Source organism: Rousettus aegyptiacus, unplaced genomic scaffold (genome assembly GCF_014176215.1).
Source record: "Rousettus aegyptiacus isolate mRouAeg1 unplaced genomic scaffold, mRouAeg1.p scaffold_m13_p_18, whole genome shotgun sequence".
NCBI lineage: Eukaryota > Metazoa > Chordata > Mammalia > Chiroptera > Pteropodidae > Rousettus > Rousettus aegyptiacus.
This window is the reverse complement of record NW_023416293.1, coordinates 14052067-14120988: the sequence shown is the minus strand read 5'-3', so window position 1 is coordinate 14120988 and position 68922 is coordinate 14052067. Positions and strand designations below refer to the sequence as shown.

At 55.2% G+C, this 68922-nt stretch overlaps 2 protein-coding genes, 2 long non-coding RNA genes and 1 pseudogene across 8 annotated transcripts; 3 read left to right on the top strand and 2 right to left on the bottom strand.

The window, feature by feature from the left end:
• Positions 1-22228: 22228 nt before the first annotated feature.
• ZNF281 (zinc finger protein 281) lies at positions 22229-27340 on the top strand. Of its 2 annotated transcripts, none has more exons than XM_016150568.2 (2): positions 22229-22326; positions 22524-27340. In XM_016150568.2, exon 2 carries the CDS (start codon positions 22542-22544, stop codon positions 25152-25154), a length of 2613 nt encoding a protein of 870 aa, XP_016006054.2. In that variant the 5' UTR covers positions 22229-22326; positions 22524-22541; the 3' UTR covers positions 25155-27340. The 2 variants fall into 2 exon arrangements, with proteins under 2 accessions (XP_016006054.2, XP_036091379.1); XM_036235486.1 differs by having other exon boundaries at positions 22246-22326; positions 22528-27340.
• Positions 27341-40588: 13248 nt separating this feature from the next.
• Positions 40589-44797, bottom strand: LOC118613376 (annotated as a pseudogene).
• A 70-nt stretch (positions 44798-44867) lies between these two features.
• Positions 44868-49382, bottom strand: LOC118613375 (proline-rich receptor-like protein kinase PERK2). Of its 2 annotated transcripts, XM_036235488.1 has the most exons (4): positions 49344-49382; positions 48766-48866; positions 48383-48549; positions 44868-47223 (listed from the first exon to the last, which is right to left on the bottom strand). In XM_036235488.1, the coding sequence occupies exons 2-4, from the start codon at positions 48822-48824 to the stop codon at positions 46421-46423; spliced, it is 1029 nt and encodes a 342-aa protein (XP_036091381.1). In that variant the 5' UTR covers positions 48825-48866; positions 49344-49382; the 3' UTR covers positions 44868-46420. The 2 variants fall into 2 exon arrangements, with proteins under 2 accessions (XP_036091381.1, XP_036091380.1); XM_036235487.1 differs by lacking the exons at positions 48766-48866; positions 49344-49382 and having other exon boundaries at positions 48383-48699.
• On the top strand, positions 48006-49395 carry LOC118613377. Its single transcript, XR_004955445.1, has 3 exons — positions 48006-48233; positions 48328-49190; positions 49286-49395. It is a non-coding gene; the product is annotated as an uncharacterized LOC118613377 (long non-coding RNA).
• Positions 49396-59021: 9626 nt separating this feature from the next.
• On the top strand, positions 59022-63870 carry LOC107513642. 3 transcript variants are annotated; one of them, XR_004955446.1, is made up of 4 exons: positions 59022-62080; positions 62601-62784; positions 62974-63397; positions 63712-63870. It is a non-coding gene; the product is annotated as an uncharacterized LOC107513642 (long non-coding RNA). The 3 variants fall into 3 exon arrangements; XR_001597599.2 differs by lacking the exon at positions 63712-63870 and having other exon boundaries at positions 62974-63435; XR_001597598.2 differs by lacking the exon at positions 63712-63870 and having other exon boundaries at positions 62955-63435.
• The last annotated feature ends 5052 nt before the right edge of the window (positions 63871-68922 follow it).

Sequence of the window (68922 nt, the reverse complement as noted above, 5' to 3'; positions counted from 1 at the left end):
CTTCTGGAAATAAAAATAGCCCCGCTCCAAAGTACGGCCCGCGATTGACCACTCAAAGAAAGAGACACAGGTAAGAGGGGTGACCACTCGGCTGAGAACGGCAACGTCAACGGCGGTCTGGGCTTTATGGATCGTGTCTCTAACGCTGTCCTCTCCTTCTGCCTGTCGAAGTCTTGCTGATTCTTCAAGGCCCAGATGGAAGGTTTCTTCTTCCATAAAATCTTCCCATCTCCCTCTTACGTTCATTCCTTCACACTATGTCTAAAATTCTATTTACACTACAGTTATTTCCGGATTTTTTATTATCCTTTAAGTTCTAAAAGCAAGTCGTCCTCATCTTTGAGATCCTGTTGGCTTCTGGCATATCTTGCACAAGAAACTAATCCAATGGTCGCTGAATTTAATGACCATAACTTTAAAAAAAAATTGTCTGATCTAGTTATGTTTGTAACATTAGGATTTTTTTAGTATGGACGACTTTAAAGCTATTTCAGGCACTATAAAACAGTGGTACATTGGCTTTATTTTTCTTTTATGAAATTAATTTGAAAATGCCACCAAATTTTATACTTTAAGTGCCGTCTAAGCTTATTCTGTTTTTCTCCTGTGTGGTTAATTTTGCCCTTTATTCTGTACGTTCACAGCGTACTCTGTGGTGAGAAGCAGGTGTCTTCCTGGCAGGTATGGTCCTCCTGTCCTGTGTTTCAGCACCGTGACGGGTGCAGAGGGGACAAAAAACCTTCCGGAGTCTGAGTCGTCTTAGAATTAAGACTGATCTGGGGGGCTCCGCCTGTCGCCCCTGCTGAAGACGGTAGGAGAAGGTCGACAGGCCTGGCCTCACGCATGGCCGGCCGTGGGGTGGAGCAGACCGTTTTCAGCAGGAGCCGTTCGGGGGGAGCGGGCGGGAGCTGTTTCAGAGCGAGTTGAGCCGTCAGCGGGAAGCGGAGAAACATGCTTCACGGAAGTGAAGGTGACTTTTGACCGTAAGGAGGAAGAGAGAGGTCGGGCTGGGGGAGGACGCCGGTCGAAGGAGGGGTCTGCTCCCATTCGTGCTGAGATGGCGGACTCCCCAGCATGTTTACGTCTCTTTGGCACGGATCCGGTTGAGAGAGCGAGGAAGAAATTTCCTAGAAGACAAAAAAACGAATCACTAGGACTCAGAGAGTAACTTCCTGAGAAAGGAGGTGAGAATCGGGTCCGAGGCACCCGGGGCTCGTCATCTTCAGCGGCTGGGCCGGAGGAAGGCACAGGGAGTCGGGGAACGGGCGAGGATGCTTTCAAAATAAGGACTGGGTCCTCTCATAGAAGGAGAAGCTGGAGTAGTTTAGAAAACCGGGTAAAAACCTGCCCCCTGGATTGCGAGTTCATGGAGGTAGGAGACGCCGTCCTGATGATTTTCGCTTCACGACAAACACTCAATAAATGTTTGTCGAACTGAACTGGTAAAAGCCCTGCTGTTTCTTACATGTCTATTACCTGGGCGTTAACATCTCAATCCAAGATGCTACGAGTTACGACCTAACGTTTGCAGGTTAGATCTTTCTGCAGAGCTCGCATGGTGCAGCGAGGGGGTACGGCGTGAGTGGGGGATGGGTGTCCACGCAGCGAAGGCTTGGCCTGTCTGCAAACAACGCTGCCGCTTACGCACCCTCGTTTGAATTCAGTGGAACTCAAGAACGTGTGTCTTGAATGAAAATTTGATTTTAGTTATCCGTCTGTCTGTTTGAACGCTCAAGTTAGAGCTCAGGAAAGTCCCGGATCAGAGTGTCTGCATTTGCCCTGCGTTCATAGTAGTCGAAGCACTTCGCGGTGTTCAGGGTAGCCGCGTGAAGTAGGAAGAATCGCACGTTAGAGTTAAGTCTGGCCTGGTGCCCACACAAAGACCACCCACCAGCGAGGGCAGCACTGCAGGACAGAGTTCCGAATCGTGGCTTCCCATTTCAAGATAAACGGTTATCGTAAACGGTTAGAAGCAGCGTTAAAAGTTCAAGTATCTGTTTGGCACATATCTAAGTTCTTTATTAAACCAGGTTTTTGGAGGTGAAGACTATGTTTTCCTCCCTGTTTTTAAATGCAGTCCCTTCGCCCCCGGCTTAAGGTCACCTGTCACCTGTTAGGCATCGGCGCTAGAGACGCGCGTTTGCTCCAATCACTCCTGAACGGCGGCATCGGAGCACTCATCCTCGCCTGTTCACACCGGTATTAGCTCGTCGTCCGGTATCTAACCCCTAAGCGCGGGTCTCTCCTGACCTCACGTACCGTCTTTGTCGTCTCGTGTTCTCACGCGCGTGTGTCAACGCTGGGCACGGAGCCCGGCTTGTCGGAGACGCGCTCTGACGGCCGACTGGGCAAACCGATGCGTCTCAACACCCTTCTGGGTGCCCGTCTCCCCCTCAGCAACAGCGAGGCCGGGGCCGTCCCCAGCCGCCCGCTTGTCTCCGCTCGGACGCCGGCCGAGCGGACACACAGCCGCGCGCTGCGACCGGCCCTGGCCCGTACGTCATCGGGACTCTCGTGCATTTCCTTTCCCGCTTTCACTCTCCGCCTGCTTTTTTCCCTCGCTCGGTTTCTCTCCTCTCGCCTCCCAGGTGTATCTTGGCATCAGTCTCGTCACAGTTGCCGTTTCGAGCGGATTTCGACGCCCGCGCCTTCGTGCTTTGCAGTCCGGCTGCGCACGGTTTGGCAGGCCGGGTGAGGCGGCCTCCTCTGCAGCGACCCGCAGTATCGGCCACGTGGCTAATCAGACGTAGACAGCAGGGCGAGGCCCCAGCGGGACGCGGGGCGCGTGGCTGCCCTTCGGAGCCGGTCCGCGAGGTCGCCTCGGTGCCCGCGTGTGGCCACGTGCGTCCCCCTCGCGGCCGCTGTCCCGAGCACCAGCCCTCGAGGAGGGAAGGCGCACTATCTCCCCTCTGCTCCGGTGGTGTGCTGACTCCTCCGTGCCAAGCATTAGCAAAGCGAGGCTCCGCGCATTGCCTGGGCTCACCGCCTCCCCGGTCGCGGTCATCCGAGTTCCTGGGAGTCACATTGCCCGCAAACGCGGGTCATTCTGTTTCCTACTCTGCTGCCATGAGCCTTATTTCTTAAACATATTTTGATTTGCTCCACAAGATTCATTTATTTTTGACCAAAAAAAAAAAAAAAGTGACAATTCTGATAATCTTTCGACACAGGGAATGTAATACCCGGAGTGATTCCTGTTTGCACCTTCGGACACTGATTTTTTAGGTAGGCTCAAGACAGTAACATTAAGCTAGAGCTAGAGTTTATTTGTTCTGCATCTCAGCAAACTGTATCCTTGTGAATAATAGTAATAACCGTATTTGACTGAGTGCTCACTCCTCGAGAGTATTTTGTGTTATTCCGAATCCTCACTGCGTCCATACAAGATGGCATTGTTCTCCTGTTCAGATGAGGAAACTGAGGCTTAGTGAGAGCACATTACTCACTTATAGCCACTCAACTGGTGGCCCGTCGTCGAGAAGGAAGCTCTGTGCACAAACTCCAAAGAGGAACCTATTTCCTAAGTGGGGAGAAAAGTGGTGGGAATGGTGGAAACGGTTGCACAAAGAGGAAGGACCAGGAAAGCGACCCCTGACGTGGACGACCTGCCGCGGTCCGGACCCGGTGGGGAAGTCCCGACCCCACGGCCGCGCGGAGACAAGGAGCTGGAGTGACGTCGCCGGTCCGGGAGGAACATGCAGTCGGCACAGTGAGTGGAGATGGGGGGCTGGGGCGAGGGGGTTTCGGGGTGGTGGGTGTTAAGGAGGTCATCACCCCCTGGGTCAGATGTGTGCAAACGCGGGCTCCTGGAGCTACCGGGGGAGTCTTGACGGGGGGGAGGGGGGTGGGGGGCTGCCAGGGGACGCGGGTGCACATGAACGAACATCCAGAAACTCTTGATCTAAGGCAAGAGCCAGAGGATTGGGTGACAGGAAATCAAGCTGGAAAGAGCGTACGATTTAACATTGCCGGCTCGGTCTTCAAAATTTACCGTCGGTGCTCGCTTTGCTAGCACATGTACCAAAAATAATTAACAAACAAAATCCCTAAGAAATAAAATTATTTATTGTGTAGAGGGATTGTTTTCTGGGGGAAAAAATTAGGACATTTATGAAAATATAAAGAAGACAATGAAAATAACAGAAAGTTCTTCAACTAGAGAAAATCCTCATTGGTATTTTGGCAGTTTGGTCTTTTTCAGTATTCAAATCCCAATGTATTTATATAACTGGGCTGATACCCTCTAACATTGTGTCTAGCGGAATCAAAGTTTCGAGTTGTTACCAATTCTGTGAAAAATTAATGACTGCAAAATATTTTATTGTTTGGATGAAACAATTTATCTACTGCTGTTTTCATCATTAGACATTTAAGTCACTCCCATTTTTCTCCTAGTACATTCAGTGTGTGAAATACAGCTTTTGCGATTTAAAATCCAGCTTTCCTAAGTCACCAAATCTTTTTACGTCTCTTTAAAGTTCAAGCAAGTTTTCCTGCGGAGGTTCGGGACAATGTGCGTTTCTGCTGTTTTTGAGTATTTTGCATTCTGAGATGCACGTCCATCCATCAGGGGTCCAGGGCATGGATTTCTCTTGGCTTAGAAGTGTATTATCAGGAAGAATGAATGAAAGAGTTATCTTAATAAAATTGAAACCAGGGGATTTTGCTGACGCTGCTTTCAAAACGTGAATGACCCATGCTGACATAAGGAAAGAATAAAGATTACAAGGTTTGGTTTCTATATGATTGTTTTGGAGTTTTTCCAGTTGAGAAGTGTTATTTACTAGACTATAAAAGTATGCCAAAAATATGTCTTCGAATGCAGAAGCGATCATTAGGTTTCACTGTCCCAAGTCAAAAGAAAAAGAATCACTTTCTGTCCAATCTTGAAAACTTTGGCCAATGGCCTGGTATTTCTTTGCAATTTCACACTTTGGAGTGGCCTGCGGGCAGAAGCCAGTCGAATAACTGTTCTGCCCCCTTTCCAAAGCAAACCAGCCATCTTACCTCTCTATATAGAAAGATCTCTAAAATTAACCTTTGCTTATGAAAATTATTGTTTTTGTGTCATATTTCCTACAGTACAACTATCCCTGATTATAAGCCAACAAAATTCACAGAATTTATAATAAATGCAAACTATATCACCTGAATCTTTAAGCTTATAGAATTTTAACTAAATTGTGTTCATTTCCCTACAAAACTAACCCTAGGCAAATGTTTGAAAAAGACATAGGGTTTTGGATATTCTTACACTGATGTTTTTGGGGTCTGTATATGTTCTTCCTTTTTTTTTCTTACGTGGAAGGCAGTTACACCAGCACCGATAACCACCTAAAATGTGACCCGTCCCAGATGTTATCACCTCAGGGCAACAGTTTTCAAACTTTAAGGTGCACAAGAGGATACCACAGTTTTTTTAGAAGTCTTTGTTTATTTAATTCTACTTCATTTGGTTTCAAAAAGTAGTTTGGGGTGGCTCCAGGGATATGTGTAATAGAACAGAATGAAAATAAGACAGATGAGGACATTGGGACTGTAAAGGCAGGAAAAATGGAAATCAGAGCCAACGCTGTCCCCAAAACGTCCATCTGGAGCACAAGTTTTGAGCAGCATTTTGGGTCTGAGGCCTCTCTCAGCTGCCGGAGGAAAAAGTGCCCTGCTCTGTGGTGAAGTCTCCACGTCCATGAGGTAGAAAGTTTCCTGGAACCAAGCGAGGCCTGAGATAAATCTTTGTGGGCACCAGCCACGTCCTTTCAAAAATGCAAAGCTGGGTTTCCTACACCTGTTTGTTACACAGCTAACACCCTCGGGTGAGAACAGTCTTAGGATCGCCACATGCAGGAGGACGAAGTGGGGCCCTGACCTCTCCCCACACGCAAAAATTAACTCAAAGTGGATCAGAGACCGGAAAGTGAGACCTAACGTCAGGCAACGCTTCAACGTCAGGCGACTCTTTGGGACCTGCACCTGCCGGTGGATTCTTCACTGTGGCACTGAAAGCGCACGCAGTGGCAACAGATGCATGGGCCTTCGTCAACGCCGAGGTCGTTCGTGCATCAGAGGACACACGGGAGGAAAAGGTAACCCACAGAATGCAAGGAATACTCGAAGACACGAAGGACTTCCAGGAGATACAAAGCCTGTTCACAACTCAGTAATGAAAAGACAAATAGCTTGGATTAAACAAGGGACAAAGGATCTGGATAGACATTTCTCCAAAGAAGACAAACAAATGGCCAATAGGCTAAGAAAAGATGCTTGATGTCATTAGTCATCAGGGAAATGCAAATCAGAACCATCAGATACCGTGTCACTCCGGGGAGGAGTGAGTTCATCTGCAAAATAAAAAGGCAGGACTATTTTATGCTCATTAGGGGACAGTAGGGAAGGCATTGCCTGGCTGTAACATTTACAAGCATCTTAACTGGTCCTATGCATCGGATGTCGAGAGGAATCAGGACTGTGCCGCCAACCCGTGATGTCATTGCCGCCCAGGCACGTGGCCTTCGCACTGCGGAGGGTGGCCTGGAAGGATTCGACGCCCACTTTGGATGCCAGAGCTTCAGCCAGAAGTTCAACTGAGGACCCTGCCCCCAAGCCTGGGACCACAGCTCCTGGGACCCACCGTGACTGCCAGGACCCGCCAAGACCCTCGAGAGCCCCGTCCAGAGTCACACCACGGCCGTCCGCAGCAGCTGTGGGGTTCGCCGATGGCGCAGACAGCCGGTCGCTCTCCGCTCTCAGGCTCGGCTTCTACCCCCCGTGAGGCTTTCTCGCGTGCAACAAAGATTTATTGAGCACCTGCTACGTACTAGCTCCCAGGGCTGCAGCAGCGACCAGACTGACGAGGCCTTGCCTCACGGAGCTGAGAGGGGATGGGTGAAAATAACGGACAAAAAACCCTCATGATCATCACGGATACGGTGGCGCTAGTGCGGAGGATAGCGGGGTGCCCGGCCGAATGCGGCCGTGGAGGATTATGGCCATGCGAAGGGGAACATCCTCGAGAGTTAAGGCAGGAAAGGCCCCTCAGCAGAGGTGACCTTGAACCCGAGACCTGAAGTCAAGAGGGAGCTGAACAAGGCGGAGGAAAAGCCAACGTGAAGTCCCTGAGACGGAGAGGGCTTGGGCGGCGGTGCCCGGGGCTTGGGCGGCGGTGCAGAGGGAGGGGAGGGGAGAGGGGCAGGCAGGAGGTGAAGAGAGAGCTCGGTCCAACATGTCTGTCCCCGGAAGGCAGGTCCGGAGTCTGGATTTCGCTGTGATGCGCGGGCGGGCCATCGGCAGGTTGCGAGAGGACAGGCAGGAGCGGCCTTGGGTTTCGGGGGTACTCCGGCTGTCGGGTGGAGAGTGGGTCGGAGACGGGGAGTCCTTCGCAACCGATCCCAGCGGGCGAGATCGAGTTTGGTGCGCCGTTTTCCCGCCGCAGAGCCGGCCCGCGGCGCCGTGTTATCGACCAGCTCGTCTTTCTTTGGACCGTTTCGCTCGCATTGCGCGGCCGCCGCACGCGGCCCGAGTCCGCCCAGCGGCAGTCCACGCCAGCACGGACCGCCCGGCCGCCGGGACCGTGTCCCCGCAGGACGAGGCTCGGGCGCCCCTGCCCCGCAGGAAGGTCGCGCGTGCCCTCGCACGCAGAGTCACGGGTTCCTGGTCACGTGACCAGGGCGTCGCACTTCGGAAGCTCCCCAGGGGGTCGTAACACGGGGCAAAGTTTGGCCGCTGCCGGCTCACGCGTTGATGTTCCTGGAGGAGTCTTCGCACGATGCGGTCGAGTCTCCCGCGCCCCCTGTCCGGGCTCCTCCTGCTGCTCCGATTGAGGTCGCACTGCATTTTGAAATGTGGAATTCGTTCGTTCAGGGAGGGTGGGCATTGTGCGGCGTTAGCCTCCCCGCCCGGCGACGGGACGCGGCTTCGCGCGGACGCGGGTCCCGTCTTTGGGACGTCGCCCCGTTGCCGGCGCAGGCGGGAGCCTTTCCACCTGCCGCGGAGCTTGTTGTTGAATGTGTGCTGGAATGCGGTGGTTTATCTGTTTTCACCCCGCTCTGCGCTAGCTTTTGCCCCCCTCACGACCACACAGGGGACATCTCCTTCCCCCATCCGCGCACATCCAAAGAGCTTTGCCTAAAAGTTCAAAGGCGCCTAAGAATCAGGACTTGGTAGCTCGCCGTGGGAATGCGGCCTTGATCCCGCGCTGAGTCCGTCAGCCGCTCGGCCCTCCCGTCTCTCGTTCCCGGCATCCTGCCGTGCGCCAGGGACGGCTGGTCGCGGCGCGGCAGCAGGTTAGCAAACCTCCGAAGCACTGGCCTCTGCTGTCTAGCAGACTCTGGGAAAGCAAACACAGGAATCAGAGAGGGCTAGAGTGTTGTAAGGCTCCGCCGCAGAAATCCGGACAGGGTCACCTGGAGGCACAGAGAACGAGCAGCTAATCCCAGGTGGCAGCAGGGACAGGCATTGGGAAAGGCGACCCTTGGCCTCAGTTTGTGTTTGACATTTTTATCAGCTGCTGGGATTAGGAAAGAAGGCACGCTTATCACACTTACAGATCCAGGCAGCCCCGGAGCCCCTGCGGGCTGAGTCCCAGAGCCCATGCCAGCGAGCCCTGTCCTCTGTCCGGGGGGTGGGGGTGGGGTCTTGCCGGCAATGTGTGAAAAAGGCAACACCTGTGAAGTACAGTAGAGCGACAGAGTGACGGTGCCTGTGACACAAAACTCAGAGACACCCCAAGACGCAGCAGACAGGACAGACGAGAGAGAACAGTGAGGCTCCAACTTCACATCCTCCAAATAAAGCTCGCGAGAGAGGGCGGGCAGCCCGACGGCCCACGTGGACGTGGACGTGGCCGTGAATGTGGCCACGACCTGGGGTCGTGGCCTTCTCCCGGATGCTTTCCCTAGCTACGAATGGGTTATTTTGGGGCTAAGTTGACGAAGTTCGTGACGTGTCTGGCAGACAGCAGGACACAACGTAGTCTAGACCCTCGTCTGTCTTCCCCAGACCCGGTGAGATGCCGAAGGGGTCACTTTATAAAACCAAACGGATTAAACCAAGACAAGATACAAAGAAATTTTTAAAAAGGGGAAGAGCATGGATTTCAAACTCTGCCTTCCTGGTTCCTGGCTACGTCACTCCGGGACGGTGGTCGCGTGCCGAGCGGCCTGCCACGTGCAGGCTGGGCCCCACGTCCCGCTGTGGGCTCCGGGACCGGACGCAGTCCCTCTCGATGACTGTGGCCACATTCCCTACAATCGAGTTTTCCACTCATCTGACTTCGTAGCGTTCATTCCATTTTTGTCGTGTCTGTTGATGAAAGCCGTTCAGAACTCAGTTCAGAATCACAGTCTGCATCCCTTCAAACTCATAGTGAAATTTATGGATTATCGTTTTTGGTGGAAGCCCAAGTTCTCTGTAGATCTGCTTATGCTGCGTTTCTCAGCAAGTAACGTTGTAAAAGGTCAGAAATTCCAGGCAACTATTTTTGTGTCCCACTCATAACGTCTGTCTAATAACGGTTCTTTGTTCCAAAATCAGTTTATTAGTTTGTTTCCTTAGAAAGACATTGACGTTCATTATAGATGGTTTTCCCCTAAAATTTTCCAAGCTTTTAAAGTGAGGCTGATGAATAAATTACATACAATGTAGCCAGAACTCAAAAGAAAACAATTTAATGCAAATGTAACAACAACGCAAACGCTTTTGTAATGTGTTGTTATGTGAAAACAACTCTGTCAGGCTATAAAGCAGAGAGAGTCCCCCTCACTTTTAAGAAGACTGTGTACTTTTAGGTATATAAATAAAAAAAGACTAAAAAGGTATGTACCAGACTGATAACAGTGGTTGTCCCCAGGTTGTAAACTTACAAATAACTTTTAAAAGTAACTTTCTAACTCATAATTTATGGATCAAGAGGAAAGTAGTCTAAAATGCGCGCATGTCACTTATTTTAAAGAGGGTTCGAACAAGCTCCAAAAGTGATTTTAATTTTTAAAATCTGACTTTTAAGGTGAAACTGGGATGGAGAATTGTATTATGATTTTTTTAAACGTAAAAAGCTCTTCTAAATAAATAAGATCGGAAGTGCCTCAGTAGAAATATTTACAAAGGACCTGAACAAATAGTTCACAGAAGAAACTAGAGCTCATTCTTAAAAATGAATTGAAATTAAAGACAACAAAATATCAAATGTTCATAAATTCTTTCATGCTGGCGTAGGAGAGAAAGACAGTGACAGGAGCCACCATTTACTGACTATTTCCTTGTGGTCAGGCACTGAACTAAGCCTTGAAGCGTAAGTAACTTGTAAGTGGTGAATATGGAGCCAGACAGAACTGTTTGGCTTAAAATCCCAGACTCTGAACCGTCTGATAGCTGAGTGCAAGACTACGGACATCCAAGTCTTCTTAAAAATATTGTCAGGTTGCTTTCCAGTGATTCACATCAAAACAAAGCCTCTCATCAATGGATTAGAGTCTTCCTTCTAGGGGCTTACCTCTCATCCAAGGAAATAATCAGATTTGAACAAGGACGAAAATAAAAGTGCAAAAGCGAAACGTGTAAATTAGAGAAACAGTGAAATAAATGATGTTATGTCCTATTTTGCGCTTCTTAAAAATTGCTCTTTAAAGAGATTTACAATGACCTAGCGAAATGCTCATGATATAATATTTTAAGCCAATAGAACACCCCAGCCATTCGGTGAAGCCCCCGGCCCAGGTACAGAACTTTTGGGCAACACTCATAAATATATAAGAAAAAAAGCTTTTAAAAGATGCCCAAATTACATTATTAATATTGTGAGTATCTGTGAAATAAGGAGGACACTGTTAAAAGGAAAAAGAAACAAAAATTCAGAGACTAAAGCAGAGTTTTTGAAAATTAAAATAATATGGTATGGCAAATGAAGACTCAATAAAGGGTAAGAAAATGCTGAGGAAATATCCCAGAAAGTGGAATAAAAAGATAAGAGATGAAATGTAAGAAAAAGAAGAAAACTAGAGGTTCTCTGTAGGATGTCCAGCATTTAAATTGTAAGATGCTCGAAAGGGGTTTGGGGGCAGAGAAATTAAGGGAAAGAGAGGAAATCATCAGATAAACAATCTAAGAAAATTTCCCAGACATGAAAGATAAGAATTTTCAGACTGAAAGGGCCCCCAAATGCCCAGCCCAATAATGAAACTTCACCCACATCCGCCAACATCATCGAACTCTGGGAATAATGAGGAAGGAGCAGCCAGACAAAACGAAAGTTTTCACGGAAAGCATCAGGAATAAGTATGACAAAATGATTCCTCTACAGCAGCCCTGGAAGCTAGAAGCTAAAATCATCTCCAAACTAAAATTCGGTAGCATCAACTGCGTATGAGGAAAATTGAAAGATTTTCTGGTTACGTGGAGACGAAGCCTTGCCTCCCCTTCACCCTCTCCCTGGAGGTTATTGAAGGGTGCGCTCCACCAAGAAGGAGGTGTAAACGCACAGAAAGGAAATCTAGGGGCGCGTGAGGTGGAGGGGGTGGTTCAAGAGAGTCGAGTCCACGTTTTCCACTGGGGAAAGTCCATAGAATGAAAACTGAAAACCAGGAAGTGGCGATGTAAGTGTATTACTTGGACATCGTTGAGTTACGTGAAAACAATTAGCTGAAAAAGTAAAGCTCTCATTCCCCTCTGGGGAAGGGGAAATTGGAGGTGGAGGTTAATGGTTGTTAGTACAGGTCCTGGAGAATGCACATGAGTAACTTCAATGGGATTAAAATTAAATTTGAAAAATCAGCGTCGGTGACGTTAGCAGCCGCTGACAGCGCGTCTGAGATCTGACTGTCACTCTCCGACAATCTGACTTTACACAGAAATGGCGCCCAGAGAGTCCAGGAGTGGCCGACACGTATCCCAGATGCGTCTCTGAGCAGCAGGCGTCTCAAGCCTTCGGCGAGTGCCGGGATGCGGTCGATGGATGCTCGAAGCCCTGTCCGACGCCCGAAAGGCCGGCGTTCTGTGTTGTTCACACAAAGGGCATCCGGTGGCTTCGAGGCCAGACACGGAAGGCAGCCCAGTCCCTCTCCGGAGCCACACCGAGGAGCGCTGTGCTCGCTCGCAGGCTGGGGGTCGGCGCACTTGTTTATGGATGCGGGAGGGGGGCGGTCCCTGCAAGCAGGCTTCGAATATTTTTAGAGCTATCTAGAGCCCCGAAGTAACACAGAGGGCCTGCTTTGGCCTAAAAAACTCTGAGCTCTCAGGATGTCCACCCAGCGGCACTGCCGACCAGCGGCACTGCCGAGGACCAGCCTGTCAAACGGTCATTTCACAGCTACTTTAACGTTAAGGTCCTTCCGCTGAATGCAGCACTCTTCCCGTCTATATATTTGAAGCTAAGCCTCGGCTTCCTACTCTGCTAAGAAACAGGACCTGCGGCTTCTTAAGTCAGCCCCCGGGTGAGAACGCCCCAGGCCATCGGCTGAGGGTAGAGGCTTCTTCAGTGCCTAGACTAACTGTTTTTTCACTTAAGTACAAATTAAAATAACAAGGAGCCTATAATGAAGCCCTGTTCCGTACTCGGTAGGGGTGAAGCTTCCTTCTCCCATTCCAGCAGCAATATGAGGCTACGAGTTAGAAACAGAAGAACCGATAGCTCAAGGCTTAGGGACGAGTTGGTTACTGTTTATGGAAGTCCGGTTATGTCGCTGAGATCCACGTTATGCTCTACGTCTTGTGGTGGAGTAAGACAGGGTAAGCCACCCCGCCGCTCTCAAAAGCTGTGCCGACTTCTCCTAAGGCTGCAGGAGGAGTCCCAAAAACCCTGTTAAATAAAATACTCAAGACATTTGGCAGAAACAGCAGACTTAATCCATTTCACCTTTTAAAGGCGGTTAGATAAGATTTTAAGTCCGGCCGAGGAATTTGTACCTACACACTATCTTCCGTGAGCAATTCGCCCATTCATTTCTGGTCTACCGCGTGAAGGGGGCAGACGGCGCCGGTTAAAGAGAAGCGGCCGCGACGCGCCAGTCCGTGCGGGAGCGCGAGCCGTAGCGGAGCAGCTCCGGCCGGCGGCCGGCAGCCCCGGCTCTCCTGCCGCGTTTCCAGCGCTGGCGAGTCACTCATTTCCCTCCTTTTAAAAACGGGATGTCCTGAGGTCAGAACGGGACCACGCTCCGCCAGTGTAACTTACAACGTTTGAAAGCGAGCACAAATGCCAGGAACCGGGGAAGGGAACCAGCCCGGTCTCCCCGCAGGAAAGCCCACCGGGATCAGCCTTCCTGGGGGGTTTCCAGACGCCTCCGCCTTGTGTCCTCTTGTTGTTGATTTTACAACTTTCGGGCTGATTCGGTATTGCAGAAAGATTTTTTTGGGGGGGGAGTGGGGTGGGTATAGGTGTAACATGGTGACTTTTACGCCAGTCGGTGAATGTGTCCTGGAGGATGCTGGGACAGTCCACGGAACCCTGAACACCCACCGTCCCCGCGGTCTGCACCCGCGGCCGTCTGTGCCCACAAGACGTGCTCCACAGGGTGCGTCCGGCACGCGGGGCCCGGGGAAGGTCGACCTGAGCGGCACGTCAGGTCGACCCGGCCCCCCGACGCGGGACCCGGGTGGACTGCACACGGACGTCCACGCGCTGCGCATTCCGAGACCTGGACTTGGCTTTGGCAAAAGGCGCGATGCGCCCGGCGTTCCCCGCTGTCTTCGTTTATCGGACTTTCCAGCAGCGGCGGCGGCCGGTGCTCGGCGCACTGGGTTCGCGTCGAGCGATTTACCCAAATGCCACGAAAGGGGCTGCCGCCGCCCCTCTCTGGCTCGCCTCGGCAGCTCGTCACCTGTGTCCTGTCACCAGATGGCAAAGTCACGTGATAGCCCGTCCTCCTTGGCTGGTCCGCTGTGTGTGCGTCTCTTCCAGACCCAGCAGGAAGTGTGGGACTCGCTGTTAGCTCTGACCCAGAAGGGGAGGTTCTCAGAAACATGATGGCTCATGCGTTTCTGCTAAAATGTGAAGCTATTCTTTCAAAACGCTTTCCTAGAAATGTGTAGTGACATCTTTTAAAATGAAAGTGGAAGTCTAGATTTATAACCGATAAAGTTCATCAGTAATTAACAGAGTAGCTGCTCTGGACAGTTCTAATTTGTTAGGTTTTTATGGTGCTAGAGCCCTTTCTGCATTAGTTGACTATAAAAGAAGCACAAACCCATTGGGGAAATGAGGGAAAGACTGTAAATACAGGAAAAAGGCATTTCCTTAAGTTTTACCACATAGTAGTCAAGTTTAAACATTTTGGTGTATGTTCGTCCAGTTTATGTGTACTTTTATACAGTGATTATGTTGTGATACAAGTTTGTATGTAGCTTTTTGTCATTTAACGGCTCAGGGTATTTATTGCCCCATGCTACTAAAAATCTTTTAAAATCTATTTTAGAAAATATTTTTGGATAATAAAAGAAATGGAAAATTTGAAAAATATATAGTATTCTAAGAAAAACAAAGATGAACCATGGTTCTGCAACTCATCGTGAATACTTCAGGATATTTCCTTCCTTTCTCTGTAAATGTGTTTTCCTCCACACCACTGAAATACTGCTTTTTGCAGCCTGGTTATCTTCACTCGTGGGTCTTAAGCAGTTTCCCATGGGATTAACAATCTTTCTGTGAAATTTATCTTTAACGTCCGCGTAACGTTATGTCTCACCGACACGTCAGAACGGGCGCACCGGCCCGCGACCCGGGCAGGGCGCTTCCCGACAGCTCGGTTCTCTGTGTCTCGGGCATGAGCCCGTCTCCCGTGGGTCACCGTGATTGTCTCTTGCTCTTCTTCAGGACGCCGAATCCCATTTCTCCAGGGAGCCTTAATGGTTAACTTAGCCTTTCCTCAGCATCGGAATCCGCACGCGTGAGTCTCCCTCTGTTGCTTACACACGGATGTTTTCCGTTTTGCTCCCCGCTGAGGTGTCGGTGCTGAGGGGAGTGACCATTCTGCGGCGTGCGCTCACGGGGGAGCCCACATCCCTCACGAGGCCTGTTCTCTCCCCTTCTTCCTCCTCTGGTCTGGCCTGAATGGGAGTGGTCATCTGTTTCATGATCTTGCTTTTCTGATCACGAGACTGATTAAGGGCTAGGCTCGTGAGCCGGTCTGAGCCATCACAATTGTGCATTCCTTAGACCACAGATATTGGCCCATGGAGTAAGACGTGACCTAAATGGGGCCAGAACCCCATCCCAAGCACAGAGGGGGAAAAGCCGGCTCCCCCTGTGTGCAGGAGCTGTGTGAGGGAGAGCCTGGGCAACGCCGCCAGAAAATGATCCGGGAGGGTGGCCGAGATGCACACAGAATTCTCTGTTCGTTACTTGATTTAATTATTCAACTATTTAGTCGATTCCGATAGCTATCCTTTCAACGAATCTCCTCCCCTTTTGTTTTATCTGGTTTGATTTGGGTTTCTGTCATTTGCGACCAAAGAGTCTTGTTCATATGATATTTAACTTAAAATTTGAAATCCTTATAGCAAAGATCTGTATAATAATAACCCCTATATGCTGTCTGTCATATCTTGCCAATTGTCTTAACTTAAAAGAAGCTATAGAAGAAAATTTTGTTGCCAAAACTCTTCAAATTCTGTCTGGAAATTCTTCCTAATCTATTGACTTCCTTTTGGGTACAACCTAAAAATTGATGCACAATTGAATTTATTTCATCTTCAAATAAGGCAAACTCCAAGCTCTCTAAAGTTATACACTCTTATTTGCCGACTACCCCTTTAAACTGCAATGTGTTCGTTTCACATAGCAAATATTACCAAATGCTTATTTCGAGCCAGGTATTGGGTTGAAATTTTTGCTCATTCGTTCCTCTTGACAAACCTCTGAGGTCGGCACTGTTCCTATCTGTTGATAATGAGGAAACGGAAGCACAGACGGATTGAGCAACTTGCCCCGGGTCACGGAGCTAGAGCTGGCAGAGCTGGGATTAATTCTTCAATCGCATGATGCATAAGGGCAAGACGAAGTTTGTGCCGAGGCGTGTGTAAAAATGGACATTCCTGGGACCTACTAATTCAGAACCAGACCAAGAGAAGGTGAGACTATTCTTCAGATTTTTTTTTTTTTATGTTTACCCCCAAATTCTGATCTCTCACCTGCAGGCTTCAGTGACTGTGAATTTGGCTGAGAATCCCCGTCACCGCCTCCGACTTCTGCAACAGGATGAGATCCTGCCGCGTGCGATCGCGTCTCCTGCACGTCTCCGCGTCCTCACGACCATCTCCCGAGCTTCCATTCTTACGCCGACGATAGCTCCCTGACTGGCCGCCCTGCCTCTGGCCTCTGCTTCTTCAGTCCAGCTCGCTCGTCATCACTAGCATTAATTAAACAACAACAACAAAAACTCATGACGTCGCTTTCCTGGTTAAAACTCTGCAGTGACATCCTTTCCCGGAGAAAAATAGCTGAGCTCCTGGACAGGACACGCGAGGCCTGCCGCCGCCTGGTCCTGTGGTCACCCCGGTCTCATCAGCTCCCCTCCTCCCACTTGAAAGCCCCCGGCTCTGGCAATTCTGAGCCCCCGGTGGGTCCCCCGACAGCTCTGCCCAGGACAGCTCTGCGGTCTCACAGCACGGTGCCTTTTCAGAGTCTCTCCCCGAAGTCCCCTTTCCCAGGCGTCTCCTGATCACGCTTCCTGCCCCTTCAAGAGTCAGATCTTCAGAAAAGGATCAAGCCCAATGCAGAACGCGAGAGAGGCCGTCACCGAAAGGCTGTCACTCCCCTTCCGCGATGCGCCCTGTCTCCCTGGCAACGCTGATGATTTGTTCTGCTGTCTACGCTACTTATGTTTCTTTAGTTCTGCTAAAGAAAATGAACACGCATTTATCTAAAAAATATAAACCCACTTTAAAATCGGTTCGCTTTAAATAAACTTATTTACATCTTTTTCGTTCAAGTTTCTTGTAGTCTTCATGTTAAAGTAGCAGGAATGAAGAGAAACCCCTACAATCTCATCCCCAAATCAAATCAACATTTCGTCCGTCCATCTGATACTTAGATCCTACCCACGTGCAGGTTCTGTTTCCCGTACCCATGGCAACATGCTCGTGGACCTGCATCCTCCTCCTCTTCTGCTGATAATGTCGTGCATGGTTTTCCAGTTTGCTTCCATCTCGCTCGTCCCTGACTCCCCTCCCCTCCATTTCAAACTCTCCTCTAGGAAACCAGTTTGCTGCGCATCATTCCACGCCTTTCTCTTGTTTCGCCTGATCGGTTACACCTGGGGAGGGGAAGAGACGGTTTCGTGATTCGGTTTAGAGATGAGACTAAGTGACACACGCGTCTTTTCCTCTTGCTTTCCTCATTCGGTGACGCGTGGACATCTCCCCCGGCTGACGGACGTAGCCCTGCGTCCTTCGTGCAGCTGCCTGGGATGCTAAGGGATGAAAAGCTACCACGTGTCCAGCGACTCCCGTGTCCACGGGTGTGCAGGTGGTCTCCAGTTCTTTGCCATCACCTCCCTCCTCCCCCGCTGCAGCAGCGAGCTCACTCCGGTCCACTGATGCTTTCGTTTCCGTGGGATTTAGTCCCCCAAATGGGCCTTGTACGTAGAGGGTCAGTTGGACCATGGTTTTTAAATAAATAGATGCACACGGCCTAGTGCCCTGCATTCGGAGATGTTCGGGAAGTGATAGTAATGGCAAGAATATTTGACTATGCAGTGCGTAGCAGCCTTTTGATGGAAAAAGGTATGTTTTCTGGCAACGAGCAAGTATACATCATCGAACGAGAATTTGTTAGGCAAAGCACAAGAGATAATCTGGCAGCGTAGCAACTGAGTGTCCTTGTCGTAAAGCAGTTTTGCTCCTGGACTTGCAGGGCCTTCCACACTGGCTGGAGGGCCGGGAATGTGGGTGCAGAGCCCCGACCGCGAGCTCTTCCCACTGCGAGGCCCTTGCTGTGAGCCTCTAAGACCTCGCCAACTGCCTTGTGTTGAAGCCGGCTACTTACACATTAGGAAGGGCATCCTCCTGGGAGTCGGAACACTGACCCTCGGCTCTGCCCACCTGGAGCAAGCCTCAAAATCCCCGTTTCTGAAATCCAGCTCACGAGAGGCTCGCCGCCCGCTCGGCGGTACCGCAGCGAGGGACAGATGGATCAGCAGGCGGCGGCGCCGTGAGCACTGTTCCTCTACCGGCGCTGCTAACGGCGCTCCGCTTCTTGAGCGGGCAAAATACTGGCTACGGTGGCGCTGTCCTGTTGTTTGTCCCGCCGGGAAAGAACGTGTTACCACTTAAAAGGAGACGATGTCACAGCGGCCACGTCGCGCGGCATGAAAGAACGGAATGACCGATACAAAAACAACGGCCTCCGAGTCAGCCGTCGAAGACCGCGGGCGGGCCGGGCCGTTCAGTGGACGCTTCTCACGTGAAAAGCTGCCGCGGGCGTTAATGCTCCGCGGGTGTGATCCCTGCCCCCGAAGTCCCTATTTTTAACCCCTGGACAGCGTGAGAGGTGGCATCCCCGAGGCCTCTCGCCCGTCCTGGCCCCTGCCCGCCCTTGCGGGGCACATGTGTGGCGGGGGGCCGGCCGCTCTCGGAGGCTTCCCGCCCTGCCACTGTTGTTTTTACTGTGACAAAGCCACTGGGAATTGGTGCTTCCGGCCATAAACACGCCCGGTATGCCATGAGGGAATCTATCCGCGGCTGGGCTAGCAGAAGGCACCGGCGAACGTGAGGGACCTCGCGTTTCAGACGCGGGGATGCTGTGAGCCCTCGCTCTTCGGTAGGACAGAATGTTGGTGTAAGGAGTTCCAGAAATCTCCACGCCAGTTGAAATTTGGCAGTTGGTTCCTTCCGGCTGCTCTTAGAGGTATTCTCTCTACAGGAATTTAAAAGCGCCTCACAGTTATAGCTTAAGATTTTTTATGTTTCATAGTTTGTTTCGATTCTTCCCTTTGGAAAATGGAGGAAAGTGGGTGTTTATTGAGCAGCGAGGGGCTCATGAAATTCTGTATCATCACAACTGTCAGTAGCTGGTAGACCCAGAGGGGAAAAATATCATCACATGCGAAGCACACAAATTAACAATTATTATTAATGTTTTACCGTTCAACCGCGCGTGGTGGCAGACAATGCGGGAGAAAGGAAGGCAGAGATTCCTTGGGGCGGTTTCGAGTCTCAGAACTTTTCAGGGCCTAGAAGTCACCGTTCTCTGGCTTGCCCGTAACGCTTACAAGCGTGCATCAGTTGAAGAAAAAGGAGAAAGAGAGAAAACTGTCAAGAGTGAAGCTGCCTTTATTCAAAGCCATTTTTCAGTCTAAATCCTTTTACCCAAAGGGAAATTTTAGTTGTTGATCATTTTACATTACTTTAAAGGGTTAACTATTAAAATTTAAAATGTAACATGGAATACAGTAAATAAATATTTCAGGACATGCTCCGCATTCTTCTTATTCTACCAAGACAAGAGGAAAATGTGAATTTTTAAAAGCTCTTGGAGAAGATACATAAAACACAGATCATGGGGAAACGGGTGCGGGATCTGCGCGAACTCTCAGAATCGTCTCCATTTTCTGTCAATCTAAAATTGTCCTTAAAAAGTGAATTCTATTAAAAAAGAGACAAGAACAAGACCCATTTCCATTTGGCTCAATATCCTCATTCTGGGATTGTTTCCATTATCTATAAGATGTAAGAATAAAACAAATACAAAAATATTCCTGCAATATATTCCTTCTGAAAGCGTCACACTTTCTATTTGAACTAATTCCAGATTTTAGTCCAGACTCCTATTTAATGTGACTTAATTTAATACAATGTAGACTTATTTCCTCTGTAAGGAAAGAAACACATGGACAATTTCTTGTTCTCTATTATCTCTAATAAGTTTAAACCACGTAAGTCTGCTTTACAAAGTTAAGATTTTTAGATGTAAGAGTGAGCTTTATATTTTACAAGTAATTATTTTCTAAAGCTAAGAGCTAATAAAGCAGATTTTTAGAGGATACAATAAAAATGTATGCAATTTTACAACAGCCGATAATGTGAAACTTTATCATCACTTGAACTGGTATTTTTAGTATTTAAAATTACACTTATTACTGTAAGTTTATCCTTTTAGCTGTTTTTTTACACATTGATATTAAAAAAAATTACCCATTGAATACAGTGACAAATATATTCTAATTGCTGTAGTCTAAAACAGTGCTTAGAAGCCCTGATGCTTAGTGCTGTTTCTCTGATTACTTTGACGAGATTTTCCGAGTTTAATTTTTTTATTTCCCAGCTATCTTTCTGAGACTGGCATACTGATTTTTCTGATTAACTTTCTCTGTAGCTGGGTTGGTATTTTTATTTTCTGTTTCTAAAGAATTGAATAGCACCATGACTCCAAGTGATGCGCTGGTATCTTATAAATGCTCAAGGTACGGCTTCTAATGTTGAAAAATAGAAAAATAAATTGACCTTGATGAAGTGTGTCTTCTTTTGTCTGTTCCCAGGAAAGTTTATTTCAGGTATTCCTACCGCTGAATGATTAGCGTTAACAGCTTTTCCCCTCCATTTTATTTCACAGGGTCTCTTCATCTTCCTGATATATGGGGTGCATGACAGAGAGGTAAGTCTGCTCAGAGTATCTCAAGGCTGACAGAGTGAATGAGAGAAATGACAGGTTTCTTATCTTGATAACTGAGGAACAAAGTTGGCTTTTCATATGAGTGTCCTGCTGCCCTTCATGCTTGGACTGGCTTATATGCATCCCAGCTTACCATTAAACACTGACACCCGGAACAAAGGGACAGCCTCATTTCTCATAGGCATTGACTGATATTTTACTACTGCCTTAAGTTGTTGAATTCTCAGTCCTTTTGAATGAAGTGTAACGGTTTTAGTAGTAGAATGCTTACATGTAGTCGCATGGATGCAGAAAAATACGAATATTTCTTATCTCGAAATGCTCATTAAATATTGTCTTCTAAGTTTTCAAGCAGGCTCAGAGAGGCCCGTAAGGAATTGTTAATAATCTTTATGGTTTCGATGGTGAAGTTTCTCAGAGAAGTCATTTATTATTGAATTATGAGAAGTTAGCTAGAAATACTTTGAGAAAAATGGAGCAGAGTTCATTAAGAAAACGTGCTACATAAAGAAGTTATTGTCCTAGTTCTAGTTCTTTTATGAAAAAATTCCTGTGACTTGTGAATACTTTGTCAGAATTGCTGGTTTAGATTTTTGCATGCTTAATATGAAAGCGAGTGCCTTGTGTACATTAGGCACTAAACATACTTGTTTGATTTTTGTTGAAATAACTTTGATTTCAAGATGTCAACCTCGTAATATTTCCAATTCTCAGGATTGTATACTGGGGAAGCAGAGTGAATCCTAGTGATCTTAGAAGGGCCTGGTGTGCAATTGTTCACGAGTCACACAAGGGGCCAGGCAGCAATGTAACCTGGCAAGCAGGCTCATCAGAGCCAGACTGAGAAGGTGTGGGCATTTAAGCAGCATCTGATGATGAACCTGCGTGTGGGCGTGTCTTACAGGGCTGCTGAACCTGGATTACACGCGTCTTTCTTTTCCAGTAGCCGTCAGGTAGGTTGGCAGCAAGCCTTTTTTTTTTTTTTCTTGCAACGGTACCTCTAGTGCGGTTTCCAGGTAGGTACCTCCCGCAGATACAGAGAACGTGCGCCCATTTTGGAGTCCCCCGACTGAGGACGGAGCGCTGTGCGCCCATTATTGGAGTCCCCCCACTGAGGACGCAGCGCTGTGCGCCCATTATTGGAGTCCCCCCACTGAGGACAGAAGCGCTGGGCGCCCGTTATTGGAGTCCCCCCACTGACAGGAGCGCTGTGTGCGAATAGGGTCAGAGCACTTGAAGTTGCCTGTTTCTCGGTGGAATCGAAAGTACCCCAAGGGAGGCGCTTTTTTTTGGGTCTAGACCGATTCGATCAATCCCCGGACCGCAAACTGTAAAGTGCAGAGAGCCCCAACATGCAGGCCTCGGTTTGCACCCCCGTCCTCCAGCCCCCTCCCGCAGAGCTGCACCGCCGCCCACCAATCGCGCCCCGTCGCCGCCGCCGCCGCCGCCGCCGCCGAAGCCTCTTTTGCGAGGGGTCCCCAGAGCCCCGCCCCTCCAGCCCCGGGCCGCCCCTCCGCCCAACCGCCTCGGTGATTGACAGGCGAGCCGGGCGGAAGCTGCGGCGCCTGCGCGCTGGCGGCGCAGCGCTCCCCTCGGGCCGGGCCGGGGAGTTCCCAGCAGGCCCCGCGGCGCGCCTGCGCAGTGCGGGGGAGGCTTTTAATTCCATTGTGGAGAGGACGGCGTTATTTTTATTAACTGGAGGCGGCGGCGGCGGCGACGGCGGCGGCGGGACCGTAAGTGCCGCCGCGGGCGGGCGCGGGGCGGGCGGGGCGGCGGGGGGCGCGGGGGGCCGCGCGCGCGGCGCCGCGGGGAGCGCGCCGCGGGCGGGGCGGGCGCTGCGGCCGGGCGGCGGCGGCGGGGCGGGCGCGGGGTCCCGCGGGCCCGGTCCCACCGCCTCTCCTGTCCCCTCTCCCCGTCCCTCCCTCCGCAGCCAGGCCTCGTCCGGGGCATGAAAGTCGGCAGCGGGTTCCCGAGCGGCGGCGGCGGCGGCAGGCGGGCGGAGATGGAGCCCAGCTTCCCGCAGGGTCTGGTCATGTTCAACCACCGGCTCCCCCCGGTCGCCAGCTTCACCCGGCCGGCCGGCCCGGCCGCCCCTCCCCCGCCGTGCGTGCTCTCCTCCGCTACCTCCGCGGCCCCGGCGGCCGAGCCCCCCCCCGCGCCGGCCCCGGACGTGACTTTCAAGAAGGAGCCGGCGGCGCCCGGCGCGGCCTTCGCGGCGCAGCGGACCCCCTGGGGCTTCCTGCAGTCCCTGGTCAGCATCAAGCAGGAGAAGCCGGCCGAGCCCGACGAGCCGCCGGCCTCGCAGCACCACCACTACGCGGGGCTGTTCGCGGGCGCCGGCGAGCGGTCGCCGGGCCTGGGCGGAAGCGCGGACGGGGGCGGCCACGGCGTCATCCAGGACCTCAGCGTCCTCCACCAGCATGCCCCGCCGCCGCCCGCGCAGCACCCCCGCGACGTCCTGCTCGGCGGCGGCCGCCCCGACGAGCGCCACGGCGGCGAGGAGCCAAAGCACGACGGCAGCGTCAAGAAGGCGAAGAGGCCAAAGGCAGAATCTCAGGGAACCAAAGCCAAGCGGAAGCCCAGCGCCCCCTCCAAGCCGGCCCTGGCCGCCGACGGCGCCGGCGCCCTCCTCTCGGCCAGCCAGAAGCCGCACGTGTGCGACCACTGCAGCGCGGCCTTCCGCAGCTCCTACCACCTGCGGCGCCACGTCCTCATCCACACCGGCGAGCGGCCCTTCCAGTGCGGCCAGTGCAGCATGGGCTTCATCCAGAAGTACCTGCTGCAGCGGCACGAGAAGATCCACAGCCGCGAGAAGCCGTTCGGCTGCGACCAGTGCAGCATGAAGTTCATCCAGAAGTACCACATGGAGAGACACAAGCGGACACATAGCGGAGAAAAGCCATACAAGTGTGACACCTGCCAGCAGTACTTTTCGAGGACCGACCGGCTGCTGAAGCACAGGCGCACGTGCGGGGAAGCCATAGCCAAGGGGGCGGCGGGCGCAGAGCCCGGGGCGGCGGCCCACGGCGGCGCGGGCGGCCTGGCTGCGGCGTCTCAGGGAACCGGGAGCTCTTCCAGGAGGAAGGCCAAGGCGAAGAGCGTGGCCGCGGACAGCAAGGAGCATAAGGCGGCGAGAGCGAGCGAGGCGCAGATCGCGAACAACGTGGCCATGCAGAGTTACTCGGTGGAGATGCCCCCTCTGGCAGCCGGCGCGGGCGGCGTGGGCGCGGGCGTGGACGACCTGCAGAAGAGGGTGCCAAAGCTGATCTTCAAGAAGGGAAGCAGGAAGAGCACAGACAAGAGCTACCTGAACTTCGTGTCGCCCCTGCCAGACCTCGTTGGGCAGAAGTCCCTGTCCGGGAAGCCGGGGGGCTCGCTGGGCATCGCCTCCGGGGCCGGCGTGGAGGCCATCAGCCTCCTCCACGGTGCAGGGGGCAAGCAAGGCCAGATCAGCAGCAACTACGACGACGCCATGCAGTTTTCCAAGAAAAGAAGATACTTACCAACTGCCAGCAGCAACAGTGCCTTCTCCATCAACGTGGGACACGCGGTCTCCCAGCAGTCCGTCATTCAGTCCGCGGGGGTCAGCGTTCTGGACAGTGAGGCCCCACTGTCTCTTATCGACTCCTCGGCCCTGAATACTGAAATTAAGTCTTGTCATGACAAGTCTGGGATCCCCGACGAGGTTTTGCAGAGCATTTTGGATCAGTACTCCAGCAAGTCGGAGAGCCAGAAAGAGGACCCCTTCAGCATAGCGGAGCCGCGGGTGGATTTGCACGCCTCCGGGGAGCACTCAGAATTGGTTCAAGAGGAGAACCTGAGCCCCGGCACCCAGACCCCTTCAAGCGATAAGGCAAGCATGTTGCAAGAATACTCCAAATACCTCCAGCAGGCTTTCGAAAAGTCCACTAATGCAGGTTTTACCCTTGGACACGGTTTCCAGTTCGTCAGTTTGTCTTCACCTCTCCACAACCACACTTTGTTCCCAGAGAAACAAATCTACACTACGTCTCCGTTGGAGTGTGGTTTCGGCCAATCTGTTACCTCGGTGTTGCCGTCTTCATTGCCAAAGCCTCCTTTTGGGATGTTGTTTGGATCTCAGCCAGGTCTTTACCTGTCTGCTCTGGATGCCCCCCATCAGCAGCTGACGCCTTCTCAGGAGCTGGATGACCTGATAGACTCTCAGAAGAACTTAGAGACGTCGTCAGCCTTTCAGTCCTCATCTCAGAAACTGACTAGCCAGAAGGAGCAGCAGAAGAACTTAGAGCCCTCCGCGGGCTTTCAGATTCCATCTCAGGAGTTAGCTAGCCAGATAGACCCTCAGAAAGACATAGAGCCTAGAACAACCTACCAGATTGAGAACTTTGCACAGGCGTTTGGTTCTCAGTTTAAGTCGGGCAGCAGGGTGCCAATGACCTTTATCAGTACCTCTAATGGAGAAGTGGACCATAGAGTGAGGACTTCGGTGTCAGACTTCTCAGGGTATACGAGTATGATGTCCGATGTCAGTGAGCCATGCAGCACGAGAGTGAAGACGCCCACCAGCCAGAGCTACAGGTAAGGTTCCTGGCGGCCAGGCTGGAGGGCGACCGTGATGCGTTTGATTTTGAGAACACTGCCATTGGAATGTTTCTACACGATCCTGTTAAGAATAATGTAATGCCCTTTCAATGCAACTTTTCATATTTAGTTTATTTTGTTAGCGTGATTTTAGCTCTGTTTGTATTATGATTTTTAATCAAAATCAATAGATTAAAAATAGTTTGACATTCAAAGTGACAATGTTTAGCAATCAAATTTACATGTATAGATTGTCAGGGAATAGCCCAAAAGTTTTAAATGCAAAAAAAAAAAACAAAAAAACCTCTACAAAAAAACTAAACAAAACAAAAAAAAAAAAACAAAAAAACTTTGTTGCTAGGATTAAGGTTATTCTAATTGCTTCACTCTCAGGAAAGTAATAACGCATGGGAATTCTGTACGTTATCACTGTAATGGAATATCCAATTTACAGATAGTATGATACACATTTCATCATTTGAGTAAGGGATCGAGAACATTTCAGATTGCTCTCTCTGGGCTGATAGGATACACATTTCATCGTTTAAGTTAGGGATCGAAAACGTTTCAGATTGCCGTGTCCATCTGGGCTGATCCAGAATTCTGGGATGTTGGCTACCTATATTTTGTTGCAGCTTTTAAATGTACTCTGAACTTCCAGACCACATTCATTCCAGCCTGGTAGAACAAATATTCTTGGATCTTTGATCAAAGCCTGGAATGATAGCTTTAATAAAAGAAGGAAAAAAAAAAAAAAAAGCACCCTCTCCTTATCCCACGGCATCAAGGCTGTGAAGTCCTCAAGAGCCCGCTGACATCTAGCAGTGTTGAAGCCCAAATGGCTGGTTCCAGTATTAGAAGTCAAGTTGGAATTACACAGTTCTTTGAAGTTTGGGGTATGCATTATTATTATCATACATGGCCTAAAGACACCGTCCTCTTGTCTGGGTTATTACATGCCACCCACACTTCTGGTGGGGCCTTTTTTTTTTTCGCTGCTGCTGTTCTTCATCTAGCCTCTTTCTAAGAGTTCTGGGCCTGCCTTGTTCCCTCTTCCGGTCTTGACAGTTTCAATTTTTAGAATGATTTACATTCCACAGGTAATTCATTATGCATTTCATATGCCTATGGCATCCAAATACTAAACCGTAAGGTGAACGTCCCCTCTCCCTTTTGAGAAAAGCAAACCCGGACAGGTTTCACGTCTAATCAAGCCCGCATACTCGGAGCTGTAGGTAACCAATAAGGTAATTCCAACTGGTGACGCAGCCAGTGGGAAGGGTCGGAGTGTGACTGCGTTGCCGTGACGTCAGCAGCTCCTGGTGGGCTCGCAGCCTGTGTGTGCATTGTAAAGGGTGCGTTAGTCAGTGTTGTACAGGGCTCTGCCGAAGCCCTCCAAACTTGCCATCGATGCTGATTGCCATTTGCAGCTACTCATGGACAGTGGCTCTTCTCTAAACCACTTTTTAGCAATTGTATTTTTTTCTGCTTATATTTTTTAACGTGCTTTGGTGTTCATGCGGATGAGTTTCACGTACCTTTGGTGTTCAGTCTTACGTTCTCTTCTGACGCAGGGCAGTGCGCCTGCTTGTTTGCAGTCTTGTTGTGTAATCAGCCTGCCACAGGCTTCCATGTATAATAAAGTAATTAATATTGTGCAAGTGTAAAACACTTCTGTTATGAAAGCAGTGTTTGGAAAATAAGAAATTATTAAAAATGGTTACAAAATACTAGTTAATTTCCTTTCCCCACTTTCCTCCCTTAAGTGTGCTTTACCAGCGAAAGGGTCACCTGTTTGTCATTGTAACATTCTCAGAAAATGTGTTCAATCCTCTTAAATGCACTCAATTCTAAAAAGTCTGTATTTCTCGCTTCGGCGAGTGCGGTGGAGCCTGTTGGGTGCAGAGCACAAGCTGCGGTCAGGGTGGCGAGGACCTTCCCACTGTATCTCAAGCTGTATTTTCCTCCCGTGTTTTGTTTTATACAGGTTTTGAATTTCTTTAACTTTTATTGTGTGTACTGAATACTGCATATGTATTATTCTGATTGTTTGCTCTAGTTTACTACCAATAAAATACCTGTTAATCACAAAATTGAAGAAAGGAGATATCACTTAATAACCAGTCACATCTTTCAGGTTGTTCTATTATAACTACGTTTCATAAAATATTCATGGTATAACCTGTAGTTTAGGGACTGGTATTTTTATTGTGTGTGTTTTTTTTTAAACTTTAATTATATTCACATTTCTAGGTTTATTTGAAAATTGGTTGAATAATTTCTTTCATGTTCGAGGCACACTATATGAAAGGGTAGGAATTAAATATGTAAAATAGAACACATTTTACTGGAACTGGGTTGGCCATCCTGAATACGATTCCAGAGAGATTATTTATTGAGGCTTAATTTTAAATCAGTTTCCAATATCTTTTGGTTCTAGATGTGTCCTTTTTGCCTCAAAATGGTCATAATAAAATAAGAGTATGACACAAATAAAAATGGTCTTGAGCATTTTTAGTAGGAAAAAAAATGTCTTGCTAAATCATGCTGTAATAATGTTTTAAACAGGTTGAAAGAATAAATGAGAAGGAAAGAGCTAAAACGTGTAAATGTTGAAGATGCAAGAGTAGGTATTTTGCAAGTCAGTAAATATGCTAACTTTTAAAGATGAAAGGTGAACTGTAGACGGCTGTGTAACATGAGAAAATTGTGCTTTGAAATTTAGTGCTACAAATGTTGAATTAGTAAAAACCTTAAAGGGCAGAGTAGGCCTTTGAGGCCTTGTCTTCTTTTCACGTATGATGATGCTATTGTGGGGAAATGGTAAATCATGTCGTGCGTACACATGGATTCCTCTGCCGAGAGGTACCCGCTAATGGGCGTGTATGATCAGGACGAGTGAACGATGCCCTCAGCTGCCGGGCGGCCAGCCGCTGGCCGTGGGGGTTCTCAGCAGGAGCGGTCACTGGGCGTGGGGTCCTCGTGCACAGGAGTGCACAGCGGGCCCGGGCTCTGTGTGGACATCCAGCTCCGACTTCTCTGCAGGTGACTCGTTTCTTCCAGGGGGACCCCAGTGTTCCTGTGGCACCCCAACCACCCCCTCCTGTGGCATGTCTTATCTGAATGGGATCAGCTTAAGGGTTTTACTTTTAGAGTTTGAAGTGAGAAACTGCTTTTTACTTCTGTCGTGCAGCCGTGAATGCCGGGCGAGCACAGCCGTTGTAGCAGCTGCCGTCCGTGATTTGGGAGGTGATTCATGAATGAGAACAGGAAAATGTGAGAAAAAAATCTGTACTTAAAATTTTAAATTAAAAAAAATTGCAAGCAGTGATAAAAATGTTTCTTCCTCAAATTTAGTTTTCTGTTTTACACTGATCAGATGAGAGAGGCAGAACTCGTTTGTTCCTGGTTTCTGGCATTTGGCGGCGTCACCGGCCGGTTGCGGCATTTAAGCCTGAGCTGGGTGACACGTGCCAGCAGGGTGGCCTCTCGAGGGACGTGCAAAGCCCTTAGCCTCGGAACTCGGGTTCCGTGGACCCGAAGAGCTTCCCTTAAAAAAAACGAGCCTCTGGACGTCAGCGGTGCGCCTCGACAGTCCCGTGCGGCCGAAGACTCACTTTCTCACTCAGCGTTGCGGTCTTCGCGTTTTCCCTGATGCGCGATGTCAGGATTTCATTTTTAAATGTGATGCGAGGTTCCCACGTTAGTGCATCAGGCCGCGTGAGGCCGTGTCCGTGACGCCCCGCGGCTGCGTCGTTCCGGGAGCTGGCCCGCGACTGGGCACAGGGCCGCGCTGCGCGCCAGCCGGCCTCCCCCCCCTGCAGGGGACGGGCTCCTGGTTTTGCGGGAGAACGTTTGCTGTAGTGTTGAACGTTCTTAATTTATTGTTAAAATGAACGTCAGCATGAAGACAGCATCTGGGAATTCTGCATCTTATCCTTGATCAGAGAAAGTCCTGTGAGATGGTAGTTTTCAAAGAGAGGGCATGTGCTTTTCAAATTATTTCTGCTTCCTTTGTACCTGTTTTCTTTTTTAAGGTATTGACTGCACATGAGTGTGACTAACTTAAGGAGAGTCTGTCTGAGCTCCTGGTGACCTTGGTTCTCGAGAAGACCTGCATAGCGTGTGGTCCTGGGCTCCTGGGGCCACACCCATACCTGGGGACCCTGTTTGCAAGTCGGTGGCTTGCTCACAGAACCCTCCCCCGCCCCATAAATGTTTCTTAACCTGCAGACCCCAGGTTAAGAACCCCTGCCTCAGAAGACTGCCTAAATGTTAAAATGTTATTGTACAAGTAATTTAGGAAGTCAATACTTAAACTAAAAAACATCGGATATTACGGATACTTTAGAAGTCCTCATCTGCGATGTACTCCTTAGCCTTTACGGAACGCATGCGGGCCGCATCCAGCCGGAGAGTTCTGTGGTAAGCGGCTGGGACCACGAGCTGGATGGAATCGTAATTCCGTCCAGTTTCTCATCCGTGTGCCAGAGGCGGTAGACTTGCCAGCAGGCGGGTCGGCGTCTTCCATCACAGTGCGTGACGGCCACGGTCACCTGCCGCCGTGTTTCGGTCGGGCCCGGGTACCCGCGCGAACTGTGGCAGAAGTGGGAGCGCACACGCAGCCCGCAGCTTTCCACCGAGAATGTCCCCCTTCGGGCCTCTGGCTGGCCAGGTGGGGCACGAGGCAGGCCGAGCTCCTGGAAGCCCGGACGCAGGTGTCAAAATAGTGTCTCTTGGGAAATGTAGACATATAGCCGGAGAAAGACGTAATGGTTTGGACCTTATACTCCCCGGGGAGAACGGGTTCTCGGTGTCTGTGGGGTGGACGAGGACGCCGGGCAGAGCGGGCGCGTCCAGCAGGCGAGCAGGTGTCGTGTGCGGAGGGAACGGGCCGTCCAGCTTCCTCCAGCGACCCCGGGTCCGGGCGCAGAGGTCTCAGGCCCTCCGTCCTCAGCCATTCTCGGCTCAGCCTTCGCTCCGTTGTGGAGCAATTAATAAATAACTCCACAGACACCCGCGGTGACCTTCTGTTTACATTTCCAGCCTAGGATAAGGGTGGCCAGTCTTCGTGTTTATACATTAAGTCTTTTCCTTAGTAACTCATAAAAACAGCTTCCAGGGGGCGGTGAAAATTTTAAATAACTTTTCTAACCAACACAGTTGCAGTCAAAATTACTGTTATATGTGATTGCACGAATATGCACAGAATTTAGAGATTAAGGCAAAAGCCCTGACTCTCCATCCTCAGCCCCGCGAAGACGAAATTTACCGGCACAGTGTAAAGGCACACCGTGTGCCGACGAGGGGAAGGCGGAGTGATTGTCAAAAGTTGGAAACTCCCTCATTAGTTATTAGAAGAGTGTTGCCTGGTTTCCACTTGCAGCTAGCCGTGTGTGCCCTACTTGAAGTAAGAAGCATGTTTTATGTGAGTAAGCATTGTCTGTTGGGACCTTAAAGTTCTAGCTGGGAATTAAAGTGTTAATCCCGAGGTTTGAGATAAGTACAGTTTTAAGGCGGGAAGTGGCAGTCGGAGATGAGCTTTGGAGACCCGGCCACAGACGCGAACGGCAGCATCAGCACTCTGAGCGCTGTCGGGCTGCGCGGCAGCGAGGCCGTTCCTACAGGAAGCCGGGTGCGGACGTTGGCGCGAGAGTTCTCCTTTCTGGAGGGTCATGAGAACTGTCAGTGGGGGTCACTGTGAGGCTCCTCGGAGGGGTCACTGTGAGGCTCCTCGGAGAGACAGCCGTGACCCGGGACCCATCGCTGGTGGAACTGGGAAAGGTCCTTTCTGCGCCTGCATTTTCTCAGCTCGTGGCCAGGACCACAGAAGTGCCTCGCGGCGGTGAGAACGCAGCCGAGGTGAGGCCCGCGTCCCGTCTCGCAGGTCGGCCAGGTCGTGGCGTGAGAGTCACCGCGAACGTGTCTGCAGTGGGGTCCCCGCCGAGCGTGAGCCTTGCTCACCCGCGAGCTGGGGGGCCAGGCTCGCCGCCCCGTGCCGGGGCGTGGGTGGCCCTCGGTGCGCCTCGCCGGCCTCCCGTCGGTGGGCACCCCAGCACCGTGCGACTGTTGGTAAGGGCGACACGGTTTCTCAGGTGAATTACGGTGGAGCTTTCTTCCTTTGGATTTGGGAGACAATGCTGCTCAAGTTCCAAATGCTTAAAAAATGCCAGTGAAGTCCGCTGAAACGCAGACACGTCCGCTCGCGCCGGGGCGAGCCAGCCGCGCGGTGTTTGAAGAGCCTGTCGGTCTCGCTGCCAGAGGTCCACTTCAAAAATTTGCAAGAGTGATCCGAAACCGTCCACTCGGAACGTTTTTAATTGGCTCACTTTTAGTAAGGAAGAAACTAGGTTATGATTGGATTAAGGTAGATCGTTCAGGGTTTTTTTTGAATGTGTGAAAACCTGTGAACGTTGAACACCGTGTAAGAAACAAAGCATTGAAATGGTCGTAAATGGTTGTGACACGTCTATCTTTGAAAGGGAAGGAAGGACGGTTGTGTAAGGAAAGGGCGGAAAGGGACGCACTCACCATCCGTAGTCACCGCGGACTTGGGAGCGGCGGGGGGCGGAGCGGGCTGCCCTGGCCGGCGCCCCGGGTCGCTGCATGGGACAGGCCCGCGTCCCGGGGCTGAGTGCGCGTGCGGTGCGAGGCTTCTGGGGGACGGGGGGGTGAGTGGAAGATTACAGTTTTCAGTTTCGTTCGCTCTTTGATTTTATTAAGCCTTTAGAACAAATCGATGTTTGGCAAGGAGAGAAAAGTAGTAATGAATGACATAATGGTATCTAGGATGAGAATGCTGGTGTCTGTGACCTATAACAAGGAGAAGAGAGTATTTAGGAAAAGATGAGAGGAGGAGAGCCGCTTGCATAATACTGTGTTTCTCGTAAGAGCATCGAAACGTTCTCTCCCGAAGCTGGAGACTTTGCGTTACTGTCGCGTGTTCCCCGTGGCGTGCTGCGTTTCAGGGCGCATGCAGGTGTCACCCCCGCAGCTCTCAGGAAGCCGGGCTCGGGGCGACGTCATCCTGCCCGCAGACGGAGAGCCGACGTGGAACCCGGCGGCTGCGGCCCGGAGTGTGCGAGCAGCTTGCTCCCGCGCCTCCGCCGGGGCCCCGCACGCCGCCTGCGCGTGGTCTGCCTTCGAAGGCGGGCGGCACGGCCCTCTGCGTTTCCCCGAGTCAGCAGCCGGCAGCTCAGGCCAGAACCTGGCCGGCCCCCTCCCCGAACGCGGGGCCCCCCCGCGAGCTCGTGGGTGAGCAGCGCTGCCCCGGGCCGTCTTGCCGCCATCCGGGCGGACACGCGCCATGTGGACCCACGCCCAGCCCGGAGCCCGCAGTGGCCAGTGCTGGTGCGCGGCGTTGCGCCCCCGCGGGCACCGGGATCACCTCGGTCGCAGCACACACACCGGGGACGTGGAGGCGTGGGTTTCGGGTGGGAATGGCGATTTTTTTCCTCCCCCTGTTTATGTATATTGACTGCTGTGAGCTGGACCCAACGGGAAATGGTAAATGTTAAAAAGGTACGTGTCCAATTTAGATGGCATTTGTCTTTGACGTACAGTGTCCCTCTGATGTCCCCAGGTGAACTAGATAGAAATGGGTGTTCTAGAAAGGGCAGCAATATATTGAGTTTCAGAAATCATGCTCCTCCACCCTGCGCGCCCCTTAATTTAAGAAAAAAAAACAACACTTACAACTAATTTGTAGTACGAAGTGTAAGAACATTTTCATTCTTAGCTAAATGTCAAGTAGTAAAGAAGGAGTTATAACAGGAAGTATATTTCGCTTTGAAGCTGTGACAGTCACCTGTGTGTAAGCGAAATGTACAGCACGCATGTAGAATGTCACAGGAGTGAACGTGCAATCGTGACAGAGCCTCGAGGCTTCCCGTGGCACCTGGTGATGGAAGTTATACTTCTGATTTCCAAACCCAAAGGAAGCACCACGCATTTTATGATTTAATGAATGATCACGCTGGATGACGTTCGCTCACCCCCGGCCGGAATCGCGGCGCAGAAACACCGCCACCGTCGAAAGTACCATCTGTTACAAAAAAATGTCCGGTACCGAAACGTCAGGTGGCATTTTGGCTGCCGAAGGTGAGAACAGAAATTCAAAATATTTGTAGAATTGCCTTTCATAATTCAGTTGGTGATTCTGTTTACAAGCCACGTATAAAGAATTATTTAGGTGATCAGATCTATTCTCATGACCTCTCTCCCACTGTGTACTTGCTTCGTAATATAATAGAACACAAATTACTGGGGCCAAAAATATAAAGAAGAGTCACCTTTTCAGGTGAGACATGGCGAGGGCGGATGGCGGGGACATGGCTGAGGGGAGGAGAGAGGAAGCGAGTCTCCCCGGCAGCGGGAAGGAGCCCCCGCTTGACTCGGCTTCCGAAAAAGCTCGTTCCCCACGCGCGTGTGGAAAGCATCGCGCTCCGCGGAACAGGCGACGGTTGTGGAATCCTTTGTTGGCAAAGGCTCGAGGCACACGCGGTCCCCCTGTGTGTGAGGACGGCTCTTCCGGTCTGCAGGGGGCTGCCCAGTGTTGGGCAGCAGCAGGGTCCAGGCTTAGAACCCAGCGTAGGTCAAGGTCTTTTTTTTAGAAGAGAACTGAAATGTTTCACTTGGTAAAATGACAACACATTTCTAGAAAGGTCTGTCGAAAGGTGTAAATGAAAGATACTGAGTTTTTACACTGCGAACACATGAAATGAGTTATCCCTTACAAAATGATCACTGTCATATATTTGAATAGAACAAAGAAACCACAAACTTAGCTTACGCTTTGGGAATGGACGTCTTAAAAATTAGTTACTTCTTCCTGCCATTTGTTCTGTGAAGCCATTAGGTTAGCTGAAACCATTAATTGGTTTATAAATAATCAAAGTTTAAGTCATATTTTTTCCTCTTTTACAAACACAGCATCAGTTGATTTTAAATTAGGCGTAGATAAAAAAGATGCTTTGATAATTTTACAGCTGTACGTTGCTGGTTTGATTCCTAGTTGCCTTTCGTAGTAAAAACGAGTGGAGCCTGTCGTCAGAGGCAGAAGCTTTAAGCTGGGAGCGACTGCCCAGTGCCCCGCTTGATTTGGTCTCTAATTTGTTATCCAAATGGGAACTGGAGGGACAGCGCCTGGTCTTGAACTTGGGACATAGTCCCGCCTGCAATTAATCTCATAATTTTCAACTGCTTACGACACCTGCTACTAAGTTCAGAGGTTGTGAGCGTTTGCATTAAGTAGTGCGTGATGTTGAACCAGAGGATAGTGGAAAAGAAGACTTTTGCTGGTCTATTATTGAAATCAGACACTCTGCTCATTAGTGTTGTATATTCATCACTTACATGGCAATCAGAAATTGAGCTAAACATGTTATTAATGTTAAACATATCAGTGTATTATTTCCCAAACAAGACCACTCACTGTCCCTGGATGATCACTGCCTTACAAAAGCAGGCGATTCTTCAGCCCTGGGGTTCGTGGTCATTCCGTGACGTGTCCACACACCGCATCAGCCTCGGAGGCCGGCGGGAGGGCGGTGCAGGGAGCTGCGACCCGCCCTTTCTCTGGCAGACACCTCGCCCAGCCGGTCCTCCGCAGCCCCGGTTCCCACCCGGTGCGGCTCGACGTCCTGCCCAGCTGCCCTCTGCTGTCTAAGGCCTGGGGTGCCAGGCCGGCCAGCCACGGGCGTCACCCAGGAGCGTGCAGAATCCCGCCCCCGTCCCCACCCCGGGGCCTGCGAGCGAGGTCCCCCAGGTCCGGGACAGTTGGGACGCAGCGTCCTAAAAGTCACGAAGCCTCCAGCACTCTCCTGGGTGTTCCTCGCTCATCTCAGAAAATCCGCCCGATCCCCATGGGTCGTTAGTTCAGGCTGCACCGGTTTGGCTTTTTCCTTTTTGTTCACCTTTTTGTTTTTGAGGCGTAATTGACACACAGCTTGTCTCGGCCTCTGGTGGACGCCGGACTGACCAGGTATGTGCAGAATGATCGTGGTGGGTCTGGTTAACGTGCATCACCATTCCTAGCTACGGTCGCTGGTTTCGTTTTTAAAATCAATCCGCTGAGCAGATATCTGGGGGCCACTGTGTGCCAGGCGCTCTGCTAGGTGACAGAGCTGAAAGGGGGATGAAGGTAAGTGCCCTGGAACCCCGGCAGGACTGGGGCCCGGCCAACGGGTGTGTCACGTGACGCGGGCAGGCCGGCTGCGAGGGGGAGGAGGTTCCTCCCAGGTAAGGGGGACCGCGAGGCAGATGCGGAGCGAGGACCCAGGGAGGTGGGAGTGAGCTGGGGGGCCGGGGGGTCAGGGTGGCAGATGGTGGAGCGGGCACGGCTGGGCGGGGAGAGTGTGCACGTGGCTGGCCCGCACCGCGCGGGATCCCGCACCGGCTCCCGCACCGGCTCCTGCTGCCGCACCGGCTCCCGCTGCCGCGCGGGCACCCGCACCGGCTCCCGCACCCGCACCGACTTCTGCACCCGCGCCGGCTCCCGCACCCGCACCGACTTCTGCACCCGCGCCGGCTCCCACACCGGCTCCTGCTGCTGCACCAGCTCCCGCTCCCGCACCAGCTCCCGCACCGGCTCCCACGTCCACGCCAGCTCCCGCGCCCGCCACCACGCTAGAAAGGCGCCCAGGGCCGAGGCGCCAACTTGGGGCGAGTCCCGAACCTCTGAGCCTCATGATGCCAAGGAAGCCAGGCTCCCTGGTGCCCTCGCCCCGTGGGCGGAAGCCCGTGCGCGCCTGGATCAGGCCCGTCACGGCCCGCGGCCCGCACGCGTCGCGGTCAGAGCCGGGCCGGCAGGGCGGGCACGCCGTCCCGCTCAGGGTGGCGGGGCCACCCCGCGCTGCTTTGCAGACCGGCGCGGAGCTGGCCGTGACCCCGCGCGGGTGGTGGCGGCTGCTGCTGCTCGCCCCTCCGCGCAGACTGTTTGCTTGCTGGGCTGTTATTTGGGATTCGCACAATGGCGGGTTTTTTTTTTTTTTTTTTTTTAGGAAAGCAAATTTTATAACATGAAAAAGTGCATTATTTCCGATCTCTATGATGTTTGGATTATTTTTATCGTTTTCTTTGGAAGAATGAATATGTAGGAAATTTAGTATAAATATTACCACCTCCCGCATTTTGTTTCCACAGCACATAACAATTTGTAGAAACAGCTGACTACTTATTATCCCGCTGTAGCCTTCTTGCTTAATGAATATTGATAAGTAGATCAAAGGAAATACAGTTTTCTCAGAAATAAAGTATAAATATGCCAAGGCTGTTTATATATCATGTGGTTCGATTTGTTTCATTTTCAGAAAAACTAGAGAAAAAGTAGAAAATAGTAAAAGTTAGTGTTTAGACAGTAACTTTTTTTTTTTTAATTTTCCTCTTGAGAAACCTGTGTTCTGAAGCGGTTTAATGTAGGCTTGCTTGGAGCATGAACTGAGAAATTAAAGGTAATCTGAGAATATTTTGAAACTTTTTAGAAAACGCACGTGCCACTTGGACTTCTGCTGCTGCGTGCACGACCCGCTGAGCCGGACGCATCGCCGAGTCCCTTTACTCTTTCCTGGAAAATGAGAGAGCGTAACAGACTTTATCGCGCGTGTTTGGGATTTGGCTTCAGGATCCTAAGTGCGTGAATGTCACGCGTGAAACGCGATCCAGGAGCGTGGCAGGCTCTGCTAGGTGGTGGTTATCGAGATGCAGCTCCTACTTTTTAATTTCTAAGGATTTAATTGGCTAGTACGCTTAGTGATTTTTAGCAGAAAATGTTTTAAAAGGTACCCGATGAGGTTCATCATGTCATGGTTAAGGATGACGGGTTTGCTTCGTCGTGAGACCTCGCATTTTAACATGCCGACATCCACTAACTGGTCTTTTCCAGTGGATTTAATGCCATAAAATTCTTAAGACGTCATTTTCAGTATTAGCTTTTTCAAAATAAAAACCTGCCGGGCAGGAGTCTGAGCGCGCGCGTCGGCGGTGGGCGTGTGCGGGCGCGTGCGGCAGGGGGTGCGGCGGCTCGCGCGGGGCTTCAGGGAGCTGGTCGTGAGCCCGTTCGATGTCCTCTTCGTAGTGGGCAGGGTTTCCTTTACACACAGAGGACGGCAGGCAAGGTGACCTTGGCGAAAGTCCCAGTGATGCGGCTTCGCCTTTAACTCCGAAAGGACTCCACTCGTCACGTTCCTAGGGTGTGGCGACCCTCCTCGCCGCTGACGCCGCAGTTCAGAATCGCACACGTTCTTCCGCGACCTCGAAGTCTGAAGCAAGGTGCGACGGGAGGGGCAGCCAGGACACTCCGGGAGCCCGGCCCGGCTCGGGGACCGCGGAGACCTGGAGGGCCCGCAGGGCCGAGGCGGGCGGAGAGGGAGCGTGGGGGAGGCCGGTGTCCACGTCGAGAGCGAGCAGGTGACGCAGCAGTTGGTACCCGCTGGGAGGGACAGGCAGCAGCGGGATCTGGGCTGTGGCATCAAGGTGGCATTCCACTGGACAGAGGGGACAGGGACAGGGCAGAGCCCACGGGCTGAGACGGCAGCCCAGCTGGAATGAGAGGCGGGGGGCGGGCAGGGCTTGGTCACTGGGGTGTGTCGCAGCCTGAGCGGGCCTGGGCCTGCCCGCTGGCCGCGGGCGGACGTGACCGCGCTGGCGCAGGCCGGGAGGAGCCGGACAGGCGGAGAGGGCTGGGTGGGGGGCAGCACCGCTTTGTCCGGCCTGAAGGTGCTGGGGGCGGCGGGACCGGGGGGGCCACCGCGCGACCTGCAGGAAAGGCCGGGCGGCCCAGGTGTCAGCCAGGAGGAGGGGCGGAGAGGGACATAGCCCCATGTCACGAGGCCCCAAGGGACTCGTCCTGCAGGAGGGTAGAGCGGGCGGGTGGACAGGGAGGGCGGCGCCCCGCCCAGCCCCAGCCCCTCGGCCGTCGTGAGTCCCGCTGGCCCGCCTGCGGAGCCCTGCCCCCGTCAGCTCTCCCCGTGCCCCGCCGGCCCCCGCCAGCACCCGGCGCCGGCCGCCGCCACCCCTGGCCGGGCCGCTTGCACGTCCTCGCCCCCTCCTCCCTCTTACCGCGTTTTGCCGCCACGCAGTCCGTGTTCTCGAGGACCAGCCCCGTGATGTCACTGCCGCGGACGCTTCGGCGGCTTCCTGTGAGGCCCCACGCGGCCCCTCTGCCGGCCCCTTTGTGCCCCTTTGTCGGGCTGCCCTCGCTCTCCTGACCCGTGGGGAGGCCAGCCCACGACCTGGACACCCGCGTCTGCCGCTCCGCTGCTCTGCTCCTCGTGCCGGGGGCCGGGGTTTCGGGGGCTTTAGTTACGGGGAGCGAGTTCCAGAGGGCGCAGAGGAACGCTTCAGGAGGAGCAGGTGGCTGGGAGAGGACGCCCTGGGAATCGGGGTTCGTGGCGGCCACGGCCGTCTGATGATGGTGCCACCGGCAAAGCGAGGATCCAGGACGGCAGGACGGCACGCGGCCGAGCTGCCAGCGCTTCGCAGGGTCCTGGCCACTGGCCGTCCGGAGTCCGAAGGTCTGCGTTGGCGTGTCGCCGTGGAAACCTTGCTCCCCAGTTACTTTGTCTTGCTTGCCAGGAGCAGTCGGGGTGGGGGTCACTTTTCGATTAGGGGCGGGAAGCGGAGTTTGCTGTCGGCCCCCCTGTTTCCCCGCCACACCCGACGCTTTCGCGCTTCCTCCCGTGGCCCGGCCGCCAGAGGGGCAGGTTCCCGGTTACCCACGCGGAGGGGCAGGTTCCCGGTTACCCGCGGGTCTCTGCTCGTCTGCGGCCGTGACCCCCTGGCTCACGCCGCCGGCCGGCCCGCACGCGGCCTTCGTGCGCGTGGGTTTCCGACTCGACAGTGCTTGCAGGTGGCTCTGTTGGCAGTAAGTCCTGAGCCCCCCTTTCTTTTTGAAGGAAAATTGATTTCCAAAGAGCGTCTGAAGGGGGCTGTCTCGTTAGCCACGTGACTGTTAAGGGACATGATAGGAATTCTGATCCGTCTCAGCCGTGTCTTCGTAGGTGTGACCATCGCGCCCCTCTCTAGAGCTCCTGGCTGTGCTCTCGTCTTCGGGGGGGACTGTCTCCCCCCAGCATCCTGGATCGTCCTCGGGGGGACCGTGCCCCCCAGCATCCTGGATCGTCCTCAGGGGGGACCGTCTCCCCCAGCATCCTGGATCGTCCTCGGGGGTGACGGTCTTCCCTCCACGCCCTGGATCGTCCTTGGGGGGACCGTCCCGCCCAGCATCCTGGATCGTCCTCGGGGGGGACTGTCTCCCCCCAGCATCCTGGATGCTGGATCGTCCTCGGGGGGACCGTCCCCCCCACACCCTGGAATCGTACTCTAGTCTTTGTCGTTGCTGAAGCCACAGCATCTCATTTGCTCACTTTCGATGCCGCTCTCGGCATTCGCCAGTTTCCAAAAGCCACAGGTGAGCATCACACCAGGCCGGGGGCAGTGCTCAGGATGAGGCTTCTGTGCGGGCCGTGGCGGGATGTGACCGGGCCCGCCGCGGGACGGAGAAGCGTGAGGTCCGCTGAGCCCCTGAGGGCCCTTTGCTCAGAAACCTTTCTGGAAAAGCTTGAGGCGTTATTTGGGGATGGCGGGCACTGTGCCCCGCGGACACTGTCGATCACCTTCCGTGAACAAGCCGGCCGGGGGCAGCCGGGCAAAGCCGCCGCTCTATCTGTGTGGTCTCTCTGTCGCGTTTTCCGCCCCCGCCCCATTCCAGCAGGCGGGAGTGAGGCTGTGACCCTGGCCGGCCCTGGCGGGCCCGGCGCTCGGCGTCCTCCCGCCGTCTTCCTCCTGCGCAGGGGGCTCTGGCGCAGAGCTCTGTCACGTGACACGTGGGGCAGTCAGCCCGTCGGGAGCTGGGAGTGGGAGAGAACCCCGCCCACCGCCCTCGGTCGCGGGCGCGCAGACCCTCCCCCGGCCTCTCAGCGCCCCGTCATCGAGCGGCACCCGACCCCGACCCGCCCGGCAGTGCCCAGGGTCCAGGCACCGTCCTGTGAGCGGAGCGGGTCGCGGCCCTCTGCACAGCCGGCGGTGGCCGCTGGCTCAGAAACGCTCCAGCGGACGTGCAGTTAGATAATTTCAGGAGTAATTTACTGCAGAACGGCGGCGCGAAGGGAAACTGCGGTGTCCTGGGGCGCACGTGCCAAGCGGCCACAGAGGACCCCGGCTTCCCATAACGTCCCGGGCCGGACAGACCCGTCAGCGCCGCTGACTTCTTTCCTGTTCCTTCAGTGCTCGCCTTGACGTAAACAGCATTTTAATATTCAGCGTGTATTTCCCGGAACACCCGATTACTCATGCTTCTGAGAACAAACCTTTCGGTCTGGGTTTAAATGTAATCAAGATGTGACGGCGTTCATCGCCTTTGATTTGGTAATCCCGGGCCAAGAGCCTGCCTCGGAATCTAGTGAGAGGTGGCCACCCGCCCCCCCCCCAAACAGGACAACTGCCTAATGCCCACAGAAGGAGTGTAAAAAATCACAGGATGTTGTGATCCGATGGCATGTTTAACCACCGGAAATTATAAATACAAAGTGTCTGGCAACAGGGAATTAAAAAGGACATCATGTAAAACATTGTGCATACGAGAAGGACGAGACCCCGGCGCCGTGCGTGCTGAGAACGCGGTGTAAAGTTGTGACTGTCGTGGGTAGGGAGCGAGGTGCCCGTTTTGGCGGGACCACTCCGTCACACTTTCTTCCTCCTTTTATACCGATTTCCGTTAATGTTGCGTATCTGTGGAAGAGCTGAGTTGACATGCCCACGCCGAGCTTGGCGTCGTCTCACCTGTGCACGTGGGCAAGCGCCTTCCCCAGGTACCGACCCCGGGTACGGAGAGGCGGGGCAAAGCCACGAAACGTGCTGGAAACACGCATCGGGCTTCACGCTTTCTCCGTGTTCAGCTCCGACTTCGACGAGGGCGCCGGGCCGTGTCCTAGGGCCGTGTCTGCTCGGGACACGGGCTGCAAGGAGGCTGCCTGGCGCCGGCTCACCCGGGTCGTTGGGTCCCGCAGTCAGCGAACGGCGTGCATTCACGCCGGCACAGTCTTCCCTCCCCAAGCCTGCTCAGCGGAGACCGTCCCGCAGACGAACGTGGCCGGGGACCCCGACTGGATCGGAGAGCCCCGCGGCGTGCAGGGACCGCGGAGGGAGGGCACCCCGAGTGCCTGCGCTGGGTCGGAACCAGCGGCAGGGTTAGAGCAGCCCAGACCCAGAGCGGGGCTGGCGTGCGTCTCTCCCTGGGAAGCCGGCTCGCGGTGGCGCGGGCGCGTCCTCGGCGTGTGGGTTAAGGCAAAAGAAGGTGAAATGTCTTCGTCTGGCTGAGTCCTACAGATTCAGGGTCGAGTGGGTGAACTGAGTGTTTTTGCTGTCCCAGTGACGATTAAGAAGCGCGACAGGAAGTGTGTAGTTCCTCCTTAAACTGACCGGGCTGTGGCTGGGATCTCGCAGGTTTCAATACCTTAGTTAAAAAAAAAAATTTTAGGAATGTAGGCCACTCCTTAAGTTTAAGAGCGTGCTGAACTTTGAACTGTCCAGACCTCTGGTGGACGGGGCTGGAAGGCTTAGCTCACTCATCCGTGGGTCACGTGTCCCCTGCTCAGCCTTTTGCCTGATCTCGTTTTAACACAGAACTCTGTATCATCGCAGCGGCTGAGTGCGGCGGCCGGGGAGCATTTGCGATTGCGCCTCGCGCCCGGACGCCCAGGCCGCTCATCCCTCGTTCATTCCTCCCAAAGAACCTGAGTCCCGGCCGGGGTCAGGTGCCGGTGTCGGTGATGGACCGGCACAGCCAGGGTGCCTGCCGCGCTGGAAGTAACGTTCTGGGGTGGGTGGGGGGGGAGCAGACGGGACCGCAGACGAGGAGGGCAGGCCGGGGCACCCGGCGGGGCTGCTGGGACCGAGTCTGGGACCCCAGCGCTCATGGGCTCGGCCTGTGAGCCCTCAGTTTCACGGCGAGCGAGGGGGTGCTCAGCACCGGCTGCGACAGTCTGACCGAGCCGCTTCTGGACCTTCATCCGGCGTGACGGCCTCCGGACACAGTGTCGTGGGACCGACTCGACCTGGCGTCCTCAACCTTTCGGCTGTGCCGAACCGTCACACGCAGGGTCTGAACACCGCGTGCAGCAACACTCAGGGCGGAGCCCCCGGCCCGACCCCCGGGGCGAGCACCCTGGCTCCCCGCCGGGGCTGTGCTTCCGTCGCGATGCGCTCTGCTCGCCGCTGGTGCCTTCATCATCACCCCACGGATACTGGGTCCCGGAGACACAGCCGCCAACGGGAAATGCAGGGCCCCCCACTCCCGCGGAGGCAGAGGCCCTGGTTCTGCCACGCGACTCCCCGTCTTTTCCGAGCTGCCGCCGGCCGCACCGCGTAACGAGGCGCCACGCTCGAGGACGGCGGCTCTGGGATGCGAGCGGGGAGCCCTGGCGCGTTCTGCTGTTGGCGACGCTCAGACGTCACGATCACCCGTGGGGTTCATCCTCGGGGACGTGGGCAGCTTGGCTTTTAGGAAGGGGACGCTGGTGCGTCAGACACCCCAGTCCTGGGCCGCGGGAGCGGCCCCCTCGTCTGGTGCACACGGCACTCGTCCCTGACCGGCCGCACGGTCGGGGCTCAGCCGGGGCGAGGACCCAGCGTCACACGCTCCGAGACGAGTCATCGCCACGTCGATGCGTGAGCGGCCGTTCCCGCGTGGAGAAGCACGGTCCTGCGGCGGGCCAGCGCGAGCGTCTGCTCGACCCACGCGGCCCAGCGGTTCTTGAGCGATGTAGGTTTGATGGTTTAGAAAGAGCTCGAGAGGTGGAAACAGGTCTCGCGGCGTTAAACGCCTTCCCTGAGAGGAATCGCTCACAGGAGCCCTCGTCGGGAGTGGCGTCCTGCGTCCGTGTGGATAAGGCCCACGGGGTGCCCTGCGTTCCCGCCGTTTGCTGACGCGCCGAGGCGACCGCGCCCCACGGAAAGGCGGACGGGGCGGCGGTGTAGCGGCGGCTGCACTTCTTCCTGAGGCAGGATTCCGAGTTCCCGGGGGCGTTTTGAGCTCAAGACGCCGAAGCGGAACTGTGGAGCTGGGGAGGTCTTTCCTCTTTCGCGCTTCTCATCCGGGCAGAGGCCCCGCCTCCTGCCGCGTGTCCACGCGGGTGACAGCGTCTGCGGGACACGGTGCCCTGCAGTCTCGAGTGGGCACATTCGCCGCACCGTTTGCGGGGCGACCGGCTCCCCCAGGAGCAGGCCGGCCACGGGGGGCACCTCCCTGTCCACCTGCCTGCGGGGGAGCCGTGGGTCCGGAGAGCTGCTCCCCAGGCGCCCCGGGTTTAAAAAACCCGCTTTCGAGAAACAGTCCTCAAAACGGAGGCCGCACAGCGGAGGACTTGCCGACCTTTGGGTCCAGGGTCCAACGTCCGGTCTGGCGAGGGCTGGCTGTCCCTCCGGAGCAGGGGGTGGCCGCGGGGTGGGGGGCGGGGGAATGGGCCTGTGACAAACCTGTCTCCTCCGGAAGTCACAGGGCCTGGGACACAGACCCCACCCCAGGGCTGGGCTCCCCAGGAGGTGGCCTGAGCCAGTAGACCCCAGGGGCAGAGAGGGCCCTTCACAGAGGTCGGAGGGTCCGGGCAGAGCCCATGGGAATGTTCCGCCAGCTGCCAGACGCTGGGCAAGCACCCGGCATTTCTAAAGGACATGTGTTTGAAACGAGCTTTGCTGTTTTTAAGTATTTTTGTGCCGAGTTACTTACAGAGCAGAGTATAAAGCACTGTACACAACCCCGTTTTCTTTTGAAAATTACGAGGACAGTAGATTAATATCGCACAAAGTTAGAGGAAAACGGGGAAAAATCGCCCACGACGCTATCTTCTGTTTTTCCTGTGTGACGATACATCTGAACGTGGTCGCGGTCACAGTGCAGACGTGACCGATATTCTGCTTTAAACTCGGCGTCGTCCTCAGCCCTTCCCGTAGGGTGCCGGTCTTCGTGGCTCGCTTTTAATGGCTGTGCCGTCTTTCAGGACGAAGACCAACTGCCGTCACCATGTTTCCTGCCGGGCGCTCAGGTGGACTCCGATTTGCCGGTGGGCACCTTCTGGCTTTTGGCTCATTTCTTAAGATCAGTTTCCAGCAACAAGATTACGGTGTCGAAGGGAACAGACGTTCTCAGGACGGTCGTTAAATTGCTTTACAGAAGGTTTGACCTTTTCCTTTGCACTTTGAGGTGAATCACCAGCCATGAGCCAGTGCTCACATTTTTGGGCAGTTAATTGTCATTTCCATATTAGGCAGCGAGAGAGGCTGTGTGCACACGCGAATTCCGTGATAGCGCTTTCATTGCTCAAGGGCCGACTTGCCCAGGAGGATGTCCAGGCTGCGAGGCATCACTTCCGAACAGTCTGGACCGGTCCCAAGTTCATAATCAGTTCCCAGAGTTGTTCATATTTCTCTTGGCAGAGACGTCTGTCTCTGTGGTCAGATGCAGCCGTGCGGCTTGAAGTTACGGGGCAGCTGATCCAGGTGCCTGTTTTAGCATTAGTCTGTGGCCAGGTGTCTGGGTGTTTTGAGAGAAGTACTTTTGAAAAGCAATTTGCAATTCATAACCGTGAATAGCATCAGAAGAGTCAATGTGCGTGTCATCTGTGGAAATACTCTCTCTCCGCCTCCGCCTCTCCCCTCCCCCTTCCTCTCTCCCCCTCTCTCCCCCTCTCTCCCTTCTCCCCCCCCCCAACTCTGTCTCCCTCTCCCAGGGCCAGTACCAGCTGGAGCGTCAGCCTTACTTAGGTTTTGGTGAAAACACAGACGTCTGATGCCTTGGTCGCGGTGACCGCGCTTCACGGCAGATCCTGGACCCGGTTTCCCCTCTTGACAAGGGAGAACGTTGGGAGCAGGAGTCCCAAAGTCCCTAAAACTTTCCGGGTTCTCTGTCTGCTGGGCGACTGCGGCCGTATCTTCGTTTCTGTAGCGGAAGACGCGACTCCCCCGCTCTCTGGAGCCTCTGGCAGGCGGCCGTGGAGAGGCGCAGAGTGGGCAGCACAGGTGTTCACGGTGTGACATTTCTCGCAGGTCTCGGGCGACACTGCTCTAGCTTCCCGGGGCTGGAATCTACTTAGGCCGCCTGCTCCCTGCGCGCACGTCAAACGTAGAGCCCGAGGGAAAGACAGCATTTGTGCTCTGGGCGGGTTAGGAGCTACGGGCGGGCGGCCTGTCTGGGCAGCTGGCCCCCCTCCGGGCCATTTCGTCATTCGCCGACCGCCAAGGTTGTAGCGTGAAAGTCGGTGCCATGGGCAGCGCCGTGTTCCGACGCGGCGGCCGGCAGCGCGGGGCCCAGCGCTGTGCCCAGCACTTGGCGCCGCCGGCTCCCGTGAGGGCTCGGTCAGAGGGGACATCGAGTCCCGAAGCTGTGCTCGCTTCACCGTGGGTCCTGGTAGCTGCCGGCGGAACGGTTTTTCGCCTTGAGAAGCAGGCGACGGGGACGGTGGCCGAGCCGTGCGGGGCCGTCGGTCACCTCCGCGTCCATGAGTGGATTAGAGCTCACACGGCACTCAGTCACAGCGCCCAGCCGCCCTCGTGGCTGCAGGGAGGTGCTGGGCCTCGGGCCCCGGGCCCCGGACCCCGGGGGACGCTGCTAGACGGAGTTTTAACGCCAGAAAGCCGACCCCGTTCTTCCTCCAAATTCAACGCTTTTTTCGAGTTTCTGTTGTGAGCCAGGCGTTGTTTCAGGTGTCGGGGGCACTGGTGTGAACAGGGCAGGAGCTGTGCCCTGCTTGGGGCGGGGAGTGGACAGACAAGAAGGAAGCAAAACGACATGACGTGGCCATGGCCAGCGGAGGGACGGCGGAGTGAGGAGCTGGAGCGAGCCGGGGCTTCAGGTCACCTGGCGCCCGTCAGCCTCCTGGGGGAGCCCTGGGGGCGGCCGGCCCAGACGGCTGCTTGCTCCCTCCACCGCAGAAGCCGGTGGGTGTGGCTGGGGCGGACGGGCCGGGAGAGGACGGGACAGGGGACGGGACAGTGGCCCTGTCATTACGGCGAGGCCACCCCTCAGCTCTGGTTTCGAGTGAGACAGGAAGCCGCGGAGGTTTCGGCACAGGGCGGGGACAGCGCCCGACACCGAGGGAGCTTTCCCCGCGTGTCGCGGGCCGGGGAGGGGACACGGAGGACAGGGACGGGTGGGGCTGTGCCTCCCACCACGGTGGCCACCCGCCGCCGTGGCTCCGTTAATGGGGACGAATCGTGAGAGAGCGAGGTCATCGACGTAAGTTAATACACACGGCAGATTAATGTAATTAAGGTGGATTAATTAGCATTCTGACAAGTTAAAAGTTCACGCCCTCCATTGCCCAGCCCACGTTTCACGGGCTCCGTCGCTACGTGTGGCTGGCGGCGGCGTCGGACAGTGAGTGTAGGTCGTTTGCATCGGCACAGGAAGTACCGGACGGGCCGACGAGTCTCCAGGGCCTTTGTGGGGACTTTGGCTGCGGCTCGGGGCGAGTGGAAGCCCCTGGAGGTGAAGGCAATGGAGGGACGTGCTCCCGCGTGTGACTTCGGAAGGCCCCTGGGGCTGCCGAGTTGAGGACGACCCGTCAGGGCAGTGGTGGCAGCTGGGAGGGACCATCCGTCATCCCCGTGAGAGGTGGCTGTGTCTGGGACGAGGTGGGCGCCGGGCGGCCCATGAGAAGTGGTTGGACTTGGAACGTTTTGAAGGCAGAGCCCGTAGGCCGACGTGCGCTTCGGGAAGTGAGGAGTGTGGGTGGTGACGGGCCAGGAGGCAGAGCTCAGGGGGGGACCCGGGGTGCATCCAGGGCTCATCCAGTGAGAGCACAGGGGGCCTGGGGGGCGGGACCGGGGTCCCCGGGGCCCTCCCGGGGAGGTGGGGCCGAGGCAGGGAAGGAGTTTACGGTGGAGAGCGTCTCCAAGGGTTGTCGGGAAAGCGAGTTTAAAAGAGAAACAAACTGTAATGGGTGTTAGTGTCAAGGGCTCATTCGGAATGGGTGACCTTGAACCCGTTCGCCCCTTGACCTTCTCAGAGCGCGAGGGCTCACGTGCAGGCCGACGCAGGGTGGGGAGAGGTGGGAGTCCACACGCCGTCCTGGATGGATCTGTGGGAAACACAGGGATGGGGGGGGGGGGACAGGCCTCAAGGGACGTCAGGAAGGGCTTGTGACAGATCCCGGAAACTACGCTCCCTGCGGAGGACGGTGAAGAGCAGAGGACGTCCCTCGTCCCTGGGGAGAAAGCACAGGGCTCCCTGCACGGGGGTGGGGGCGCTGGGCCGGTTTCTAAGAACTTTTGAGAGTGGAGCACCCCACGGGTCGGAATGAGAGATGCTCGAGCCACTCAGTTCGCGGGTGGCGACAAGGCCAGGCCTTCGAAATCCGTGCCGATGGCCTTCGCGAGACACTGCCTTGCAAAGTCCCACTTCTGTTCCACACCACATCGCCGTGGATCACATCTGAGCAGGTTTGGTCACCAAGAGTGCGGGGTGGGGAGCCTAGGGACGCACCCCGCAGCTCGGGCCATCGCCAGCTGGCTGCGTAAGGTGGGCCTGGAGGACGTGAGCTTGTGGCCCCTCCCATCTGTGATCCGTGACTTGAGGGGCGCCTTCTCGTCTTTCCCCACACGCTGACCTTCAGTGCCTCTTGGAATACTAAACTCTTGGAAAGCTGCCTTCTGGATCACATGACGTAGGCTCAACCACGTAGTCATGTGAGCGGCCGTGACAGTGACCGTGCACCAGCAGCGTCTGGGTTCTGGGACCTCTTCCTGCCCCTCCAGCCTCCTTGGCTAGCTGGCATTCTCAGTCAATCAACCTCTCTCTCTCTCTCTCTCTCTCTCTCTCTCTCTCTCTCTCTCTCTCCCTCTCTCTCTCCCCCCCCACTCCCTCCCCCTGCTGCTAGCGCTGCGTGGGCACGCTCCCGCAGCAGATCGATGGGGGCTCTTGCTCTCGGAATCAGGGATGTGGGGACCTGTCCTCCCTGTGAACATTCGGGCACTTTATTGATCTGTGTTGAGGCAAGCAGGAGGCAGAGCCGCCCCTTCTCCCCACCCCTGCCGCCCCCTAATCCCACCTCCCTCTCCAGGGCGGAGGGAGATTTAAGAACAATGAAAGGTAAATTTTTAACAGGACGGGCTAGCTGGGGCTGTGGGGCTCGACTGGCGAAGTATGCGGCTGCTTTTAGCTGAAGTAACTGTGTTGTTTGCAGGAGTTTTTTCTCCCGTGAGTTTTCCGGAGTCATTAGAGTGACCTAACTGCCTTACCTGCTGTTTGAACTGGCGGGGACGGAACACAAAAAGTCTGTCGAAATGCAAACAGACAGTCCCGGGTTCCAGGCCCGGGCTGTGAGATAAAGCCGGCACGGACCTCAAGGCCTCCACGGCGGTCTGTGCTGTGCGGAGGCTCCAGGAAGATCTCGCGAGGCGTATTTCTTTTCAGGCATTGGAGTCCCGAGGTAGGTGAGAAAAAAAACAAAAACAAAATAAAACAAACAAAGGAGCCCACGCTTGGCGTCTGCCCGGTGCCAGCTGAATAGCGAATTGTTTCTCGCATTCATCCCCTGCCCCCCTTTTCTGCCTGAATAGATGATCCTCACAAAACGTCCATTCATTCTACACGTGAAAACTTCAGGGATACTGATACTGACCTTGGCAAGACTAATGGGCTGAGATTGAGTGACGGATCTGTGTGTGTTGTGGCTGACATGCGTTTTGGTGCGCCGGATGCCAGTCTGAGAATCTCTCAGCACTAGGAAAGGAAGATTTATGGCATTGTATTAGCGAAGATAGCGAAGGCTTAAGCTTAGAGATCAAATTATTAAAAACACAACATTATTTTCGTAGCTTATATTTTAGCACAAACTTGATTGTTTTTGTTTCTTCAAGAAAGGGCCTGGCTTTCTTTTCTATTTCAGTGTGACCCCTTTAATGGAGATGTAAACAATTATTTTTTAAGGGAAATGAAAGGAGGCAATACAGCCTCGCTAAAAGGGCGCGCTCGATGAGAGTCTCACTTGCTAAATTGTTTGTGCTCTTTCTCCATTTCTGCTTTGACCTGGCTGTGTGACTTTGAGTAAGTTATTTAGCCTTTTTTTTTTTTTAAATAATAACATTATAATAAGAAATATGTGATAGTGAAGAAAAAATATTTATGAAAGCATTTTAAAGTCCCATAGGAAAAGCACAATCAGAAACCAGTACTGCAACTTTATTCTGGTGGACTAACCTCTTGAATCCGATACACACAATCCCGAACTGTTGGCTTTATAAGGTCAGTCCCAGCAAACCGGCCTGTGGCAGTCAGGAGCTCAGCGGGTCCAAGATAGCGCCAATTCAAACAAACGCAGAACGGCAAATAGTGTAAACCGTAGACGGATTCGAATGGATTTGAATGCAGGCGGGTCTGAGCGGAGGGCTCTAAAAAACTCACCACCAAAGTGACCCTGACTGTGGAGGTGGCCGGGCTCTGGCCGTGGAGCTCAGCTTCGTCTTGCGGAAAGAGCAGAGGTTGGAGAGTGGAATCTCTTAAATCCAGACATTCTTAAACTTGTGAAGACCGCGTCCGGCCGGCTAACGTTGCTTCCGGCTGCCCGCGACTGGCGAAGGAGGAAGCGGCGCCCCCGCGGCCTCGCGGCCGGTCTGGCGGCGGAGCGAGTCATGCTGCGTCGGGCCTCCTGGGTTCTGAGTGCGAGTCCGGCCGGCCCACGAGTGCCCTGACCAGCCTCCCGCTGCCCCGCGCTGCCTCTTAGAGAAGCCCTGAGACCAGTGACTTTCTCAGGGGTTGTGACACGTGGGACGGGGGTTGGGGGGAACGGGCGGGCGCTGTGCCTGCACGCGGATGTGAAGGCCAGAGGGTGCCTTCTGCCTTTGACGGAGAAGCGCGCCACCCCGAGGTGCCCAGAAGTCGCTGGTCTTTGTGTAAGAGTGGGGGGTGCGATTTCAAGTTTGAAGTGTTTCATTTGAACAGTGTGACTCTGGGTCATCGTTTGCTCTCCGAAGGTGTTACGGGAAGGGACCAGCTGCCTGACCCGAGTGGTCGAGTATCCGAGATCAGACTCCAAGAGGTTAGTCCACCAGAAATGCGTGTTAAAACCTCGTACCCTGATATGGACGAGGGAGACCACGTGCCTGGAGCGCCGGGCACCGTGCTGGGCACGAATGCACAGCGAGTCCCCTAGGGACCTTGACTTTTCCCCGCCGTTTTAGAGGGAATTGGTTGAGGAGCTGCCCCGTTCCTCCCTCTCCCGGGACAGCCATTAAGCCGCAGCCTGGGTTTCGGGGTCCGCTGCCTGCTGGACTCCACGTGCGTGGCTCGTCAAGACCGCGATGTGTTTCAGCTCCTTCGATGGCGCAGCCTGTCGTCCTGGCGAAACGACTCAAACGCTGCCTTTTCAGCCCGTTTCCGCTGCTCCCCGGCCAGCTCTGCGGGGGGCGTGGGTGCAGGGGGACCCCAGCGGGGGGTGTGGGTGTAGGGGTTCCAGGGGAACGCCAGAGGGCAGGTGTCCCGGGGGCTTCGCAGAGCGGGCCTCACCCTCCCAGCGGTGACGCGGGGCAGAGCGGGAGCGCCGGGCTCCCGGGTTGGCCCGGTCCTTGGTGCGCCGGGGACAGGAGCCGCCGCGGGGCCGGTGGGGGCGCCGAGCCGCTCCTGCCCCGCGCCCCGCGAAGCCGCGGCAGGTCCTCAGCGCGGCCCGGGGCCGAGCTTCTGCGCCACGCGGTGTGCCCCCCCCCTACCCCGCCACGACGCCCGAGTCGCCCTTTGGGGTCTCGGCGTCTGTCCTTCCCGAGAGCTCATTTGCTTTCACGTCACTTTCATTTGTGCTTCACAAGGGACAATGCTCTGCTGTCTCCAGTGCGGACAGCGGGGGAGGACGGGGTCACTGCAGGCAACGCCCGCCCGTCCCGAGCCTGGACGACCCGGGTCCCAGCAGAGCGGGCCCCCGGGCTGCAGCCGCGGGGCCTCGCGTGGCGGGCGGCGCAGACGTTGCCGCGTGTGGCCGGGACCCGCGGGGACCCGCCAGGGCCTTCCTTCGCGCGCGCAGGTGCCCTCGGGTCGCCAACGCCCCGCGCGGGGCGCTGTGCCCGCTCCCCGCGGATGGAGACGCGGCGCTTCGTCCCAGTGCGGGGGACCCCCTCCTGCGCCCCGCGCGGCGACGGCGGCATTGCGTGCCGGACACGGGCGTGCGTTCCCGGGTGGCTTCTGGCCCCGGGTCCGCAGGGCCATCTCCGGTCACGCGTCAGAGCTGCCTCACAGACGCGAGGAGCTGGTGGGGGTCGGGGGGTCGCGGCCTGTCCCCAGGTCGCAGCACGAGGGGGCGCGGGGCCGGCGTTTGGATGCGGGGCTTCGGCCACTTCCACGCCAGTACCGGTCCCCACCGCTTCCCCGCGCGGCGTGCGCCCTCAGCCGCCGCCGCGTCCGCGTGGGTGCCCGGGGTCCCCGGCAGCTCCGCCTGCGCCCGCTTCCGCACCCCGGCCCCCCCGCTCCGCGGCGTCCCCCGCACCAGGCGCCTGGCCCCGGGGGCTGGTCAGCTCGCTCGCGGCTGGGGCTGAGGCGGAGCCCGCAGTGCGGTTGGCTCCCAGCGCTCAGCTTCTCCCAGGCCTGGACCCGAGCCTCCCTTTTAAGCAGGAAAATGGCCCCTGGGGTCCTGGGTGGGAACCTGAGCTGTCGCGGGGACAACCGACAGTCTCAGAGGGGCTTCGCCTGTAGAACGGGAGGACGGTGGCAGCAGCTGCCCCCAGGGGCTGCTGTGCCCATTAACCCGGGAGCTCGCTGCACCTGGGGAAGGGGTCTTGGTGGCAGACAGAGATGCGGTAGGTCATCACCGTGAAAGGACCTGCTGGGAGGCAAGGTCACGCCCCAAAGCAACTTCAAAGTTGGGGCTTCTCTGGGGTTCGAGCCGGCGAGACCGTTAAGGGCTCTGCCAGCATTTACCAGCAACGTTGCCATAGGAAGCGCGTCCCCCGGGGTTTTAAAGTCTTGACTTTTTGCCCACACGATGACAGGCTGGGGATGTGCGATTCAGCCGGCCTGGCCGCCCCTTCTTGCTTTAGGCTGGCCTAGCACAGGCATCTCAGGCGAGCGGCTCACGGATTCCAGGCCTGTACCACACCCGCGATGCAGAGTGAGGGGCGAGGATGTACTCACGTTCCTAGAGACCTCCCCTCGGGTTTCCACCACCTGCACGAACACCACGGGAGAAGCCTGGTGCTCAAAATCCTCAGCTTCTCGGCCTTAGAGTCTTCGTAATAAACAGATCTAGTCGATTTGCCCTCTCCCAAACCTTCGCCATCTCTGCCTGCTTCACCTTGCTGTGGTCTGTTTATCCTGACGTTGGGGAAAAAAAAAAAAACAAAAAAACTGGCTTCACTTAAAAAATAGGAGGAAAAAAAAGTTGCAAAACTTCACCAGCTTCCCCACCTTTTCAGCATCTGGGAGGTGGCTCCCCGGAGTCCTCCCGGGACAATTTAAATGCTAATGCGCTGCACAGCGATCTTCTTAGCTCTGGGACAGAACTGTGTTCTCCATCTCACTTCTCTTTCCTCTGTTTCGTTGCTAGTGAGATTCTCTGACCTTGCAAACCAGTCGGGCCTGACAGGGGCAGAGCCTGCAGGAGAGGCAGGCATCCGCCCTGTCAACCTGAGGACCGCAGTTTGAAGGTGCCGAGTCACCCGGTCTTTGCAGGGGCTAACCCTGTGCACCTAGGAAAAGTACTGCAGAAAATCAAACTGTGAGCTGCTGTGTTATTATTTAAATAGGAACGAGGTGACTGGGAAGGGGATAATGCAGAGATACATAGTAACTTATTAACCTGGTAATTTTTAAGCTGGATTTTAAGGGTTCCTAATCGTCTGGTAAGTCCTGTTTCTGGTTAGAACTGCTTGTTAATGCCTATTGGTTGATGAAGTTCTTTATTCCTCCCTGTCCTTAGAAAGTGAAAATGAATATAAATGGCAAAAGCAGTTGTCTTGTGATATTTGGGAAAAGGAGAAAATTAGCCTTTGCCATTATTCTGAAGTTTTGCATAATTAAGATTCTTGAATTTGTTTTCTGTTAAAGAATGAATAAAAAAAAAGAAAGAAAGAAAGAAAGAAAGGTCCAGCAATGAAGCAGATCCTGGGAGTTGACTCCGAGCAGTAGTTAGACCTGTAGGAAGTCTTGTTTTCCTATTTTGATTGTGTGGTTGAATAGACAGGAGATGCTCCTTCAACTGTGTTAATAGGGGAAGTGGCAGGAAGCCACAGAGTTTCCTCAGGATCAGAAAGAAAGTTTACAGAACCTGTGATGGGAATGTGGACTGTGGAGAAAGATAAAAAGTCGGCATAATTTGTATTTAGAACTTATGATTTATTTTTTATAATGTAAAAGCGGTTCCCTTTAAAGTAAGTGCTTGGGACTTAAGAGAACGCAAACATCCCTTCCACAAGGAAGTCAGAAATGTCTGTTTACCACCATTAACAGACATCCCAAGGTCGTTTCAAGGTGGGGATTTACTGCAGAGCTGGCTGGCCTGACCTCCAGAGGGTGAGTCGGGGCAGCTGGGGCCGCCTCAGAGTCAGGGCCCTCTTCATCGGTCTGTGGCTGGGATGTTGGGGACCGGCCCTCGTGATGGAGCGGCCCCCACGCCGAGCGCCACACCTGCCAAGCGCGGCTGCTGCGTCCCCTCATTCCTTACGTAATGTCACCTACAGAGGAAGAACTGCTTGTTAGTGCCTCGAAGCTGGCCGCCTTGGAACTTCGCAGCTCGGTCGCTCCCACAGCAGCGTGGGAGTCAGAACCCAGGCGGGGTGACCCTCTGCCCTGCGGCTTCTCCCCATGGAGAGCTTCTCTTAGCTCGTAAAGACGACTCCTCACTGGCAAGGGATGCTAAATACGGAAAGAACATCGCTGAGTCAGTTGGAGTTCTTGCTTTCTCTCTGAGCCACCCGGGGACGGGTGGGACGGGGTGGGGGGGCCAGAAGACAGATGGACGGACTGACGGATGGACGCAGGGGCCTCCCGGGAGCCCAGAAAGATTCTCCTTAGTACACGTTTCTGCTCTGTACTATTCTGTGACGAAAACGTGGAATCTATTAAAAATCTGTTGTGTTTCTTCTCCAGCTTAGATGGACAGACATAACACAATGACTTGGCATTAAGAGAACAAACGAAACCCTAAGCGAACCGCCTTTTCCAGCTGCCCCCTGGCTGGAGCCGGGGCCAGCGCAGCCTGACGGAGGGGCCGGCCGTGCGGACACAGGCAGACGGGGTTTTAAGGCTCAGTTGCTTCTCAGCCTGGCAAGTGACAAGTGACCTGATCGCTGAGGTTAGGACAGTGCCTTCTCTTCCCAGGTGGAGACACTCAGCTAAGGGGATTTTTCATTCCCCACTTCCTCAGGCCGGGGTGTAGAGGTTCCAAGACAGCATTCTGGGGCCTGTGCCACCCCAGCTGGCCTGGAGCAGCCGCCACTGGGAAGGAGCTGGGGTTGCTGAGTGAGGGGCCGTGTGGGCCCGTGGCGGGACAGCTCCCAGGCACAGGGAGCAGCCAAGGCGGAATAGGAGGCTGCCTCCTGCAGGGCCGTGGGGACAGCGAGGGACAGGGCAGGTGAGGGGCGAGTGGGAGAGGGTGGGGTCGGGCGGGACGGGTCCGGCTGTTCAGTGGCATCTAAAGACTTGGAGTTTTATCTCGAGGGAAATACGGAGCCTTTGCTGGGTGTGGGGCAGGTGGGGACATGGCGTGACTGAGGCTCAAAGCAGGCAGGCCGGTCAGGAGCCGTCGCTGTGGCCCAGACCGACGGGGGTGGACGGCGGCTCTGGCCAGGGTTCACGACGGCAGGCTGCCAAGAGGGGTCTGTGTGCCGAAGGCAGAGCCGGCAGGGTCTTCACTGCAGGGTCAGCTGGGGCGCGTTTCGGGCGTGAGCAAGTGGAGGGTCGGAGTCTGCCGCACGGGCCGGGGGAGGATGTGCAGAGGGCACAGGTCAGGGGGCGACCAGGAGTCCACTTTGTCCCCGTTGAGATGTCCACTTGCTATCCAGCAGTGGAAAAGGGAGTGAGGTCGGACCCGGTGACACGTTCGGACATGAGCAGCATCCAAGTGTGTGAAGCCCGGAGATGTCAGAGGTCAGAAAGGACTGTGACCGGGGCAGGCGGGGGTCCGAGGGGCTATGGAACACCCCGACGTCGAGTCCGGGACGGACGGGGCGGGGCTGTCCGAGGAGACGGGCAGGCCACCGGTGAGGCCACTGCGAAGGTGGCGTTGGCCGGGCCGATGGCACGGAGAGCTCCGGATGAGGGCGGGTGCAGAGACCCAGAGCGCAGCACGTGGTGCTGCAGGGGGAGCCCGTGGGCGGGTCAGGGAGGGACTTCCCCGAGGGCCCTGGCCCGACACTCGCGGCTTCGGTGGCTTCACGGTGACGGCGGCTCCGCGGTGTCCGGTCTCGCCGTGACTCGCCACGCGCCAGGTGCCGCGCCCAGCAGGCCACGCACGTTTCATCATTTCCTCCTCCCGCCTCCCCGAAGACAGCGGCGTCCTCCCCCGTGGACAGAAGCTGACAGGGGCGGGGCAGCCGCACCCCTGGGACAACGGCCGCTCGTGGGGGGCTACTCCTTGGGCCCCGCCGGCAGGGATGAGGCCGCTGACCTGGGCACACTCCGTCGAGTGCGTCCACTGCGGTCCCGTGCGGAGGCCGGGCTGGAAACAGCCGGGGGTGGGCGTAGAGAGCCGGGGAAGGAAGCAGGGGCATCAGCGTGGGCACGGAGATGCAGGGCGACCTGCGGTCACCCTCGGCAGAAGCGGGGTAAGGGCGGGGGTTGCCCTCCCCGGGGGCGGTCCGTGTGACCGTGTCCGCGGACGCCGAGTAAGCAGCTGCGGGTGATGGTGGAGACAGAGGTGCGCCTTCCCGCAGCGTGCGAGGGGCCCTCAGGTCGCGGTGCCTCCTGCTCCCGCGAGCCGGGGCCGTCCTCGGCAGGTGGCAGGGGCCGCGGCGGGCGGACGCTCAGGTCCCCTGCGGCCGGCCTGTGCCTGCGTCTCGCAGGTGTGGCCTTGCGGAGGGTCAGGGCCGGGGCTGGTCAGCGGGCCTGCGCCACACTCCTGTGAAGGTGGCCGAGTGAGGGTCAGCGTGGCCGAGTGTCCCGGGGTAAATGTCTTCACTCCCCTCGGTTTGTTGGAATGTGGACAGGAAAGCCCCCCACCTGAGATGGCGAAGGGCCGGGGCGGGGCGGGCCGGGGCGGGGCGGAGGTGGGAGGAGGCCGGGAACGCCCGGGCACGGGGCGGCCCAGGTGCTCCGCGGCCGCTGTGGTTCCCCGGACCCGTTTCATTATTCTGACCGTCTTGTGAAATGCTCGCAGCAGTAACGGCAGCAACAAAAGGAGAAGAGAGGCCACGTTGAGTGACGGCGAGCGGCGTGGCGGGGACGGGCCTCTTGCGTTAGTCGCTGCGGCAACGGGCAGGAAGAGGCCGGGCAGGGGGCCGCGGTGCTGCTGCGTCTCAGGGTCGCGGCCCGGGCGCTGGCTTCCTGCCCCAAACCCCTCCGTCCTTACCGGCTCTCACGGTTCCGCGCCGACGCCTGGAGGATCGGGGCCCGCAGCCGGGGGGCCGGCAGCGGCATCGTCCCACGCGGAGGAGCGCAGAGCAGCCTCGCAGCCAGGGGACAATTTCCAGGGCACGGCTCGCTGTAAGCATATCAGTAGTCATGGCAACAGTTCCTAGCAGGGGAAAGCACATCTTGTCTTTGAGCTTCTGCTTGACGCCGTTAGGGCCGCGGTGTTTGGGGCTCGGTGCGACCCCCCGACCCCGGGCGCTCAGGGCTCCGGGGCACGGACGTGTGCTGCACCGCCTCTCACAGTCCCCGCTCTCGTCCAGGCGTCCCCGGGCCCTGTCCTGCGGGGAACTCGGGGCTCGCGGGCTTGGACGGAGAACGGATTGCGCTTCTGCCAGCCTCCGACCGCAGTGCGGTCCTTCCCTCAGAGGCGGAGGGCGGCGGGGGGCCCGGGCGGTGTCGGCGGTGCGCCTGTCACCGGGAGACCCCGCGCGTCTTCCCAGCGCACGCTCGCGGCTGCCCTGGGACACCGAGTCACGGCTTTGATGCGACGGCGGCCGCGCCGCCTTCCGCTGGGCCCGGCCACCGGCCGCTCCGCCTTCCGCTGGGCCCGGCCACCGGCCGCGTCCACCACGCGCTTCTCCGGCGCTTCGTCCTCGCACTGCCTCCCGCCTGTGCTTCGCAGTGACTCGTGGCGTGCGCCCGAGTGTTTCTGGGGGGGCTGCCCGGGCCCCAGGGGAGACCGAGGCCCAGGCAGAGGTCGGGGGCCCTCCAGGTGTGCAGTCTCATGGGGGGTGAGTCTAAGCAGATAAAGTCAGTACCAAGTGCTGAGCGGTGGCTAGAAATGGACCCGGGAGCCACACGGGGGCCGAGGGGGGCCCGGGAGCCACACGGGGGCCGAGGGGGGCCCGGGAGCCACATGGAGGCCGAAGGGCGGGACCGAGCGGCGACCGGCGCAGTGTCATGCGGGCGTCTGCGGGTTCCCGCGCTGCACTGAACAGAGCGTGACGAAGAGGAGAGAGGAGCAGGAGGCGATGGAGCGGGGGCCGGGGCCGGGCCCCTGGAAGGGAGGGTGCTGCGTGTCGGGGGCCCGGACCCCGCTCTCTGTGCCCGGCCCCGGGGCCGACGGTGAACCAGACACTGCGAGGGGATCAGAGACTCACTTTGTAGAGCGGTGTTTACGGGGACAGGGTGGACAGGGCACGAGTCCCTTGAAAAACCCAGGGGTATACGGGGATGTCAAGAGGGACTTCCCGGGTGTGTGATTCACATGCGGTCAGCGCACGTGCGCGGTGACCGTGCGCGGCTGGACATGCCACCGTCCTCCGCACACTCTCCTTCTGGCCTGGCCTCCTCACTCGGCAGTCCCCGCCCGAGGTGCGTCCCAGCGGCCTTGTCTGAGCGGCTCCGTGGTAGAACTGCCCCGGAGAGGGGGAGCGATAAACCCCCGCCGTCGCAACCGTGGACTGCGGCCGGAGTGCATCCCGCGATCGCGCCCTGGGCGCTACGCCGGAGCAGCTGGGGAAAGACCCAGGGCCGAGCCCGGGCGGCTGCGGCCGGGGACCTCCTCTCCACCGAGGCCGCGAAGGCCATGGGGCGTCCTGCGGGCCAGCGACTCCACCGCGGCCGCCTTGCTCAGCACCTCGGGGTCAAACAGTATTTTCCAGGTTCCAGAACTAGGAAATGGCGTGTTTGAGAGAATTAATGCCCAAAAATGGAGTGAGTCGGGCAGCCCGAGGACTGCACAGGACCCTGATCACGGCCTTGCCGGGAGGCTCGTGGTTTTAGAGAAGATACAGTCATTTCACTCGGCCTTCGTCTCGTTGGGGTGGCGACGCACCTTCAATCGAAGTGGGAGGCGTTGAGGGCTTGTTTTCTTCTTTCTCCATGAAATGTCCCCTGCTCGGCGCGCGCCACCCTGCGTGGACGCGTCACCTGTTGAATTTGATGGCCCGGTCGACGCCCACTTTGAGCAAGTCGGCTTTACAGGCACCAGGGGACGGCACGCTGGGCAGATCCCGGGTGAGACGGGCACGTGGAGGACGACCCAGGGCTTCTCGCCCTCCTCGGGGTCGAGGAAGATTGAGAATCTGGTGACGGCTATGGGTCCTCTCTCCCAGGAAAACGCAGCCAGGCGCACGCGCGCACGCACACGCACTTCTGCAATGATTTCTGAGTGTTTAGAGCGGCCTCGAAGCCGGCCTGGAGGGGGGACCTCGGGGCGAGTGTTTGGCGCATGGAGTGAAAGAACAGTGCCCGTCAGAGAAGCAGGGAGCCCCGGCGCCTGACTGGACAGAGGAAGACGACATGACGACGAACCATCCGGAACAACCGCAGGCAGATGGGCGGGGGCCACACGATGAGTGACAGCAAAAACAGGTGAGTCCCCCCCCCCGCAGTAAAACCTTCTGTTTTATTTATTTCCTTTTATTCATTTATTTATTTTCAGGCGGGGGTGCAGGCACGAACATGTGACTCGTACCTACGCATTGTGCCGAATTAAGGAAGTGACAAAAATCAGAAGTTTCAGGCAGCGCGTCTTTAGTCTCCTTTGATCCAGAACACCCTCCCTCCCGCCCTGATTTTGGACTTGATGATGATTGACATGTTTAAGAATCCAGGTCAGCGATTCTGCAGAATGCCCCTGGATCGTCTCGCCTCTCGGGGTTCCGGCGACGCCCCTTCCTGCTGTCCCTGCAGCCCCAGGAAACTGCGCTTCTCCCTGGGGCTCCCCGCACCCCGTCCACCTTCCCACGCAGCCCCTTTCTTCAGTCCTGCTGGGCTTGGGGATGCCATCTGTTCCCCTGGAGGGTACACTTCGAGTTGACAGAAAATGCTGATTCCTTAGAACTGTCCACCGTGCTTGACACTCGGCGCGGCCGGTGTACTGCTGCTGATAAATGCTCCTGGGCCAGTTACTCCATTTTGCGCTCATTATTTTCCAGAAAAATCTAGCTCTTATTCATATTTTAAATTTCTTTTTGTTTTTTCTTCGATCACCCTAAATTCCAAACCTTGTGCTCTTTGCCGAATGCACATCACATCCTCAGCCTGCTAGAGCTTTTTCTTTTCCTTCACTTCCCGCCTGTAAGTGAAGCATTGTATTGATCATGAGACAAGAACACCATTGATTTAGAAGCCCCAGCCCGTGCCCAGGGCACTTTTTTCCCTGCTAGTAGCTTCCGGAGACAGCGTACGTCCTGAGGTGTTTGCATATGTCACATGATCACTTGTTTGGTCATTAAATACCGTGCCCTTCAAACGCGGAGGAAAGCTGGTCTCGGCTCTTCCCTCTGCGTTCGCACGGCCGCTGTGCCGGCGGTCAGTGCAGAGAGGGGTCGTCACTTTTGAAACTTAGGCTAAAAGCCCTCTTATAGCCAGCCTTTCCTGCAGAAGCTTCCAGACACGCCACCGCTCAGGTTTCGTGAAGCCCCAGATAAACGGAGGCAATTGTGAAACAGTGTCATTGACATGGGGACCTAAGACATTTTGTGTTTATCATTTTCCGGTGAAAGCCTTGTCATAAGGCCATCCCTAAGGGTATGGCGAGGGCTTCGATGGGACGTGACAATCCGCAAATTCGACTGCTCCGATTTGCATGTGACATTGAGCCTGCAGGCTGTGAGATGCAGAGGGCGCTAGCGGAGGTGGCTGGTAGGTTAGTCTTGCCCGAGGTGAGGACTGGGCACTGCAGGCAGAGGGAATGACGAGGATCATTTGGGGAAAATGGAATAAATTCAGAACACCCATCCCAGGCTCCGCTGACTGCTACCGCCTCAGGTGGCTACTTCACGCTCCCGATCGCTATCCTCATTCCCGCCTTTGAAACGGGCCCCGAGGAGGTAAGGTCCAAATCCCAGAATGTCAGCTAATTCGTCCCCTTTCCAGCGACTCCACAGAGCACGGGCCTGGGGACTTCAGGCATGCCGTCCGTCATCATGTCCGTGCCCTCTGGACCAGGCACCCTGGAACTACCCTGGCTGGCATCCGCTTCTCCTGCCCAGACCACGTCCCCAGACCATGTCCCCGAGGGACTTTGCCTGTTCCTCGTCCCTGCGTGTGTGCGTCCTTGGCATCTCGGAGGACAGTCCTGGAAAACAATAGGTCCTGACGAATAGTCCGTCCCCTTCCTACTTCCTCGTCTATGTGTCTCTTAGGTCTCCTCGGAGCACGGGTGGCAAACTGGCTCAAGGGTCAAATCCGGCTGCCACTTGTTTTTATGCGGCCTGGGAACTCAAAGTGATGTTTACATTTTTAAGCGGTTGAAAAACATTAAAGGAAGAATTTGTGACATGGGCACATTACGCAAACTTCAGATCGCTGTGTGGAATGGAGAGCTTCATTTACATGTTTCACATTTACATATCTGTCGGTTACATCTTATCTGTGCTGTTTTTAAACTACACTGCAGCCTTGAATAGCTCCAGTGGATCCTCCCCCGCCCCCCCCCCCCTGCAGAGCCTAATGTTTATCCTCCCGCTCTGCAGAAGGACCTTCGCCCACCCCTATCCAAAAGGATAAGCAGAACTCGCCCCGTTAAGGTGGCACGTGACTAGGAAGCTGCCCAGTGTTCCAGGGGGGCTGGAGCCCAAGCCTGTGGCGTGGTCAGTGGGAGGCGTGTGGGCCGGCTGTCACAGACAGTTCTACCTGTTCCCTTGAGCAGAATCTTTGAACTTTTTCAGTTTGGGGCTCGCCTGTCGCCTCGTTGGCCTCAGAAGCTCTGAGCCCTGCATTTGCAAAGCCATCAAAAACATCTGCAGCGGCCAAAGCTCTTCCACCACGGTTTGCATTTCCTGTCCCCTGTCCCAGCTGTTACGACTGCATCAGCTGAGGAGGAGGGTCAGGGGACTGAGAAGTAACAGCCTCAGCACGAGGAAGTGCCCGGAGCAGGGTTCTGGGTGCTTTCACAGGCATTGTCCTTTCTAATCTTTTTGTCAAAATCTCTTCTTGAAAAGGTAGGGACTTTTTATTGTCCTCCTGTTTCTGAGAGGCTCTGAGTGGAGCCATCCGCCCAAGGCCACATTGCTGTGGAGTCAAAAAGCCTGGGGCCTGAGCGGGCATCTGATCCTGAGCCCCAGGTCTTCCCCTGGATGGTGACAGGCCAGGTGACAGGCCAGGCATTCCAGCAGCTCTGTGACATGAAAGCCCTGTGGGTAGAAAACATGGGTGCTTTTTTTTTTTCTTGGTCATGGCATTTTTGGTAATTCCCTTGGGTATGTGCCAAAGAGAAAATTGACCGTAACTGTCAGGCTCTGTGTCCCTCATTTCAGAATGACCATTTTCTACCAAGGGGCTCGAGACATCTGACCGGCCGGCAGCAGGATGAAGGACGGGAAGACCCGCATGAGCTTCCTGCTGGCGTGGGGACGCCATTACTGTGCCAAATGAAAATACCCTGACAACCGAGGCTGTCTTGACTCAAACCGTGATTGTCCAGCGTGTCGGGAGCTGTAAGTTTAGCAAAAGTGACCAGACCAGCAGGGTCCCAGGTGTCTGTGGAATGTTAGTCCTGTGACCAGACAGAAGGAGTGTTGGAATAAGTAGGGGGAATGTTGACAAACTGAAGCACACTTCTGCCGCCCTCCAGGAGCAGGCGGTGTACAGAGTAGTGACAGGCGTGGGCCAGGAGCCAAGGGCCACCTCATGGGACAGGTGTGCGGGAGCTCTGGATGAGGCCGCCCACGGCCCTGCCTTTTCTGTCTGCGTTTCAGTTTACGAAGTCCCAAACACTTCAGGGACCAGAGGGATGTTTGTGTCTTCTGTCGACCCACTGCCACTGCCAGGCCAGGGAAGGAATGTTCTAGACAGTGGGAAAACTCTCTTAGGAGAGGGTGTTGAATTAACCAAAGTTAGATAGATAAGTTTTTTTTTTTTTTTTCTGAGAGCCTTTCAGTGACGTCTCAGTAAAAATCAAAGTATGTTGGGATCACATAAGCCTTTCTCAAGGGTCGCTGTTTTCTATACTTTTAGTTTGTCCAAACCTTTATATGCCGCTCAAGCATCGCGTGAGACCTCAGAACGTACAGCGAGCTGCGCTTCGGATGGCACTCGCAGCACCGGCCACGTGACGGAGACGCGAGGACAGCAGCTTGTGGGCTCCCATGAAGTCAGCCCGGGAATGTGTGGAATTCGCTTGGAGTTTTCAGGAAATAAGGTGTCATTGTTAGGGTAGTTTCCTGTCATAAAAATTTCTCAAATTTGGTTTTAAAATAGCAGCCTCTGATGTTGTTTTTGACTCAGCAATCTATAGGAAATCTCAGATCGTATGTTTTTTCTTTCTTTCTTTTTCTTTTCTTTCTTTCTTTCTTTTTTTTTTTGTAAAAGAATGTTCCATATTTTCCAGACAAGAAATGAGCTGTTTCCATTCCTGGCGGTGCATAATGCGATGATGTGTGTCCTCACCCTGTGCTCACGTGGAAGTGGCCTGACAGAAGCAGGGGGACCACTGACCAGGGCGAAAGGTCCCTCCTCCCTCCTCAGGCATGGCCCCAGGCCCCCCCCCCCTCCTGAGAGCTGGTCACCCCAGGGGGCTTACGGTTACAATCTGTGGCCATCAGGCTTTTTTTTTTTTTTTTTTCCTGAAGCTTCTTCAACTCATACCTCATTACGAGCTTAAAAACAGAGCTAAACTTAAAAGCAGCCAAACGTTTCTGGGTAGATCAAACGGTGACTTGCTTTTATAAGTGAAACGTAGTTTGTTCTTAGTTCCTTTACGTAAAGTATCAGGAGAATCGGTATTTTGCAGAAGTCTTTTCAGATTAAAGGAGGTAAGTGTTGAAGATTCAAAACCCAATTTGAGAATTCTCAAAAAAAAAAAACCAAAAAACCGACCCTGCTAGGGAAGGGGGGAGGTGCTGCGGTTTGCGGAAGGGGAGCCAGACTGTGGCTGAGGGGCGGGGGGGGGGGGGAGGGGGCAAGGGGGGGGTAGGGCTCACATGACGCTGTTGCTGCTGCCGCCGCCGAAGCCAATGGTGCGGATGCTGATGGTGCCGGTGCCGGTGCCCAAGCTCCCCGAGAGCTGTGCTCACAGGGCCCAGTTCTCAGGATCTCACGACCCGCTTTCCTTCTTTTACCTTTAAAGATACTTTTCCCGGTGTAGCGTACATGACACAACTCACGAGTCTGCCGGTGTGACGTGTACGGCTGGGGCACTTCGCGCGGTGTCGCGCAGCCATCGCCGCCGTCCGCGTCCAGACCGCCGGCACCGCCCCGGCGCGCCGGGCCCCGCGAAGCGGCCCGCCAGGCCGGCCGTGCGGGGCGCGTCATGTGGGTGGGGTCGTGACCTGTGGCTGTTGCGGCTTCTTCCACTCAGCCTGGCGCGTCCAAGGCTCACCCGCGCTGCAGGCGTCAGCTCCGCGTGCTTTTCCCGGCTGAGAAATACTCCACCGCCGGGACGGACCGCGTCCCACTCACCCTTCCCGCTCCGCGGCCATCTGGGCTGTTTCCACCTTTTGGCGATGGTGAATAATGCCGCCACGAACATTCACGCGCAGGGTAACCCACTTTTTTCGGGTCTTGGGGCATAGACCTGGGAGTGCAGTTCCTGGGTCGTGTGGCTGACTTTATTGAGGAACTGCCAGACTTTTGCTTGCCTTCCTAATGCTTTCTTAAAAATAAAAATTCACAACATTGGTATTTCAAAATCAATTATAGGACGGTTAAAGAATTTCTAGACTGAATGTTAAAATCTTAAGAGGCTTTTCCGAGGCCAAAATTTATTCGGAACACTGCTAAGTCAACAAGCAGGCTCGAGACAGTTACCGTATTTGTTTACCTACAGCCATGGCTGGTTCTTTCCTGAAACGTTTGGCCTTTTTCAAAATTTGGTGTCTCTTAAGAGGACGGTTATAAATAGATTATACTGTTACTGTCCACTTTGGTTTTATACTTTTTCTAGGTCAAATGGAAGCTCTCTAATCTCTTCTGTGATTTGGTTAAATGTAGATTAATCCAAGGCAAATCCGAGTTACTGACCCATCTTCCTTTTTATGGAGACTTTTGCTTAAATTTCATGGTTGCCCAGGACCGCGTAGAAGAGAAATAAAATGATTACACATAATATCACGGAGAATGCTGATAATTTCCCAACCTCGAATTGGCTGGCGACGATCCTGTCCCAGCTTAAAGTGAACCCTATGAAGAATGGGGGTGTCGGATGTCCCAGACACAATGAGTGCCCTGTGCGCCCACCCATTCCTGGCGGGGAAACACCCCCCCCCCCCCATCCCCAGGGCTCCCTGGTTTGGGGAAGCTATTCGGGAGTCTTCTCCACGAGAGGTCTGCTGTCACCCAGGGCTGAGATCCAAACTATTTAACCATCACTAGCGCACAGGTGGGTCCACACAGAGGACGTGGGCATCCTGTGACATGGCAGGTTCTACAAGTCCCACCCCATGTCCAAGCTCAGTGCCGTAGCTGCTGTGACATAGGGTGGTCTTGGGGTTTGGGCTGGCATTGAGTGGCCCTGGGTGGGGATGTTAGGGTGGCAAGTAGTTACCAACTGATACGCGAGAACTTTAATATTTTAACAGCCAGTGTGACTGCACCGCTGGATTAGACACCTAGTACCAGAAACCGTGGTGATCTCCCCCTCCAACAGCGTCCTTCGCCATGAATCTTCAGGTCGTGACCGCGCCATCTTCTGCAGGAAGCGGTTTCCGCTTTTCCCACCAGGGCAGGCAGGATCCTGCTTACTTAGCTCGGCTTCTGACCGTGAAGAGATACCTGTTCTAGAAGGCTCCTGTCGCGCGGCCAGGGCTTCCTTGTGCATCCAGGAAGTCCCTGCTCTGTTGCACTTGGCATGGCCGTAGTCTTTTTTCTCTAAACTCCCAGTTGCACTTTGTCACTGTCCTGTTTAATAACTGCCAATGTTTTTTCAGTGTCTAATAATGACGTCAAAAGCCAGATCTGTGGAAGGGAGGGGTGGGTGGACTCCTCCTCAGCAGCATGCACCTGCCTGTGGGAATCAGCCAGCAAGGCTGAGCTGAGCAGGTCAGACATCCAGGTGGCAAGGGGAGAGGGCGTCCCTCTCAGTGTCCTAGCATTGGCTTCCCACGTCTGCGTCAGCCCCTGCCCTGTCCTCAGACATGGCCCCCACCCCGGGGGATTTGCGTCCAAGCAGATCGTGGCTCTGCGCTAACCAGGACTGGCCCTGATCAAGTCTCCGGGGCTCAAGTTCCTGACCACTGGGCTTCTGGGCTGCTGCGCTGCCCAGTGCCACCTCATCCCGACCCTGCCGGGGGTCCTGAGCCCCCTGCAGCCACACAGGTCACACAGGTGGGCCGCTGCTCTGTCCTGCTGCAGCCCCCTCGGTCCTCCCCACCCCCGCCTGGGGCAGCGCCTTTCATGGACACAAAAGTCAGTAACATTGACTGTCTTTTTTTTTTTTTTTTCAGGTGATGAACTAACACATGCTCATTGCAGAAACTTGGAAAATACAGAAGAAATTAAAAAATCACCCATAATCCTACCTCCCAGTGATAACCGTTATTAACATACAGAAGTGTTCCTCTAGGTGTATAATTTTTGTAGTAAAACAGGATAATATTCTTTATGTAGCTTTGTCTTTAAAAACCTTTTTTTTCTTTTTTAGTTCTATCGAGATATTATTGACATACAGACCTGGGTACTTTTACAGTGCACAGCATATTGACTTAACTTCCATTCATTGTGAAATGATCACACGATAACCTTCGTTAACATCCCGTCTTGTATAGGTAAAAAATTTTTCTTCTTGTGACGAGAACAGCTAGGACTGACACTCTTAGCAGCTTTTAGATGTTCCGCGCAGCCGTGTTAACTAGGCATCGAGTTGCACGTGTAGCTTTTTCCTTAACTTTGAGTCGTGAATATTTTCATGGCTGCGTAACAGTGTTTTTGCGCATCCTCTTCTCTGCTAGCCCGCGTTTGTCCCCTCCCCTTGGGAGTCTCCTCCCCCTGCCTGCACACCATCCGGGGGGTGGAATTTGGGCCCTGGCACCCCCCCCCCCCCGGCCTGCATTCCTCTCTTCCCATGGACTGCTAGGAACCCGGTTTGGCTGGAAAGCCCTCACTGCCAGGTCTCCTCCCTCTTCCAGGCCTCACTCAGGCGCACCTGACCCTTCCACGTGGGCACGTCCTGTCCCTGGGAACTCACCCTTCTCTGTCTTTCTCCCTCCGGCATGGTGTGTCCTGCAGAATGTGACGGACAGTCTCCTCTGACCCCGCCCAGGACCTCTAGTCCAAAACTGAACACAGGAGCTTAACCTGGAAGCACATATTTTATTTTGAACTAACTGGATTAATTCCCTCTTTAAAAAAAAAAATGCACTTTTGTCCTGATTATAGAAAGAAATAATTGTTCATTATGAAATAATTGGAAAGCACAGAGCAGTAAAAGGAGGAAAATTAAAATCTAGGACTGTACTACCCAGAGATGATGTTACAAGTTGGTGCATTTCCTTCTCGATACCCACACACGTAGATACATATATCTACAAATGGGCTTGCATACATGTGTACACATAGGAGCGGACATAACTGGGAGGAGACTATATATACACTTCTGTCTCCTTTTCTAATTTTCATCTTCTCATCCTTCTTGAGGTATTACCTTTGGGTTGCTACATGTAATAATTCATACCCAGGTAATATCTGGGGCTGCCAGAGAGGAAGGCTTGATGCTTCAAACAGCTACATTAACAGGCTTTTGGTTATTTCTAGGTTTTTTTCTGTAGATCACATTTGGTTGAAGAAGAGGAGGGTGCTGGTTATATGAGTATTTTCACTTTTGAAAGTTCATTAAACTTGAAAATTCATCAAGAGTGTGATTTACTTGAACAAGTCAGCATGCACTCTAATAATATAGACTACTTAAAATGTTATGAATACCGTTAATAATTTAAAATTCATTACGGTTACTTTTCCCATTTTCCTTATTTTCAATTCATCTTACTGGGCCATAAATGTTGATGGCAGTCAGTTTTCTATGTAATTATTGCATGGCTGCTAGAATTTTGCTGGTACGAATGGTTCAAAATCGAAGATGACACCCCCCCCTCCCCCCATTCATCGAGGAGTAGCCGACAGCTGAGAATCGCATCTACCGTTTTTGGCGGTAAAACGAGCCGGCCAAGCTAACTTACTTTCCGATCACCTACAACACAGACCCTTAGCTATTCACCCTCTGTTGCGGGCCGCCGCAGAATGCGGGCGCCAACATGCCCCTCGGCCGCCGTGCTGGCGGCACACGTCGTCCCCGCCGCCGGCTTCAGCGGAGGCACGTGCGGCAGCGGCCGCGGAACGAGGCGGCGCGCGCAGGCCCCGCTCGCCCCGCCCCGGGCGGCGCCGGCTCCTCATTGGCCGCCGCGTTTCCCGCCTCGGGGGGCGGAGGCCCCGGATGTGCGCGGCGGCCGCGGCCGCGCTTCCCGCCCGCGCAGGTGAGGCGGCGCGGGTGAGGCGGCGCCGGTGAGGCGGCCACGCAGCGCGTCTGCGCCCCCCGCCTGGCCCGGGGCGCCCGGAAGCACCGTGTCCCGAGGCGCGAGCCGCTGCGGCCACCGCGGGAGCCGGAGGCGCGGCCGAGGCGACGCCCGCGGCGGCCGGTCAGTCAGCGCGCGGGGACGCGCCGGGCCGCTCCACGGCGCCTGAGGCGGGGAGCTTCCCGGGGTCCCGGCCGCGTCGAGTGTGGGGGCGCCGGGTCCCCGCGTGCCTCGTGTCCCCCGCGACCCCCGCGGCCCCGGCGCTGGCCCCCGGTCCGCGCTGTCCCCCGTCTGTCGGGCGGGTGGCGGGGCAGGTGTCGCGTGAGGGGGACGCCCGGCCGCAGGCGGACTCGGCCCCGGGGGCGGGAGAGGGCTGCGCGCCCGCGTCCCCGTCACCCCCGCGCGTCCCCGCGACCCCTTCACCCCCGCGCGTCCCCGCGTCCTCGTCACCCCCGCGCGTCCCCGCGACCCCTCACCCCCGCGCGTCCCCGCGACCCCGTCACCCCCGCGCGCCCCCGCGTCCCCGTCACCCCCGCGCGCCCCCGCGTCCTCGTCACCCCCGCGCGTCCCCGCGACCCCTCACCCCCGCGCGTCCCCGCGACCCCGTCACCCCCGCGCGCCCCCGCGTCCCCGTCACCCCCGCGCGCCCCCGCGTCCCCGTCACCCCCGCGCGTCCCCGCGACCCCGTCACCCCCGCGCGCCCCCGCGACCCCGTCACCCCCGCGCGCCCCCGCGTCCCCGTCACCCCCGCGCGTCCCCGCGACCCCGTCACCCCCGCGCGCCCCCGCGTCCCCGTCACCCCCGCGCGCCCCCGCGTCCCCGTCACCCCCGCGCGC

What these genes read in the sequence shown, in the direction of transcription:
- ZNF281 (XM_016150568.2), top strand. Translation starts at nt 22,542, where the DNA reads ATGAAAGTCGGCAGCGGGTTCCCGAGCGGCGGCGGCGGCGGCAGGCGG.
- LOC118613375 (XM_036235487.1), bottom strand. Translation starts at nt 48,671, where the DNA reads ATGCGAGAAACAATTCGCTATTCAGCTGGCACCGGGCAGACGCCAAGC. An exon ending in CCCGCCAGTTCAAACAGCAG is followed by an intron (nt 47,224 to 48,382) that starts GTAAGGCAGTTA and finishes TGTTTCCCACAG; the next exon opens with ATCCATCCAGGACGGCGTGT.